General features: G+C 34.2%; 2 protein-coding genes across 2 annotated transcripts; both read left to right on the top strand.

Annotated features, from left to right (window-relative positions):
• The first annotated feature begins 6885 nt into the window (after positions 1 to 6885).
• LOC136271906 (SUMO-interacting motif-containing protein 1-like) lies at positions 6886 to 10411 on the top strand. The gene is made up of 5 exons (XM_066072486.1): positions 6886 to 7004; positions 7129 to 7204; positions 8631 to 9125; positions 9438 to 9580; positions 9688 to 10411. Exons 1-5 carry the CDS (start codon positions 6886 to 6888, stop codon positions 10409 to 10411), a joined length of 1557 nt encoding a protein of 518 aa, XP_065928558.1.
• Positions 10412 to 17103: 6692 nt separating this feature from the next.
• Positions 17104 to 48895, top strand: LOC105322294 (uncharacterized). The gene is made up of 7 exons (XM_066072045.1): positions 17104 to 17208; positions 17319 to 17445; positions 23526 to 23754; positions 24793 to 24912; positions 42112 to 42244; positions 45339 to 45475; positions 46160 to 48895. The coding sequence occupies exons 2-7, from the start codon at positions 17368 to 17370 to the stop codon at positions 46210 to 46212; spliced, it is 750 nt and encodes a 249-aa protein (XP_065928117.1). The 5' UTR covers positions 17104 to 17208; positions 17319 to 17367; the 3' UTR covers positions 46213 to 48895.
• Positions 48896 to 72089: the final 23194 nt, after the last annotated feature.

Below are 72089 nucleotides of genomic sequence, written 5' to 3'. Positions count from 1 at the left end.
GATGATCTGTTGACGATTGTGTTATGTGATCCTCAGGGATTTGTTCCTCATCTAAAGTTTCAATTTCTTGATTCTCTGATTCAGATGCTGGTATTGACTGGAAGTGTTGATCCTCTGATTCAGATGCTGGTGCTTCGGTTGTTGATTGGGGATGTTGTTCCTCTGAATCAGATGGTGCTATTTCTAGTGTTGATTGGTAATGTTGTTCGTTTGACTCGGAGGTTTGCACTTGTGGTGGTAATGTTTCGTCTTGATGCTGGTTCTCTGTTGATCGCAGGTAGTAGTTGATTGGCTTTGTCTTCATGTGGGATCTTGAGCCTTTCTCCACCAACTTGTCACCCGGGATTTTCTTTGCTTATCTGGTGACAACTGAAATAATGACCAAGGCTTCTTTAATAAAGTTTACGTAGTTTATTCTTGAGTGTCCAGCAAAAAAAAAAGTCATAAGTTATTATAAGACATATAAAAACATAAGTAGTAAAACAATGAGTCTTTGCACTGAAAACAATATGCAACAAAATCTTAAAGTTAAGATATTTACTGACCCCATCAATTAGAACCTATGATTCACATGTGCACATAATATCAAATGACAATAGATGTTTCAATACACTAAACAATCACTACAAAAATGGGGGAAATTAACTTAAATGGAGAACTCGCTTGACCATGATGAGGTACACTATTTATGAAGAACAAAGCTAGGGTGTTTTGACAAACATTTGATAAGTACCAATCAACATGAACAAATAAGCAATCTAGATCCTTAATAATGAGAATAATTATCTGTTGGAGCCTTGTAATAATCATGGAATGGGACTAAGGAAATAGAAAACCTATCTATGCAAATAACACCTAGAAGTATACAAGTTTCAGTAGTCAAAGACATAAGTGCACATGTACCTGACTATAAAAACAAACAAAACTACAACGATTGCTACAAAAATGCTAAAACATAGTATTAAAAGACATATCAACACTTACACATTGTTCTGGGAACAATCGGTCAATGCAAATAATTGAAAAACACATATCTCGAGGAAAATATCCTGTCAGCGTACAACTTTCCATTTGTGCGGAAACATAAACACATTATATAAACTCTAAACCGGTCACGTGACAATATCCGGAATGTGAAATAGCAATTTTACAAATGTTGAGTAAATTAGCTTTCTGAATCTCAAAAAGACACAAGAGTTGTAATTGAATAATAATCAATATCCTATCCTTGAATTATCATTTAAAATGATTAGTTAGTTAATTTAAGACTTATCACATCCTGCGCGTTTTTCCGGAAATAAAATTAACAAAGAAAATAAATTAAGATTTTAACTTACTAATTTTGAAATTAACAGAATAAAATAGATTTACCGAATCAAAAGTAATTTTGTTAATGATAGTTAAAATGAATCGTTGAATGCATTTTAACAAAAACCTTATTAACATTTTGTGACAGATTAAGCAACCTGAATAAACAATGTATATTCATATGCTTTCTATGAAAATATTGTACAAAGTGCATGGAACAAAATAAACACAAATAAATCAAAATATAAAATTGTAAGTTGCATATTTATAAATGGTATACATAAAAATAAAATATAGTTTCCTACCTGAAATAATGACCAAGGCTTCTTTAATAAAGTTTACGTAGTTTATTCTTGAGTGTCCAGCAAAAAGTGACGCGCTGGGCACTGGATACAAAAATCAGCCTGGTCGAGGTAGGGTTCAACAAAGGGGGAATTATCAGAACAACAAAAACATATACAGATACATATACCCAAATTACCTATCGGGGGCCTCTCACAGAAAAGATACCTAAAAGAGCAGGTCTAACAAAGAAACTTAATCCGATGACCTGACACTAATTGAGTCAAGAGGACATCAAAAGAATTTGTTAATCGCATTGCGTGGCTTCGCGTAAAGGCTATTTGTTGATAAATAAAATGGAATTTAACGTGCAATCAAAATGTGTGAATATGTATACCTAACTTCTTAACTTTTTGGCTTTAAGCTAAAATACGTGTTAATCATTATTCTGCGATAAAGAAAGGATTAACTTACAAATTTTCTTGACGATGTTAGATTGAAATTGCAAATTTTAAGATAGAATAAATAATTTATTTTTATATCAAATTTATTATAAAATATAGAAGAGGGTCGATTAGACCTGATGATACTATTCCAATATTTGAGATCAACAAAATCGACTGCCACCAATTTTCTAAACACATACATATCTAAAACAAGGAAGTATAAAAATATGGATACAAGTTTAACGGAAGCTAGTTGGTGCTATAATAGATTTATAATTTATATGGCGCCAAACAATAACATGCATATGGCTAAACGTGGCCTCATTACCGTCTTAAAATTCCTTGAAAGACGGTATAAAGAGTGAAATAATTTACAGTTTCCAGGTTGTGCACTTCCTTTCTTTAGTGATTAGTAGAAAATACATGAAATGAAAATTTACATTTATTTCATTGTTTGAAATACTGCTCGGTACAATGGAAATAATTTTTAATTAACTTTTTTACGGACGACTTAATAATATTTGTAGATTTCAAATCTTAAAAAGTGAGAAAACGAAAGAGCAAATAAAAATTGCTATGATTGGAATTCAGACTTTAATTTTTCCAGTACAGCTTGTTGTTTGATATCTTTTTTCTTTTTTTTTTTTTTTTTTGGTTCTATTCTTTTTGTATTGTATAGTGGCGTATTTCTGCCCCCTACATGCAATATAAGCAAGATAAATTATGTCAACATGCAAGAAAATTAATTATTTCAACATGCATGCAAAGATAATTATGCATTATCATTATTGAATAATGATTAGGCATAGCCAGCACTGTGCGTGGTAAACATATATGCCACATTACACAGTATATAAAATATTAATAAACATTCACAGTAATTAACGAGGCCGGGTCTAATTTGTTCTGCCCTAGATTTTTGAATGAAATTTTTTGCATGAATTTCTACGGATCGTATTATTTTAAGACAAAAAATAAGGCATTTACCACACCGTTTGTTTAAGGGGTCATCTCAAAGCTTGTTAATTTTTAACATAGGACCCTATAGGATTTTGCTTGAAATGTATCAGTTTTGCACATTTTTTTTTTTTACATTTTTTTCAAACTTCTGCCCTAGGGATTTCTTTTTCTGTTCTACATATTAAAGTTATTGCTAAAAGCCATCGAATGATCAAATAAAAAAACTTTTTACCTCCTCGTTTGTTCCAGTGGTATTATCAAAGTTGTTTTTTGTATGCCCAATTTCCCAGGTTGTCAGATAATGGCTATTTTTTATTTGACAAAGACGGAAATTGTGATCTTAAAAGCATTTTTAAAACATTCAGAAATATTTAAGTAATAAATAAATCTATCACATGTTTATCTCAATATGCGGTGGATATCAATCATGAGATAAATTTTTGATATCCCACTGTGTATTCTTACGCCGTATGACGTCATAGATAAACACTTACTATACATGTGTAGTTTGTTTACAAAATTAATACGTTATGTCGGTGAGCAGAATTCCTAATAATACAGTTGTGAAGATCGATGGAAAGGGTACGGGTGTGGTAAAATCTTCAAAATTTGAAAATGATGAAACCATTTATGATGTTGAAATCGAAGGGATCGATATTTGTTTGCCTTTTTCTCAATATCGGCTTAAAATTGTACCGACGAAAAAGCAGACGATGGCAAGTACATCTTCAGATATAGATAAATTTGTAAATGATCAAGAAAACAAAAACACTCTCAAAAAAACTATATGTGATATGAATTTGCTGAAATTATTCCTTGAAGAAACTCAAAATGAAAAGCGAGCGATTGAAACCATTCCTCCCCCCGAATTGAACGATTTGATATGCAAATTTTTCCTCGGTGTTCGGAAAGCTGATAGTTCTAATTGCGAACCGAATACATTAAGAACATTTATGAGTAGCTTTGACAGACATTTACGGAGAATGAAATATGGCAAACAAATAATATCAAGTTTGGAATTTTCTAAAGTTAGGGAAGTATTAAAAGCAAAACAAAAGGATCTGAAAAGCGAGGGGAGGGGCAATATATCCAAAACATCAGACGCAATAACGGACGAAGAAATAAATCAATTATGGGAAAAAGAACTGTTGGGTGTAAACAATCCCGAGAGTGTGATCAATTCCCTGTGGCTTTTTAACACCATATATTTTGGCTTAAGGGGCTCCGACGAACACAGATCAATGTCATGGGGGGACATCATTCTACAAAAAGACAGCAGCGGTGCCGAATTTTTAACCTTCAATGAACGTCAATCAAAAACCCGACAAGGGGCAAATCCTCGAGACGTTCGCGTTGTCAAACCAAAAATGTGGGAAAATTTAGAAGTACCTAATCGTTGTCCAATTAAAATATACAAATTTTACCAAGAAAAAAGACCCTCTGATTTCTGCAATCCCGATGACCCGATTTATTTGGCAACTCACACTCAACAATGCGCGATGACACATAAAGACCAATGGTGTAAAAGACAGCCCATAGGTGTCAATAAATTGGGATCGATTATGAAAAGAATGACAACTTCAGCGGGGATTGTTGGCGAGAAAAAATTAACAAATCACAGTGCTCGCAAACACCTGGTTCAAAAATTAAGCGAAAATAACGTACCTGCCAACCAGATCATGCAAATCACAGGACACAAAAATATCCAGTCAATTAACAACTACAGCAGTTTAAATGAAATCCAGCACAGAAATATTTCATCAATTCTTTCGAACCCAACAGCACCCGAATGTTCCTCAGGATCCGCCACTTTCCAATTCACCCAAAACAACACTGCCTTTCGAAACACTTTAAATAACACAGGTGCCACAAGCACAACAATAAACGTGACAGGGGGTGTCCAAAACCTGGTCAACGGCAATATTTTAGGTGGGAAAATCATCGTTAATATCCAAAACGAACCGAATTCTGCATCCAAAAAAAGGCCGCGTGTCATCTTTGACTCTGACTCGGATGAATGACTTAGGCCGTTGATTTAAACAAAGGCGAAATTATACATTTCAGATGTCCAAAGTAACAATTAATATAAAAACAGCGTATGATATTTTGCATACTTTCTTTCATAGATTATTAAAGCACTGATCAAAAATGATATGTTTGTTTGTTTGGCTTGGAACTCTTTCGTCATGCGTAATATTGTTGACATCACAAAAATGTGTGTTGTGCGGCTTGATAACACGAAGATTTAATGTGTAGAAATAACGAAGTTTAACAAGTTAAGTTGGTTAAAACATGTGATAAAAAGAATCTCTCATGGTTTGTGATGGTATATGATTTTTATCCTACTCGCCAAGGCTCGCCAACCCAGTCGCAGCGAAACATAACCCAGTCTCTGTACGCAGCACAGTTAAGGCTGTCAATAAACTCCGTTCAGACAAAAAGTACGGGAAATGTGCACTATGACATCACAGTATATTACAAACCTCGAAAGTACATATTAATCTATTTATTAGTAAAATTAACTTATACTAATCTTTTAATTAAAAACAACAAATGCTATTACTTACAATTTTGATATCCGTTATATCGTACACACTGACAAATAAGCGAGATGTCGTTCTCGCTGTACTACAAAATATGACGTCATATTCTTCAAAATGACGCATTAAGTTAAATCATTGAAGGCTATCGTGCAGTTTTATAGCGAAGACAAATAAATGTCATACATTAACGGAAAAGGATAAATGAATATTTTGTTTAAAATTATTATTAGTAGAATGCTACCTATATAGTCTTATTTTCATTTTGTTAAACGTATGCATCGTATAAAGAAGCCACCTCGGTTTTGTATAAAATATCGATATCTAAAATCTGAGTACCTAAATAAATCACTTAATTGCAAGGGCATACACTTACCTGATCCAGACAAACTTTTACACGTGAATTTGAAATATGCTATGAAACTTAAAAACTTCTGCGATCCTTGTAAAATCTTACAAATTAATTATTTTTAATGAAATTAACCCTGTGATCTTCAAAAGTATTCAACATATGCATTATAAATTACGGTTTCTACTAACAAATATTCTTATCTTAAAAAGTTCGCACCGTTTTTCAAAATCTACGATATAACATCAAGTTATTTCATAATTCAGTTGTGAATTTTGACATGATTATGTCTTGCAATATTGAATTTTTGACCTCAAAACCACAAATACATCTGCTTGTACCATGCGACTGCCATATCACATGACCACTATGAACATAAAATATTGTACTGTTATATATATATATTAGAAATATATTGCATTTGAGTGACTGTTATTGATTTTAAAAAGGACATGCCAGTTTAACTAAAGTATACGTGTTTTCATCACAAAAATTTGCCCATATTTTTATTGACCGCCTTAACTGTACTGCTAATAACATAATCCAGTCACAGAGAAACATAACCCAGTCCTTGTATAACATAACCCAGTCACTGAGAAACATAACCCAGTCCCTGCATAACATAACCCAGTCACGGAGAAACAGAACGCGGTCCATGTATAACATAACCCTGTCACTGATAAAAAAAAAACAGTCACAGAGAAACATAACCCAGTCCTTGTATAACATAACCCAGTCACAGAGAAACATAACCCAGTCCCTGTATAACACAAACCAGTCACAGAGAAACATAACCCTGTCACAGAGAAACACAACCCAGTCCATGTATAACATAACCCAGTCACTGATAAAAAAAACCCAGTCACAGAGAAATATAACCCAGTCACTGTATAACATAACCCAGTCAGAGAAAAACATAACCCAGTCACAGAGAAACATAACCCAGTCACAGCGAAACACAACCAAGTCCCTGTATAACATAACCAAGTCACTGAGAAACATGACCCAGTCTCTGAGAAACATAACCCAGTCACTGAGAAACATAACCCAGTCCCTGTATAACATAACCCAGTCACAGAGAAACACAACCCAGTCCCTGTATAACATAACCCAGTCCCTGTATAACATAATTCCGTCACAGAGAAACATAACCCAGTCCTTGTATAACATAACCCAGTCGCAGCGAAACATAACCCAGTCCCTGTACGCAGCACAGTTAAGGCTGTCAAAAAACTCCGTTCAGACAACCTGTCACAGAGAAACATAACCCTGTCACGGAGAAACATAACCCAGCCACAGAGAAACATAACTCAGTCACTGTATAAAACAATCCAGTTACAGCGAAACATAACCCAGTCACGGAGAAACATAACCCAGTCACAGAGGAACATAACCCAGTCACTGTATAAAACAATCCAGTTACAGCGAAACATAACCCAGTCACAGAGAAACATATCCCAGTCACAGCGAAACATAGCCCGGTCCCTGTATAACATAACCCAGTCACAGAGAAACATAACCCAGTCACAGAGAAACACAACCCAGTCACAGTGAAACAAAACCCAGTCACGGAAAAATATAACCCAATCACAGAGAAACATAACCCAGTCACTGAAAAACATAACCCATTCCTTGAATAACATCACCCTGTCACAAGGAAAAATAACCCAGTCCCTGTATAACATGACCCAGTCAAAGCGAAACATAACCCATTCCTTGTATAACATAACCCAGTCCCTGTATAACATAATTCCGTCACAGAGAAACATAACCCAGTCACTGAATAAAACATAACCCAGTCCTTGTATAACATAACCCTGTCAAAGCGAAACATAACCCAGTCCTTGTATAACATAACCAAGTCACAGAGAAACATAACCCAGTCACGGAGAAACATAACCCAGTCCCTGTATAACATAACCCAGTCAAGGAAAAACATAACCCAGTCACAGAGAAACATAACCCAGTCACAGAGAAACATAACCCAGTCCCTGTATAACACAACCCAGTCACAGTGAAACATTACCCAGTCACGGAGAACCATAATCCAGTCACAGAGAAACATAACCCAGTCCCTGTATAACACAACCCAGTCACAGTGAAACATTACCCAGTCACGGAGAAACATAACCCAGTCACAGAGAAACATAACCCAGTCCCCGTATAACACAACCCAGTCACAGAGAAACATAACCCAGTCCCTGTATAGCACAATCCAGTCACTGAGAAACATAACCCAGTTACGGAGAAACATAACCCAGTCACAGAGGAACATAACCCAGTCACTGTATAAAACAACCCAGTCACAGAGAAACATAACCCAGTCACAGAGAAACATAACCCAGTCACAGCGAAACATAACCCAGTCACAGAGAAACATAACCCAGTCCCTGTATAACACAACCCAGTCACAGTGAAACATAACCCAGTCACGGAAAAATATAACCCAGTCACGGAGAAACATAACCCAGTCACTGAATAAAACATAACCCAGTCCTTGTATAACATAACCCTGTCACAAAAAAACATAACCCAGTCCCTGTATAACATAACCCAGTCAAAGCGAAACATAACCCAGTCCTTGTATAACATAACCAAGTAACAGAGAAACATAACCCAGTCACGGAGAAACATAACCCAGTCCCTGTATAACATAACCCAGTCAGAGAAAAACATAACCCAGTCACGGAGAAACATAACCCAGTCACAGAGAAACATAACCCAGTCCCCGTATAACACACCCAGTCACAGAGAAACATAACCCAGTCCCTGTATAGCACAATCCAGTCACAGAGAAACATAACACAGTCACGGAGAAACATAACCCAGTCACATAGGAACATAACCAAGTCACTGTATAAAACAACCAAGTCACAGAGAAACATAACCCAGTCACAGAGAAACATAACCCAGTCACAGAGAAACATAACCCAGTCCCTGTATAGCACAATCCAGTCACAGAGAAACATAACCCAGTCACAGAGAAACATAACCCAGTCACGGATAAACATAACCCAGTCCCTGTATAACACAACCCAGTCACAGAGAAACATAACCCAGTCACGGGGAAACATAACCCAGTCCCTGTTTAACACAATCCAGTCACAGAGAATCATAACCCAGTCACAGAGAAACATAACCCAGTTACAGAGAAGCATTACCCAGTCACAGAGAAACATAACCCGGTCCCTGTATAACATAACCAAGTCACAGAGAAACATAACCCAGTCACAGAGAAGCGTAACCCGGTCACAGAGAAACATAACCCGGTCCCTGTATAACACACCCAGTCACAGAGAAACATAACCCAGTCACAGAGAAACATTACCCAGTTCCCGTATAACACACCCAGTCACAGAGAAACATAACCCAGTCCCTGTATAGCACAATCCAGTCACAGAGAAACATAACCCAGTCACGGAGAAACATAACCCAGTCACAGAGGAACATAACCCAGTCACTATATAAAACAACCCAGTCACAGAGAAACATAACCCAGTCACAGAGAAACATAACCCAGTCACAGAGAAACATAACCCAGTCTCTGTATAGCACAATCCAGTCACAGAGAAACATAACCCAGTCACAGAGAAACATAACCCAGTCACAGAGAAACATAACCCAGTCACAGAGAAACATAACCCAGTCACAGAGAAGCATAACCCGGTCACAGAGAAACATAACCCGGTCCCTGTGTAACACACCCAGTCACAGAGAAACATAACCCAGTCACAGAGAAACATAACTCAGTCCCCGTATAACACACCCAGTCACAGAGAAACATAACCCAGTCCCTGTATAGCACAATCCAGTCACAGAGAAACATAACCCAGTCACGGAGAAACATAACCCAGTCACAGAGGAACATAACCCAGTCACTGTATAAAACAACCCAGTCACAGAGAAACATAACCCAGTCACAGAGAAACATAACCCAGTCACAGAGAAACATAACCCAGTCCCTGTATAACACAACCCAGTCACAGAGAAACATAACCCAGTCACGGGGAAACATAACCCAGTCCCTGTTTAACACAATCCAGTCACAGAGAATCATAACCCAGTCACAGAGAAACATAACCCAGTTACAGAGAAGCATAACCCGGTCACAGAGAAACATAACCCGGTCCCTGTATAACATAACCCAGTCACAGAGAAACATAACCCAGTCACAGAGAAACATAACCCAGTCACAGAGAAGCATAACCCGGTCACAGAGAAACATAACCCGGTCCCTGTATAACATAACCCAGTCACAGCGAAACATAACGCAGTCACAGAGAAACATAACCCAGTCCCTGTATAACACAACCCAGTCACAGAGAAACACAACCCAGTCCCTGTATAACACAATCCAGTCACAGAGAAACATAACCCAGTCCCTGTATAACATAACCAAGTCACAGAGAAACATAACCCAGTCCTTGTATAACATAACCAAGTCACAGAGAAACATAACCCAGTCACGGAGAAACATAGCCCGGTCCCTGTATAACACAATCCAGTCACAGAGAATCATAAACTAGTCACGGAGAAACATAATCCAGGCACAGAGAATCATAACCCAGTCACAGAGAAACACAACCCGGTCCCTGTATAACATAACCCAGTCACAGAGAAACATAACCCAGTCACAGAGAAACATAACCCAGTCACAGCGAAACATAGCCCGGTCCCTGTATAACATAACCCAGTCACAGAGAAACATAACCCAGTCACAGAGAAACATAACCCAGTCACAGCGAAACATAGCCCGGTCCCTGTATAACATAATCCAGTCACAGAGAAACATAACCCAGTCACGGAGAAAGATAACCTAGTCCCTGTATAACATAACGCACTCCCTGTATAACACAACCCAGTCACATAGAAACATAACCCAGTCCCTTTATTACATTACCCAGTCAAGGATAAACATAACCCAGTCACAGAGACACATGGTACCTAAGTAGGCACCTTATTCTCACCATTAAACATTATCAGAGCTGATGCATTTTCCCCTTGCACTATAAAGCTCTGACATAGCAATGTAGGTGATTGGCTCGTTGCTGAAATATCTTTCAGCAAACTGAAAAAATAATATATTGCATACATGGGAAAAAGAAAGTATAATCAGTTATTGACAGCAATAAAGGTTTCATTTAAAAAAGATGAAATAAAAAGAAGAAATTAAAATGAAAGGGTACATAAAATAACACTGAAAAATTAGGATAAAACATTATATAAATGCATGCTTTTTTGTTTGGACATCAACACACACAATCAGGCAGTAAACTCCACAATTGTAACTGTCTTCCTGTTTAGAATGAGCCATTGTGTGGACAGTCCATTTTTTAATTTCCTCATCATTGTACACCAACATCCTCTCATTTGTGGACAAACTGTAAAATAATTAAACAATCTAGGTTGTGCAAGTCAATCAATCCCTAAAAATGGACATCAAACACAAATTACTTGATAATAGAAGGATGATGAAAGAAACCAACAGGGTGCAGCCTTTAAAGTATTGTACTGTAACAATCGTACATGTTTACAAGCAAACACTTACCACCAGTTTCTTTGAAATTCTGCAATCTCTTTTTTTCTCTCCACCATTGGGTTGTTATAATTAATAATACCCTCTTCAGGATTTACTATCTATATAATTAAATACTCAAGTTTATCCCTAAAAGATAAACAATGTTATGTAGAAAGACTTTGAATTTTTTAATGATTGATTGGAAAATGAAACTGTACCACGCTATTGGTATCTTGTGGACGGTCATTAGTACTGCCGCTCTATCAAGCAGATGAAAACAAATGAAACTAATGAATAAATCTAAAACAGTCTAAACTAAATTTCATAACCTGTTACAAATAATGCAGAAAAAAAATCTGATTATAGTTTTCAATTTTTTTTAACCTTACATACGGCCCCTTATTTATAAGCATCACACGAGACCAAGTTCGATGTCGCTCTGCCCTTTTATAGCTTTATCATGAACGAGAAAACAAATGATGATTGTATTATTCTATACTAAATTTCATAAAGTGGTATTTATTTATATAGAATAACAAAAATATCCGTGTATAAGTTTACAATTTATTTTTAACTTTTCATACGACCTCATATTTATTAGCGTACATAGTTCGAGTCCGAGTTCGGTGTCGCTCTACGCTGGAAATGACTAATAGCTTCTACGTACACCCCTGCGAATGTGTTCGGAATGTTTTCTTTAGGGATCATTGCAGACAAATTTTACATAACACGCTAACGCCGGTAATGTATTTTTTCTGCAATGTCGCCACCTTCATATCCTGCATGACTCCCCAAAGAAAGCATTTCATTGTTTAAACAACAGGAATAAAGTGTATGTATAAATGAATACATTCCCTATTCCTCTTTTGATGTCTTGAAATAGAAATAGTATCGAGACAATTGCAGTCATGGGGAAAGGGTGGGGGATGGCGGTGCGTCGGCATCCGGTTTAAGTTTAAGGTTTGCCGTATGAATGGATCTAGACTCCATCCTAAAAGTACTTTTATTAAAAGAATACATTTTCTTTCTTTTTCATTATTGACTTATTATTATTTGTCTATGTGTTACACGTACAATGTAACTATTAAGGTTTGCTATTTATAAACATACTTCTCTAGATGATTGTTTGAAGAAAAAATCGATATTTTTTCACCTCAAGATACACTGCATAAGTGCCTGTTCACCTTATCGTGCATTTGTATAAATATATATACACATTGTAAATTGTGTTATCTTAAGAAATCTATAATGAATTTAGATCTGTTTACCTCTTTTTCTCCCTCTATATTTTATCTCTCTCGCTGAGAACTGGAATGAATTTTACAGTGCATTATTTTTTTTCCATTGCGGATTAGCCCCCTATCGCCTACTAAGTGTGTTATAATCGGGGGGAAATAACCAAAGCAGCAGCATTCTAAAACTACTTCTGAATTTTACAATGCATCCCTTTTGTTAAAACTTTTTTGCTTGTCAAAAGTTCGGATGTGTCCCAATCCCCTTTTTTTCAAAGACGATGTTACGGGTATGATTACGGTATAGTGCAATTCATGCAGCATTGCAGTCTTCTCCAAAACTGATCGTTAGTACAGCAACCTGAACAGCCACCAAAAGCAATGAAATGCGCAATCCAACATAGAACATAGATTTCGTGTTTTTCCCAAACACACCTTTCTTGTTCAAAACGGCTTTCTTGCTTACCAATAGGTCTAGGACCATTGGTAATACATATTGTGTGTCTTAACATTAATTTGAACATTACACACGCATTTCACTTATTATACAAATAACTTAAACAAATTACTTATCATAAAAATTCGAAATTCAACTAGAGCAAAGCTCGTTGCAAAGCAACGAGTGGGTGTTCCGTTTATGTCGAAAGTAAAACTATATGTTCATGTAAGAAGCAAAGTTCTTAAACCAATAACAAGATCACCTAAAACGAAAAGAACAAAAATCGAATAATTCTTGGTATGACCTAACAAAATCCGAATGATGCTGAGTACGAATTATCAAAACACTTTTCGATTTCAAGAACGACTTAACAAAACAAATCAGAATGTGTTCAAGTACGACCTAACAATTATTTTTGGTGCGAGTTAATTTAACTTTTAACTTAATGCTATTTTTTAAACCAAGAAACGTGGAATGAAATTTCCGGAAAAATCAATTTTTAAAATACAATATCTCCGTAATGCATCATTCGATTAAAAAACGATTTTCAGTGTTAAATTCAGCTTATTAAGCCCTACAAAATACATTTACGTTTTTTTTAATCAAAAAATTCAAATTTTTAAAAATTTGATTTACTTCCAGTTTCGACTGGAAGTGACGGATTTTCATTTCCAGCCTTACTACAGAAGCAAAATGATCAATATATAAGCTCGAAAAGTTTCAACTTTCTATCTTGAAGCGTTTTCGAAAAAAGCCGCGGACAAATTGATTTTTTGAAATTATTAAAAATGACGTAACGTAAAAACAGATGTGACGTTGCTATAGAAACTTAAACATCTTCGAGGCATTATAATTGCACATTATGTCTGAAAGTTTCATAAAAATCGGTTAAAAACGTTTTGAGTTATGAAGCCGTAAAGGAGTCAGAAATAAAAATTATAAAAAGTATACGGAAGACCCTAAAATGAAACCGAAGAATAACAAAAGGGTCTTCCGTTGAAAACGGTAGACCCTAATAATTGTGTGCAAACGTAAGATACAAATGATACTGGGGAAATTTTACGCATAACAAATTGAAAACAGGCCCCTGGGTGAACAAGCTCGAAAAAGTCAAAATGTTATAAAAGTTTTTAAAAAGAAGACGACCCCGTTCAGAAAATGAGGCTCTGTCATGGTAACTGAAAAAAATAACTATATGGCATAGCTCAGTTAACATTCGGTTAACTGAATTGCACATGTCCATCATGCGGTTAAAGAGTTGTCTGAGTTAGTAGGTTCTATCCCGGTTTAGCTGACACATGAGTCAACATACATGTAGATGTAGAGTATATTGATTAAGGTGGCGGATCTGAACAGTATCAAACAGGCACGTAGCATCAGGGGTGGGGGGGTTTTTTCTCGCAGCAACTAATTTTTTTTAATTAACATATAAAAAATTGAATTATCATGGTGTTGCCCCCCCCCCCCCCCCGCGCTTTTTTGGGAGCATGTAAAAAATTAATATGAAAATAAGGAAATAAGAATTGAAATTGAAGTTATATACTACGCCAGAGGTGGATCAAACATGCATCTGTAATGAGTGTGCCAGCTATTTCAGTATAAACTGCGATACCTGTCTCATTGACATATGATTTGTTTTTAATTTTGGGAGTTGATTTTAATCAACTCCCCTATGCAGTTACTTAGACAAACCGAAAGTGAAACAATGTTTGGACCTCAGCACAAATCATCGCTGGTGACAAGACCTAGTTCTTGAAATTGATTGATGAGTTCGATGTAATGTATGCTAAAGCATTGTTTTTCAATGAAGCTTATTTATAAATACCTTGAAAATAGTCAGATTTTAAATGGTACGAACAGTTTAAATTTTTTTGTAATGCATGTCGGAGATTTACGGTGTCAGCCAAGCGTTTGGTTGAACGAGACTAGAGTTCAATATTGCTTGGATATATACAATTTTCGAGAAATATTTTTATTACTGATACAAAGTGTGAATGAATTAATTTTACTCTAAATATTATTTAACATGATTCTTATGGGGGTTTCTTGTCGAAAAAGTCCAAAAATTCATATTATAAAAATGTGCGTAATTCAAATAAAATTAGAAACTACATGTACCTGTCATGCAAAATTACATATAATTGATTTTATGACAAACGAACATCGACAAAATCAACTCCCGTCAGTTCTTCAGTACTTTGATTTTTATATAGAGATTATATAAATACATGTATATACTAGCAAGAGCCATACTTTACTGTCATATCAATCCATTTTTAAGCTAATTGTGCATGCATGTACAGTATGAGTAGGAAGGAAATAAACAATAGGACATTTTGAATTAAATAAAAAGAAATAAAATGAAAAAAAAAAATAAACAGTTAAAAAATTAATGTAGATATTGCTTATAGTCAAACCATTAAATTTGAAAGTGGGAAATTACACAACTTACAAATAGGGACCTCTCTCTCTCTCTCTCTCTCTCTCTCTCTCTCTCTCTCTCTCTCTCTCTCTCTCTCTCTCTCTCTCTCTTTTTCTTTCTCTCTCTCTCTCTCTCTCTGGGTAGGGGGTTGCGCTGTATATAGCATAACCATTTAAATAAGTACCTTCGGCATACTTATTGTACAGCAATACTCTCTCAAACATTCTTTGACATTCGTTGATACCTAAATGACACTAGGTTTACAATGATGCAAGGGTACATGCATGTGTAATTCTTGCTGCGCTCGCCAGAACGGTAGCACCGTAAAACATGTTACTGGTCAAAGAAACGAAAATATATCCGGTTAAACAGTCTTCCAATGAAGACAGTACAATAACTAAAAAGTTAAGTGAACTTCTGATTAATTTGTGCTTTCAAAAAAGACAAAATTCTTTGAAATCTAAGTGCACTAGTGGAATACGTAAACACATATCATGATATTACCTTCACATTTGTATTATATATTTTTCTGACTGTGTACATATAGATACATGTATGTATATTGTTAATATGTTAATGCCATGCTGGTGTTCATTTATCCAACTGTTGCATGATCATGTTCACGTACATGTACATGTGTGTGTATGGGCTATTTTGAATGTGTTATATTTCATTTAGGATTTTCTCTCTAATAAAATTTGTAAACTTGTATGCCCTCTGGGCCAACAATTGGAAATAAATTATCTTATCTGTATTTTTTAAAACTTCATTTAATATCGTACATCGTAATATCGTAATCGTATTCAATAATAGGTATTAAAAAAATTCATAATAAACTTTGAAACGTTGTCAAATAATTATCTGACAAAGTGTGAGCGTTACATTGATTTATATTTAACCTTAGAAAATGTGAATATACGAAAATCATCATATCATAAAGTATTAAATTGTTGATTTCAAATCAAATTTTATATTCATATATCTAAATATACAATGTAACTTATCTTTAATCGACAATAATAAAAAGAAGCTCATCATCAGAATTAATTAAGCTCCTTTTCTACGAGAGCAATGCATTTATTCTAAGATAAAGCTGAAGTCGGTCTCAATTAATATATTACAAACTATGTAGAACGCAAGAAGTTTCGGTAGTCGTCGGAAAAGTGTGGAGTCTATATATAGTCCAGTGCTCATCGTCGCATTGTTTTTTAGAGTACCAAATCGCAACTTCTCGGGCCTTTCCAGCAAATTCGAAAAAAAAAAAACAACAGTACTGCGTGTTAAAATTTTATACAAAGCTTCCAATTTTAAAATAAAAAATAATATCGGTTAGACAGCCTTGAATATGACGCTTTAGTTTCATATTTTAGTCTACTGCAGTATACATCATGTATTAATTACTTTAATGAAGTCTAAACTCGCATCTCAACGGAAAGGGTGTTGTCATGGACGCCTAGAGTATGTAATACATTGATTCGATGTGCGTGAAAGGCCCGAGAGGTTCCGTTGTAATGTGTATCATATCAGACAGACATTACCTAATCAGACGCATTCGGCACACCTCGGCAGATTCGTACTGATGTAGGATACCGGAATCGGCCGAGGTGCGTCGAATGACGCAGACGCAGACGTGGTTTTAAAATGAAAACGAAACCGAAACCCTAGTAATCTAGATACCCAGCATTTTTTTTTCGATTTTAAGGAAAGAAAAGGTGTGTTTCGGGTTATTTGTATAAATATATCTGTATATCCGTAATTAAATTGCAAATTGAAATTGTAAAACAGAGGGGAATAAACCATGCATTTTTGTTTCATGTTTTAGGGAATTACCAAGGAAATCTTCAAACATTGTTAAAACAATAGCAGCTATAATGGTGGTGCATCCTTGCAACTGTTCACTTCTTAGACTCCTTGCTGTGATGTGCATTGTCCTCCATGGAATAGGGAAGGTGACTGTTTGACATTGTTCCTAATACAAATTTTTAAGTGAAATATTCATTGCAGATACATGTCTAGGTTATATATATATATATATATATATATATATATAACTGTATAACCCCACCTCCTTCCCTAGAAACTGCAAAACAAACAAAATAAGATAAACAACAATATATCTTGTTATCTACCAATGTATATACAATAGTAAAGAGGTTTGCTGACATTAGAACAAGCTGTCGAACATTGAGAATCTTCTTTCTGATTCTGAGTTGTTCAATGCATTCATGTCTGTTAGCCAATGAAAGGACACCTAACAATGAGTAAACTCCGCCTTCATGAAATGGAGCTTGATACGGACTGCCTAAAGTCTAAGCTTTTGATAAAACGGCATTGATATAACAATTTAAGTTGCCGATAACTTGCATAATTTGTTGTACATGTGACAACATGTTTCAGATGGCAATGCGCTACCGTACACACTCATTGTGGGCCTTCTCATATACACATGTGAAAGATTTAAATTTCTGCGAAATATTTACTTACGTTTATGTACATAATATATTTTGAATGTTTGATTGCACTAAGTACTTTAAAATTGATTCAATAACTTATTATATCAGTCCTCTACATCTTGTTTAAGTTAAGAATTGCTGGATTGCTCTTAAATATACATAACGGTTGTGGCTTTTTGTAACTTGACAATGGTAAAGATTTAAATTTCTTTCAAGCCTTTACCTATGTTTACCTATGTTGATATCTGTATTGACAATTGAACCACACTAAGAATTATTAAAGATAATTTAAAACCCAGAATTAAGCTTGGTAGCATACAGCGTTTGGGCATGTCTTTTGTTCGCTTGATCAATCAATAAAATGGGTAAATCTTCTTTCTTGAATGTATACCTACTCAAATAAACCCTCTCATTACAGCGGCCCTGATTTTAGATAAGACACACATACTTGTACAGCACAAACTGTTGAAAGGGTTATTCACATCCTAAACATTATTTTATATATTTGTTTAGAAAATGATTGAGTCATCATACTTGGATCTGATTTAAGATTTATGAGACCAACGCTTGTTTGATTACAAAACATTTGAATTCTAATTATTAAATTTTAGAATATTACAGTCACACATATTCTGCCATATACATGTACATATACCAGTTTACTGTACATATGATACTGATGATAAGATAAACTTATTAGTTTGGCTCAGGCTTGTTTGAATGCTGATTATTTATAGATCTAGATTTTACCCCCTAAAGATCACATGCCTGTAACTCTATATAAGTTATGGAAATGTGGACAACATTTATTTGTTTCAAAATCTCAAAGCTTAAATCTCAGAGATCAATTAGTTTTAAGAAATCATTTCCTGAATAAATTTTATAATTAATGTCTATTTTTTTTTTAAAAATACAGTTTGTCTTATTTGAAACTGATTGAAGCTTGATTTAAACGCTTTCCCTTCGGTTTATGTTCTACTTCAAAAGATATGAAACAGTATTATTTTCAGAAACATTATGAAGACAGCAAATTGCTCAAGTCAATATGTTTAAATGTCCTAGCAGTTAGCTGTCATGTTCAGACAAGAATTGTCTTTTACATAAGTTTACAGGTGCCCAAAACGGTTATGAACATATGGATAAAGTAAGATAATGATATAATTCAAGTTTATAGCCATTGATAGATAAAGAATATAGGTTGTTAGGTTGTTTGTTCTTTTCATATTGAACTTCCATTTAATACAAAGAACAAAGAAAGATAACTCTAATGTATTTTACAAAATATTTCTATGGAAGAATCAGATGCTAGTAATAAAAAGAGGTGTCAACATTTCAGATTTTCCTCCGTGTATTGATTTATTCCTCTGTTACGGCCCTAGTCTCCACTTAGCTTTAGAAATGCAAGCTTACCTTGCTGCTTACAAGCCATTGATATCATGGTACATGTCTATTTATTTAGTACTAGAGTAACTAAGAGTTTTGCTTTTTGGAGAAATTTTGCAATCATCCTCATTATAGAAACACATGCACTAAAAATGAGACACAAAATCAAATTGTTAAAAAAGAATTTCAGGTGGTTTGGTGAATTTTATTCAAGCAGTATGTTTTGGAAATGAATCAAACTGTTTTTACTCTTGAAAAGAATGTTATTTTTAAGAACTATTTTTTTTTAAATTGCAAAGGTATTTAATCTTAAGCATGTGTATGGACTTAGCATACAATCAGTTTTAATTTGGATTTTAGATAAGAAATTGGGAAAGGAATAATGACAATTGAAACATATTTTTGACCATATTTATATTGTAACAGCTGACTTCATAGAAATAATCTGAAGGAGGTTTGCTGATGGGAAGGGGGGGGGGGGGGGGTCACTAAACTATTCAGCAATTAGAAAAAAATACAGTTACACAATGTTTATCAACTCCAGAATAACCCCCAACGAGTTAGCTCATGTATTAATGTGAAATTTGCTTTCATTTCTCTTGATTGAATATATTGCACTGACAGCTACATAATTGGTAAGAGGATAGGCAATGAGGTCTAATCCTTCCCCCTCTCGGATTTATAAATTCTCGAATAAATGTAAATCACTCAAATATTATAGCACAAGGGAACGAAGGGTCTCTTCAGAAAACAGTTATGTTATAATCGAAGGGTATGAGGAATAGACCGGCGCCTCTGAAATCGATTTTCACCACAGGCACCTAACGTTATTTTTCAGTTTATTTTGTTTAAAATTACGAGCAAAATAAACAATGTCATGTGCCTCTGGTTTTCTCGTATGCTTTTATTAGAAAATGTCTCGTCCGAACTCCTTTTCTCAAGATTTAATTGATATATATAATAACCAGCAAAATCAACTTTATATCCCCGGGAATAGAACCAAGAGAGGCGTGTACCCCCCCCCCCCTCCCCGCACCCCCCCCCCCCCCTCCCCCCACACACACACACACACGATCTCCGATCCTCAGCAATGTTTGGTACTTTGGTATTAAACTCTAAATTATCCAGATTTTTTTATTTGTACCATAAATTTCTCTTTATAAAGAAAATATTGATTAGCATTGTAGTGGCAATAAATGTTTATATTACGATCTCATCTGTTGTTCAACAAACTGCTTGACTTTGTGGTTCCGCGGAGACCTATTTCATAAGAGTAAAGGGGTTCGAACCACGGATGAAGCGGTACAATGGTTTATTTTTTTTCCTAGTTTGATCTCAACTTGTTTTATTCTATCATATCCATCGTGGTCAAAACTGTATTAACTTCGTAAAATACATGGCTACCATCAGTATTTTTTTTTAAATTTCATTTTATTTATTAAGTTTGAAGGATAAATAAGTTAAATTTTTTATGATGAAAAAAATACTTTTGGGCTGAGAATCGGAGAATTAACCTTAAGATATTGTAATTCAGTGTCAGAAATTAAATGTATTCAATTATCATACTTTTTTAAATTAAATATTAACAAGATTTACCTACGTTTCCAGACACTTACATATATATCCCCCTTTTTTATATCAAATGCAATTCATACTGCATGAACATGTATGAGATATGTTTTCAAAACCTAGCGATTTTAGAGGTTTGCACAAAACGAACGATTGTTCATTACTCCCCCCCCCCCCCCCCCCCCCCCCCCCCCCAAATAAAAATCTCGAACAAAGGTGCATTTGTCATGTTAATTAAATTTTATTTGGCAGCAACACATTTGTTATAAGAGTTGAAGTCAAAATAATTATTTTAGTGTTTAAATAAACTATAGGATGGAGATGAACTAAAAGATTACAATGGAAGAGATCTATAGCAAGTCATTGTGGAGTCACTTTTTTTTTTTTTTTTTTTTTTTTTAAATTTTTTACTTGCTTGAATACTTACATACATCGAGTATTTCGAATTCCCCTACTATTTCTTAAGAAATACAGATGTTTCATTGTAGGAATTAATTCAATATACATGTACATGTACAAACATGTAATTTATTCGAGAATAAATTAGAAAATTTATTGGAGAATAAATTAGAATAAGCGGTTTATACTTTACAAACCGGGACGTAATATTTACTGCCGATTTTATCTTGATCAAAATAATTTTGCCATATTTCCTTTAATTAAATTACAGTTAAGGTGGGTAAAATTTGATGAATCTGGCGAATTGAATGTACAACAATAGAATTCACAGTAGATAAGCCACTGTCATGGAACTGAACCAATAACCATTCTATTGTCTATACTGGTACTGTAAAGTAAATAAATAAGTAAATTTAAGAAATTTGCCGGCGTTGCAGAGTTAGTTGGTGGTTATTAAGAATTTTGAGTTATCTGATATTGAATTTAATGTAGCAACTTGGATGATCATGATTAATCGAATGATGCCAGAGAGAGAGAGAGAGAGAGAGAGAGAGAGAGAGAGAGAGAGAGAGAGAGAGAGATAAGCTTTTAAAGTAAGAAATACATTGAACATTTGGATTGGCAGTCTCGCCCGTTGATTATATTTATGTACTTCAATTCTCTTCCATCGCATTCTGTTGCATACCAAAATATAAAATTCAATAGCTTTAGTGTTGGGGTTTTCTTCCCCTTTTTTTGAAAAGGGGGGGGGGGGGGGTCAGGGCAGGGTAGCAATACAGCACAGGATCTCCGAGAAATAAATCAGACACAGTAATATTTGCATTTCTAAATACCTTGGACTCGTTTCACAAATAAAATACCAGGAAAGAAGATGTTGGATAAGATAGCGCAAGTGCTTATTCGGTTTAGTCGTGAAATACAATTTCGAATTTATTTTTACCCAATTAAATCTATTCAAATATATTATAATAGCTTTCCGAAAAGCATACCTGATTAAACAAAATTATTCAATGGAAGCATGCGTGGATCGATGAGGCTATCTTTTAAAAAATGAATATGATTTTCGCTGCTGATCATAAACTCATAAACGAAACGTTTATTATCTAAAACGAAACAGTCTTTTTCTTTAATCTAGTGCATATTCATCACTTGAAATGAGATAATTTCATGTTATTTTAGGAATGCACATGCGTGTATTATTCAAGTAAGCTTGAAAGCGGAAGATAAAACAATTAAATTTTAAATTATTTTTTTTTTATATTAAGAAATATTAAGGAAATACTAAAGGATACTCAAGCACGTTTTATCTTCATTCAAAAAAATATTGACAGGCAATTTAAAAAAAGGGGGGGGGGATTCTCAAAATCATGAAGGAAAATCGTAATCCGTGGCGAGGGGGCGGGAGTGGTAACTTCAATTGAATTCAATTAAAATCCCTTATTATCGGTGTCATATATATTACATTCTCCGACAAAAGTGGACGCCTATTTTGTGGAATTCACTATGGGTTTTGAATTAAGATATAGATGAACTGTTTCATATAGGTTATTGTTCGACTGCATATCGAAATGGGGAATGGAATAAAAGAATTCATTTTATAATATTACATATTATTACATATTACTTGATATAACAAGTATAATTGTAATTGATTTAACGTTTATTACTTAAGTATTGTCAACATCACAACTTGAATATGTCCGCTATTGTTACTAACCTTGTCAGGAGAGAATCTTGATCTGAATATAAGATATTTACATCCCATATTTTAAACCGAATTAACGCGGTAAATATGGAATATCAAGTTTTTTTTAATTGTACTTCATATGGCTGACCTCATTTTCGTTCTCAAATGTATCTTTATTTAATGTACCTTACATACCATATGTACTGTGGTTTGAGCAAATAAATGAACCGGAACTTGAGGGGTCCTTGGCACTTGTTCACCTAGGACACAGAATATAGCTCACTTGTAATTAAAATCTACTACATAATTCTCAACCTACACTCGGTTCCTTCTCAGCCAATACCTATTTTCTAAATATTTTTCAAAATGTTTGAAAAGTCCATGTAGATGTTGATCAGTTATTTTACTGTGTTAAATATTATTAAACGATAAGGAATATTGAGACTAGGTACAAGAGTGTGTTAATTTTACGAATGAACAAATATTTGTAGATAAAAAGAAAATTAGATTTTAATTTACTTTTTTAAAAACTTTTCAGAGAACGGTAGCTCTCAGTAACTCATGTGAAGTAACACGGTCAACAGTACAGGTTGTTGACGGCTGTCCAGACAGTGAGGAAAAATGGAAGGAGAGAGCTACAATTAAAGACTGTGCGGCGAATGCCAGCCAATGTGCTGAACCTGAGAGACTTGTTTACCATTGTGTCATCAGCCCATATGTCAATCAGACACTGGAAGTTTGTGCATATGCACAGAATATTGTATTGGGTAAAGTGTTATTTTCATGTGTTTCATTACATTGTAACGTTTTGTTGATAATTGCATCCCTGTCCCACCTCCAGCGAATCAGAAATTTAAAAAAAGGGGAAAAAATGTATACAAAAAAATTATGATATGCATTTTTTTAGTGATTCGGAGAATTGGTTAATTTTCTGAAATCCACCTTTAACAAAGATTAATGGTTGTGAATATCATTATACCGAACTCTTCGTTAGCCTTTGTGCCATGTTACTGTTGAAAACTTGTCTATTTGACCTTTCCTGATCAATTATCCGCAAAAACTCCCGAATAAAGGTATATTTGTCAACGTTCTTATTTATATAGCGCTTTCTTTTTAAAGTAAACAATTCACGTGATCTATTTTCGTAAGAATTGTTTGTTAATATTAAATTTTCGTATTTAATCAAATCCTCTGACAGGTCCTCTGGCATCATATGAGCACATGACCTACCTACAGTACCGTTCAGACCCAACCTAACGGAAAGTAAACCCCAACTAAACCCTGGGTTTGCTCTGGGTTTACTCCGGGTTTACTAGAGTGGACCCAGAGTAAACCCAAAGTAAACCCAGAGTGGACACAGATAGAAAGCCCAGCCAGAAGTATACCCCTGAAAACAGACGCTAACTGTGTACAATGTATTCGGAATATACAAGGGGCAGGAATAACAGGCAGTGGGGTGCTAAGATAAAAGACGAGCCTGCTTCACACTTCAGTGCGTACAGTTGACCTCAAAAGCAATAATTATTTCCAAGTAAATCCAAAGTAAGCCCCGAGTAAACCCAAAGTAAACCCCGAGTGGACTCAAATTTTCAAAAAAGTAAACCCAAAGTAAACCCCAAAAGTAAATCCGGGGTTAAGTCGGGGTTTACTCTGGTGTTAGGTTGGGTCTGATCGGTACTGTATGTCACATTTCAGTAAACTTTCTATTTCTTCAGTAATGTGTTTTAGATATGCATCTCCCACAGGGTTATATTTTTATATGAGGTAATGTTCTTCTTGTTTAATTATTTCCTTTATTTACATAGGTCATTGCACAAGCTACAGTTTCAGCGGGAATTCGATTTTGCAGAACTTAAGGACAAACTGTTCTGCATTTAAAGAGAAACCCTGTCCGATTTTTTATCGGTCAGATAAGGCCTACAATTGTAAGTTTTGTTCCTGCTCATACACTCTACTTGTCTAATTAATAAGAATTAATATTTAAGCATTTAATGCTTATTTTTGGATGTCATCGGTCCAATGACACACCAAGTGATGCAGACAAATTGAATACTGCGCGTTAGCTCGGTATGATAACTTGTCTGCACCGCTTGGTGTGTCATAGTACCGACGGCATTTTCATACTGATGTCTATTTGTATGAAATATTGTGTACTGCTATAACGCCATTATTTGCGCTCTTCGCCAGAGATATAAAACATACATGGGACAGCCTATAAACATGTTATTTAGTTAGCTTCCGCGACAAAAAATATAGTGCCAGAAACTTTGTGGAGAAAAATCTTTTATATTAAGGAGTAAATAAATAATAATGATTGTTTCTCAAAGTACATATCAAATCGGTTAAGTAAGATTAAAAGTTTCATTTAATCTTACAAATTTAAAATAAATATACTCAAAACACGTGAAGACGTTTCTATCTGTGCTCATGGCGCATGAATTATCAAAGTGTATTCATAGAAAATTGAACGTCGCAGATTTCTGGATCCAATGCAAAAATCCGGGGAAAAATACATTGAATGTAAATATCACAAATTGAACATTTTACGTTTAACAGCATTTAGCACTTCAAGGTATTACATGTTCATGTAATTCGTTTCAGAGCAATACATGTACATGTATTTGCCGTTAAAACTGTGCAAACACTTTTTATATATGTTGATCTTCTGATGGCAAAAGAACTATATCATCAATGGTCGACAATGAAACCGATACAACAAAACCGTTTGGATAATTTATACGATAGAGCAGTTGGTTAATTTAAAACAGTGCGACATTTAAGTCCGGACATGACAAGGTCCGGGCTTTTAGCTACCATTTCTGTTGGACATAGCTTACTTTTGTTTATATATCTTGGTGGGACATTTTACTTTGATCCTATCATGTCAGCATGAATGTACACATTGCTCTAGTTTTCTTATAATTGTCTCTCAAATATCAAAATCCCATGGGATTTTGGTGGGATTTTTCATCCCATCTCAAACCCCACCAAAATCCCATGGGAGAAAAAGTACTGTGGGATAAATTGTCCCATGTGGGAGAAAAAATCCCATAATTGTTAAAAAATGGGATTAATTCTCCCATATAGGACAAAAAATCCCACAAAATAAAGAAAATGGGATATATCCCATGATTTTTCACATAGGATAAATGTTCCCATATATCACAGATATTTTTCTCATGATTTCTCATAATAAATTATTTCTTTTGTTATTTCACCTTAATTTGCACATAACATTAAACTCTGTCTCATAGTAATTGATTGGATCAACAACTGTACAAACATTTCATGTTTTCATCTGATATTAATCTTTTAAAGACATGTGAGAATGTATTGTGTTGATTTTCTAAAATACTGTAGGTGCATGTTTGCTATAAAATGCAGATTCTAATCCTCAATTAATAGTTATTATTTGGTTCTTCATTTTTAATCCATCTTATTAGACTTTCTTGTTATCTATCCCTTAGGAACTTATAATTTCATTACATATTATATAGCTCTTTCTGGTAATTACCATAGGCGCGTCCCACCTAAAATCAGTGTATAAAAAATCCATCCCGAAAAGAGATGAATATTTGGCACAATAATGTATAGATGGTGAGTGTCTAACAGGTGCAGTTCTTTACCTCAGCAGATAAGAATGACCTTTGTTGCTGTGCAGTAGGCCTATACTAATGCAACGCTTAAAAAATACCTTATGCAGATTGTAAGCAACCAAATGTTTACCCAATGATGACGTTTTTTTCATATCTAATGCTCATAAACTTCATGTAGTCATTTCTCAACTCTGATCAGACTGATGTTCCCAGTGATGTTCCTAGTTTCCATCTTGGAGTGTAATAATTATGTTGAATTACGAACCCGATTGTTAAATACCCCCCCCCCCCCCCCCTTTAAAAGAATTCGGAATACTAAGACAATCTCATATCATGTTTCATGAAGTCAGGTGCACAGAACAAGAACCACATCACCACATCGTCAATAACGGCGATTGTCTACGCCGCATTGTTACCCATTAAACGGATTTTTTTAAATAAAAGAGAGTAAAATATAACATTTGGGGAAAAAAATGTTTTATATTGACTTCAAAATCATGCTAAAATAACTGTATCAAGTTTTGTAGTTTAATTAAGTCATTATAGTGAGACTGTTTGGTTTTTTTTTTTTCAATGTGATTGTTGTTGTTTTGATACATGTAAGAAGGTAAGAAGATTTCAAATTGTCGCTAAGTTTAAAAAATTTCACAAACGCTATTTCTATAGGTTGGTTGCATCGAGCTCAGCTTGAGCGAGTTTCTTTACTTGTGTATATTACCTGCATACGTGTAAGTAACAGTAGATCAAATAAGTGTATTTTAAAAATACATGCACATACATAGTACTAAGGACCAAAGGTGGCAATGTTGCAAACATCAACCTGTAAATTGCCAGCTAGACTGTCACCTTGATTAATATTCTTACCCCTCGGTGGTTCGTATTGTATATACATGTAATTATATCCTCGCGATCGGATGTTTAAGACTTGTTACCTGTAATTAAATCCGCGATGTACGGTTCTAGGATAACACAAAAGTGAAATTTTTGTTTAAAATTCAATTTACTGGTTACAATATTATTTCCCTATAAAAGAAATTATATATGAATTTAATCATTTACCAAATGTTTCATTTTTTGAAATCTCTCTCTCTCTCTCTCTCTCTCTCTCATTATTTGCTTGCTTAAGTACTGTTTTAAAGTATACCAGGGACAAACGGTATCTATACTACCTACCTACATGTATAGTGCGGTCAATTTTTGATATAATGGAGATCTATGTGTAAAAACATCCTGAAAATTTTACTGCGGTCGCAGAAGTACTTTTCGAGATATTTGGGGAAAACCCGATTTCACACCTTCAGAACGATTTTTAATCAAGCCGATTTGGCGCAGGATGAACTGTGGCGTCACGGGGTCAACTACTATAATATTAGAAACAAGAATATCGCATGATAACTGTTTGTTTTCTTGCATTGCTTTTTCGATATATGAACATTTTTTTTAAAATGTCCTTATCAACACTGAATGACTTAATATACTGTTGTTTGAGTTTAAACCCATATTTTATTGAACAAAAATGCCGAAGTCGGAAACTTGTTAACGTTTGCTTAATGAATTTAGTCAAATATGTGACACGTTTTGCATCACATGTGTATTCTATGTAGCAAATTGACAATCAATCAAGGCACTGTTGTTATAAGAAACCTATTTTTAAAACATTTTTCGGATGTTTTTTCATGACATTAATAATGATATTGATAAATTTATATGTTTTGTAAAAGGTGACGTGGGGGTCTATTCCTCGTATGAGACATAAAATTCAGGCACGAAGCATCGGTCGGGGGGGGGGGGGGGGGGGGGGGGGGGCTTGCATTTACCATGTTTACATATAAAAAATTTAATTATCATGGAGCCTCCCCCCTACTTTTTGGGGGAGTATGTTAGTACTAATTAAGGAAATTAAGAGTGAAATTGAAGTTACAGATATATACCACGCCAGCTCCCGCCCTCCCCCACGGATAAGGATATAGAAGATTTTCAATGTTCCCTTTATTTTTTATTTTTTTTTTGTTTGCTTGTCAAGATTTTTTGGATGGGTCTGAGATGTAATTTCAAGCAGGTAGCATCGTTTTTGAATTGGGGGGGGGGGGGGGGGGGGGTAAAAAACTATGCTACCTGCCCGAAATTACATCAATATTGCCCGATTATTCATTTTAATATTGATTTCGGACTTATAGCAATCAAAATAGCATGCACATTTTAACAAACAATCGAGGGATTATTAACGGATCAAGGCGAAAGTCCAAGATGGCCGCATGATGAAGTGTGTCTCGTAACTTCTTTGAAAATACGATAATGGAATTTTATTTTACACTTATTTACATCCTTTGTCAAGATATGTTAAAGTTTCTTTCAGTTTTAATAATGATTCAGTGTCAGTATAACAATTTAAATAAGCTATTTGGAGTTAAATTGCTGACTATAGCGCTCGAAAGAAAGGTGTTCTTTATTGGACAAGAAATTAAGACCAGGGACGTAATTACTTCCGAAATTATTACTTCATTATTACTTGATTGCATTTTTTAAACAAGGTTTAAATTGCTGAATTGTGAGTTTTGTCATTTTTTAAAAGATAAGTAACAATTAAGGCATATTTTGAACATTAGTTTCTTTTTGATAGTCTCATGCATGATTCTTTGACCACTGATTGACGGACTATACCCGTGTATTAGCTAATGAATGCTTATTTTACACAGTCTAATTTGATTTCTGTTTAAGCTGTTAATAATTGAGTAGCTAATTATACACAAATCAATTAACTAGTCTAGAGGTGTGAAACCTCCTCTTTGTTCACCAGACTCGTGTACCATGTGTATACATACCCCAGACACACATGTGTCTGGAGCCGTCTCGGGTCAATCGTGTGTGAAGGGAGATTATGTAATCAAAAATTAACTGATTAATGAACATCAATCTGTCCATGCAAGCATTTAAGATATCGTAATCATCGGTAAAAAAAGGCGACGAGAATAGCCAAAATCCTTTAAAAAGAAACTTGATTGTAACAAAATAATTACGGATACAAATTTCTAAAGCTACAATACTTTAAATAACTAGATACGTCAAAACATCAGAGCTATATCAATTTTTTAAATTTTTGACTGCAAAATTGAATTTATTTTGTAATGCTTTTTAAGGTAATTCCCTTCCTGTTGATCTCGTAACCTCTCTTCCGCATGTTGAATAAGCAAATTAATAAAATAATGTTAAATATGTCGCCTTAATTATAGTTATATTATGTAAGTACATGTACAACAAATAACTTTCTATAATATCAAACTGCTAGCATTCATGCCATAAATACTCCATTTCATAGAGCTTTATTTGTGATGCTGAATTAGTAAATATATTATTCACCATTTGTTTATCTGTATATATTTTGTATTCATGTCGTTATATGTATGTCGAGAAGGTCATTGTGTACACAGCCCACAAGTCAGTGTTTTTTTCTGGATTTTTGTTTTCTCTCAAGTTGCTTAGCTTGTGATTAATTTTGCTCTCAATTATAAACTTGTATTAGTTATGAATAAATTTTGGAGAAAAATCAGTGCTGCGAGCATGATTTGATCCCACGCTAGTACAATAGTGCTACTTACATCGACCTCCGCGCAGCCACTGCGCCACTTCGCGCTTTAATTGTACGTGTGGTTTTTTTTTAATATAAGGTAAGGCTATCTTTTTAAAAAGGAAATAAACTGAAAATCAAAAAAAGTAAAGCTAATTTTTTCTTCGGAATAATATATTCTTAAAAATATAGAGTATTTCACCCCTTGTTATGGTTCTTTATTCAAAATTTGTATAATTACTTTTTGATGTTTTATAGTACTACCAGGGACATTTATGTATATCACCGCCTGACATGGAATGCACCGATCCAGCTTGTTTTCCTTGGGGGGGGGGGTTGGGTTCGGAGTAACATTTTAGTTTGCCAGGGGGTCAGAGGCATATTTTCGATATTTCTTTATGTAAATTTAAATTTTCAAGGGGGTCCGTCCGGTCAATGATACGCGTTTTGTCACTGCCGGTTTGATACTCAGCTTAGCATTAGCTTTGAAATTCGTTATCATTTATATGTTCTAATTAGAAACCAATGATATTTTTTTCATTATAGCCGAAGCACTTGTTCATTCTTGAAAATGATTCTCAAAAGCATGTATGTGTTGCATTTAACTTGGATTTACAGGAAATAATTTAATTGAATGATCAGCCCAAATTTGTGGCATCCCGTTTAATACATGTTAAGAAGCCCGATAATTAACAGTGTTTTAAAACTTACACACACTTGTATTGATTGGCAAAATGTGAATATAATAATCTTCGTTTCGGGATGGCATTGTAACGGGCTTAGCAAAACCAGGGACGTTGGTGTCTCACTGGCAAGACAACTACCATTTACTTAAAATGATATATGTCGCATTGATCCACGTAAATATCTTATGCCAAAAGCTATCTGATTCAATAATTCATTAATATTGATAGTAACGATTAAAAGTTGGTGAATAATGTTTACATTCACATAATAAAAACCGTGTTTGATTTCGTAGAGACGGAAGACCTTAATGATAAGTGTTCGGTAAAAATTTCTCGCTTCTGAACTTCCAAAAAAAAAAATAATAAGAACGCAGAACCTTAAAAATGGATGAAAAACAATCCAAAATTAATATAAAGATTCACAATTCACTCCTTGTATGTGCCAAATTTCCATTTTATCATGCAACTTGATAAACTGGTTCACAGCCAATTTCCAAAACTAGGAAGTGGAGTGAAGACTAACGAGGGGAATAATTTTGCTATCATGAGCAGTAAGTACATGTGTATGTTCTTAATTATTTTCTTCATCCAATTTTAGCCTCGAGCGAGTTCACCTGTGTCACGTGTTTCTGTTCAATCTGGTATCTGCTCGCACGTGTCTTACACGTGTATATCTCCATTCTTTGTAGAACAATAGGGTGCTAATTAATATACACAGACTGACACCTGTAGATACTGCCATGTGAATTGGTAGATGCTTTAGGACAATAGGATAGTAATTAGGTATACACAGAATGTGTCTCCTTGGTCAGTTGACTTATCTATGAGGAATTCATAATGAACACAACAAAGACTTTTAATGCTACATGTACACAGCTGGCACATGTAAATTAAAGCTTATTTGTAATTGACATCAACACAATATTTAAAAGTTATTAAAATTATATTATAAATGAAATGAATGTGCAAGTAATAAAATGTTGAAAGAGCAGATTATCATATATAGTCAATATAATACAAATCATTGCATTCACAAAACTAGATGCATTGATCTATATTGATAACGTTTAAATACAGTTTTGTTACTACACTTGTATTGTTTTCATTTTAAGGAAATATTTATAAGTAATATGAACAGATCCATATTTCAATTTTGTCATTAGTACAATTGGCAACATTTTAAAAAACATTATATAGTCTGGCATCATGTCTATTATAGACTGTGCACTGTTGCATTCTCTCATTGGGGGGGGGGGGGCTTTTTTCAGGAACCGTTTCTGTCGTTATAGTCAAATTATTTTACTACTCCTATTACAAAGTAAACTAATATGTCAACTTATATTCTTCCAAAAATATTATGCATGTGTATAAAATTATCAGTTATTAATGTCAAACACCTGCCCATTGGACCTATGATCAGTCACTGTTAACACTAAGTTATGATTTTATGCATGGGCAAGAACTTAATTTGTCTTAATTAAAATGCAGAATGAATAAAATTTGCAGCTTGTCTTGGAAAATTACAAATGAGAGTTTGAATTTAGAAACTAGAGAAATTAGAGAGATTATTTGGAAAAAAAACAATTTGATATAGTTTTCTCTGAGATTGTAAACTAAGTTCATTTTAGAAGAAATTGGAATGTGTCCTCTACATGTATTTCGTCTACAGAGTTTTCATGTGCACTCAGTCTAGACAAGTTCACCCTGAAATTGTGCAGTCTCTATTTTCAGGGGTAGTATACCCCACACCGAAACTGTGCCATTGTTGATCTAGCTAACAATATGTTTAGGAAATTGTTCATTGAGATGTTATTTTCTAGGCAAAAATTTTCCTTTGATAGTTTGTATGTTCTTAATTTAGGAGTATTTAATATGGATATCCATTTGCCATCTTAATTAGTTCATGTTCTAAAGGCTGTTTGCTAATAAAATGAGTTAATATATACATGAAGTACATGGGGGCATATTTTCATAGGTTGCCAGCTAGTATATCTACATCTAGAATAGACATTGTGCTTTTATGAATAGTCCTTGTCACACTACTACATGTACATTTTAATACGTGTATTGTCAAACAACAATTTATGTACATGATATACCATATGACTGCCCAGAAGACAACTTCAGTAAATAATGAGTAACATAAATACAAGGCTTTTAGTTACTAAAACATCTTGTCAATGAATAGAAGAAGTCGATCAGAAATAATTAAGTACTACATGTAGGTAACTGCAAGTTAAAAATCAGAATTAATCCTTTAAAACCTATGGCCAAAAATTTTCAGAGAGAGAGAGAAAGAGAACATACCCGGTATATATAATCATGTTCCTAATTAACTTTGAAACAAACCGAAATCATTCATTAGGAGAGAGAGAGAGAGAGAGAGAGAGAGAGAGAGAGAGTTGTTGAACATTAGAGTTCACTGGTTAAAAATACATGTACCTGGTATGTATTCAGAGCTTTATTTAAGCTCATTGAGCATTGTTGAGTAGAGTATTAGGAAAAATTTAATATGTAACATAACTATTGAATAAACATTTAAGTGTTTGTATAGTATAACCTCACAATATCCATAAAAGTACCACTGAGACCAACATCATACAACTGCATAATAAATAAATGTTATTTAAGAAACTAATGGGTTCTAGCCTCTGATCCGCCATTCAGTAAATATTTTAAAACAATCTTGACTAATAAATGTCAATCATATAATAATGATTCCAATATAAGTCAGATGAGCAAATCTAATATTTGTATAATCTGTATGAGCTATAATTTTTGAGAACCTTAAATTTATCACAATGATGGGACCCAGTTCATTTAACAGGCATGGGGCAATGACTTTTTTCATAAAGGAAAAGCATGGGACAAAAACTTCCTTAGTATTAATTAAGTACCCGTGGGATGAACACTTTTTTAAAAATAAGTTACAATTCCCAACTCAAGAGGAACAATTAATATCTTTAAACATATTTTATTTTTTAAAAAAAAATAATAAATTAGGAGGGAGTTACTCCCATTATTATCCAAAACTGTCTGACTTGCTCTCTTTAATTTACACTAAAATTCAATGAAAAGATGAAATTAGAAAGCTTATGCAATTTTGAGAAAAAATATGCATCATATTGCCAATTCCATTGAGGTTTAAGAAAAATATAGCCATTTAAGTGAACCTACCATTTCCCCACTCCTCTATTTAACACAGATTCATGGGGCTCTCCTTTAGCAAAACATATTAACTTAATCTTTTGGACATCAATTGTTGTTCAACCTCCTTGAATAAGAAACCTTATTCAGTACTGCATACATCTACATAATATTACCATGATAAAAGCATCAAATCACTTAGAAATACTCTTACATGTATTACACTCCCCGTATTTTGATTGTCAGAAAAAGCATTTATAGTTTGAAATATTTTACCTAATATTATGAAACTTGTGGCAATTTTCTTGGGTCATTTCTTACACATATTTGAAATAATCATCACTGATGCTAAGAAATTGCTCTTTTTTGGTAAATTGGATGATTTGTAGCATTTTTATTCACAACTAGACATGCCATCCTGCATGTGTTTTTTTTTTGTTTCCATGAAAATGGAAGTTAACAATCATATTTAGTGAATATCTTATCTATTCTGGTTTCTAGTCTCCTTTTGATAAACAGTAGGACCTGCAAGTATGATATGCCTACCTTTAATTTAAATAAAATTAAAACACACCAGGGTAGCTGGAGATGGATATATATATAAGAATTTCATGAAAAATGTTCAATTTTTACATGTATTTCTACATATTTGACGCATATATATATATACAATAAAAGGGTAAAAATATGTTGATTCTTGTTCGTTTCAATAGTAGTACCGTAATTATAGTAGCTAGATGTTATTTGAAGGTGAAGTGTACCTTTACATATCATACATGTATACGTAATGAAAGAAGGGAGATGATTTTTTAACTAATGTAAAAACATCTTAAATATCACTTTTGCACAGGATACATACACTTGGGGTTTTAAGGTTGATACTATAATAACTACATTTGTTTACATGTAATTACATTTGTACTACATTTGAAAGAATTTTAAACATATTCTTAAAAAAAAAATGGGTTTATAATTTGTCAGGTTTCTTAATGTTATTTCATAAAACCAGAGAGCAACTTCACTGCAGATTTATAAATTTAATGATTAAATTGATAAAAACTGTTTTAAAAGTATTAATTTATTTTTATCTCAGTAATTAACTTAAGCCTATAAATTGTCATCAGAATAGGAAATTCCAACTTTCTGGGTAGGCCAAATTTTACTCAAGTGGTGGCCATTCTACACATGTAACCGAAGAGGGAGTATTAATAAACTCTCCTTCTGTATGTATATAAAAATAATTGTTTACATTGTACCTGTTGTAATTAAGTCTCCCAAAAGAAGTTTGGAGACATTGTTTTTGAAAGCGTTTTCTTCTTTTTCTTCTTTCTTGCCTCTGAACTTGTCCATCGCTTTTCTCAGAGATGGCTGCATGAACAGAGTTGTACACAACTCTAGATCTAGAATATGATAGGCCTGCATACCCTGTTTTAAATTTTAAATTTATTATTTTTAAATTGGGGTTGGGCAACCATAGTTTTGGGGGTCAAATAGGGGTGGGGTCTAACACTGAATCCGTAGGGAAAAATTATACACTATATTGTAAATGGTTATCACTTGAGAACCGTTAAAGATATTGACATGGATTTTTCAAATGCTAAATATATTGAGTGTTAATTATGGTCAATACATGGTACATTATAGATATGATCTCTGGGGACTATATATATTCCCCAACCCCGAGGTTTGGGAAATTACTTAATATTTAAAAAACCGTGACTCCTCACCCCTAAACCATATAAATTCTTGTTCCTTGTGTAATGGGGCATCATATGGTACATTGTATATAGGTTATGGCCATATGGGGGTGGTTCCGTCTACCCCTGAAACAGGAAGTGCCCTAATTAAAATATCTCATTAAATTCCCATGAGATCCCCAACCCCAAACTACTTATATATATTTTTGTTCTTTGTGATAATGGGCATTAAATGGTATGTAGGTTATGGGCCCTGGGGGTTGTCCTGACCCCCATTGAACAGGAAGTGTCCAAATATCTCGAAAACGGTTGAGATCCCCACCCCTAAACCAAATAAATTCTTGTTCCTTGTGTCAAGGAACATCAAATAGTATATAGGTCATGGGCCCCAAGGGTGGTTATGACCCCCCCCCCCCCCCTTTTGAACAGGAAGTGCCCAAATATCTTGAAAACAGTTGAGATCCCTGCCCATAAATCATATATATTCTTCTTCCTTGGGTCATGCCGGTTCACCTGATGTACAGTATCAAATCAAATCATATCAATCAATCAAAATTTAAAACAAAAATGAGTCTCCTTGCAGCAGTGAAAAGTAAGAGTTTATAGGTTTACATAAACAGAAATATTTTCATTAATATTCAATAGAATTGGTAATTTTTGGTATTTATTTTCTCAGAATTTGTTAAATCTTATTGTTATAAGCTCTATTAAGTCATTTCAAGAAGAATATGTTATTGTTGGTACATATAATTTAGCATGTGTAATTCATAAGATGGATATAATGACATTATGTAATAAATTGATACATTGGTTGTTTGAATATTGCTTTTACTAGACTATATGATCAGACAATTGAATCATAAGTGTTTAGTTAACCCCAACATACAATCAATCAAGATGATATATTTAGAGGACTTTTTATCCTCTGGGATAAAATATCCCAACATGGTCATTCATTGGATTTTAAATCCTATCATAGCCTTTTATAGGATTAATTATCCTATCAACACCAAAGATGGGAGAAAAAATCCCACGGGAGTTTATATCCCACAAAGATTTTTTTCTCCCATGGGATTTTGGTGGGGTTTGAGATGGGATGAAAAATCCCACCAAAATCCCATGGGATTTTGATATTTGAGAGACAATTATAAGGAAACTAGAGCAATGTGTACATTCATGCTGACATGATAGGATCAAAGTAAAATGTCCCACCAAGATATATAAACAAAAGTAAGCTATGTCCAACGGAAATGGTAGCTAAAAGCCCGGACCTTGTCATGTCCGGACTTAAATGTCGCACTGTTTTAATAAAATCATTACTCATTAACGTTTACATGTAGCATTATTCATCTTTTATGATCATTATGTAAGCATACGATAATTTTTTTTTTGCACAGCATTGATTAATTTTATTTCGTTCATTATACTTACCAGTCGTTATATACATAGGGATATCTTTCCCGCATAAACGTTCGTAACTCGCGGGCAAGCGTTTTAACGAATAAGATTCAAGCGCTTTAAAGACTGAGATCACCTCTCAGACGCTTGCCCAAATCAGTTCATCTTTCGGCGTGCAACAAGAACGTTCGTTTTTAGTATCTCTCTCTCTCTATCGGATATTTTTTTTCTCTCTCTCTTCTATGTAAGATATAACTGAGTTAGGCATACATGGAAGAGTCAGAGATACCCGAAGAATTAAACTCGGGTTCTGAATGCCAAAATAGCGAACCCATAATGGTGTCTCGGACGAGAGGTGCACGAGCTTCCAAGAAAAGTTCGGCCAAAAAATAAGCAACAGACAAAAGGTTTGAGGCTTTAGAAAATAAATTTAATGACAAATTAGACACAGTGATGAATTTCATTAGAGAAAGTATACAGACTTTATCTAACAACGTGTTTACAAATGCCGATGAGTCTAATGAGGCTCACGACGATTCAGTGCCTATGTGTCGGGATACCGGTGGTGTAGCCACGCGGAGACCTGTACTCAGGCAAACAAATAACGACGATTCCGAGGGAATGCGTCCTATTATTCCATTAGAGAGCGACGTCCGTATTGAAAGGACAGTTAGTGTTCCTACTTTGGACGATCAGATATCTCTCGCCCCAAGTAATAGAGAAGTACGAGAATTATTGGGAGATGACGAAGTGTCTCTCTCTGACGATTTTGAAAGAAATATTCTGTTAGAGTCTGATCAGAATCAGATGAGAATAGACTCTAATAAAAATTGTTTTCAGAATTCGCTGAATAAGAATACAGATTCTAATCAAACTAAAACTTCTCTGAATGACATTTTTGGAAATATTTCTTCTACAGAGGAAGAAAAAGTAGGTCTTTGTTTAGACAAGGCACAAGAAGAAATCTTGATGAAGTCATGTAGATCATCTGATCCAGAGAAGTGAACAGCTTACAGAGATGAATACAGACAGTGTTTTCCTGTACACAAAGATTCTTCAGATTTTCTTCAAGTACCAAGCTTGGGTGATATTTTAGAACCAATGCTTCGGAATAAGGCATGGAAGCAAGGCTAATAAAGGTTGGGGTAAACATAGAAATTTAGTTACACAACCTTTAAAGAGCATTGAAACTTTAGCTTATCAAGGACAGATAGCTGCCCGTATGGGTATCATTGCCATAGCATATATGCAACAAGCTCTTGGAACTTTGTTAAAATCTATATCTAGTCAAGACGTTGATACAGTACAGTCAATCAAAGATATTTTCTCCATGTCCACAAAAGCTGTAGATCAGATGGGCAGAACTGGAGCTCTTCATCATTTGATAAGAAGGAAAGCAGCAGCTCAAGACACTGGTTTAGTCACTTTAAAAGACATCCATAGTAAAATTATAAGTCTGCCGCTGACAAATGATGGTGTTTTTGGTAAGAAGTTAGAAGAAAAGCTCAAAGAACGAAAAGAACAGAAAGACTCTTATCAAAGATTTAATTCCAGAATGGAATAAAAGAAATCAAAAGAGGAAATTTCCAGAAACTACAAATGAAAATTCAGGAACTTTCAAGAGACCAAAAACATCAGTTGTCCACAATAGAGGACAAGCATTTCAAAGATCTAATTTCAGTCGACGATCTTATGATTACAAACAAAGGGATGACAATTCTAGAGCCACTTCAGCGGCCACATCTGTTGACAGAATTAATTCCTTTCGAATCCCAAAGAAGACAAGTAAATGACTTGAATCTAGAACAGGTAAACATACTAGCAATGTTTCCCGAGATACCCGTTGGAGGTCGTCTAAAATTTTTCAGGGAAATTTGAAATCAAATTACTCAGGACGAATGGGTCTTGTCAGTAATCAAAGAAGGGTACAAACTAAAATTTCTCCAAAAACCTAGTATGTTTATGGGGGGTGAAAAAACTCCAATTGCAACTGCACAAATAGATGTTTTGTTAAAAGAGGTAGAAGAATTATTAAGCATAAATGCAATAGAAATTGTACCACAACAAGAGAAGCTGTCAGGTTTTTACAGTACATTTTTCCTTGTACCAAAGAAATGCGGAAAAATGAGACCCATTATAAATTTGAGACCTCTCAACCGGTATCTCAAGAAACAACATTTCAAAATGGACACTTTGAACAAAGTTTTGAATGTAGTGAAACCAATGGATTGGGAAATATCAATCGATCTAACAGATGCTTATATACACATACCAATATTTCTAAAACACCGAAATTGTTTAAGGTTTTGTGTACAAAATCAGTGTTACCAATGGAAAACGCTATGTTTTGGTCCAACATCGGCACCAAGAGTGTTCACCAAAATAGTATCAGTAGTAGCTGCTTATCTGAGAACACGCAATATTCGCCTAGTAGTGTATTTGGACGATTGGTTGGTAGTAAACCAATGCAAAGAAAATTTAATTCAAGATCGAGAGATATGCTTGAATCTTCTGGTTTCACTAGGTTTCATAATCTCTAACTGCATCTCTAACAGGGTATGGGGGTCATCTCAACAATCAGATAGTTCAAGGATCATGGGACAGTTGTCACCAGAAATGGCATATCAACTGTCTAGAGATGGAAGCAGTATTTTTGACTTTGAAACACTTTCAAAGACAAATTCAAAACAAAACAGTGTTGATCAGATGCGACAACACAACAGTAGTTCAGTACATAAACAAACAAGGGGGAACGAAATCTCCTCGTCTTTGTTACCAAACTTGGGATCTTTGGAATTGGGCAAAAAGTCAAAATATCAAATTGAAGGCTGTACATATAGCTGGGAAGTTGAATGTTTTAGCAGATCATTTGAGCAGAGTCAAGATCAGACAAACAGAATGGATGTTGAACAAAGAATTAGTTCAGACAATTTTTCAAATTTCGGGACATCCATTGATAGACATGTTTGCATGAGTTCACAATCGTCAAACTCAAATATTTTGTACATGGTATCCTCAAAATCAAGCCTATGCACTAGATGCTCTGATAATTCCTTGGGAAGGGGTGTTTCTCTATGCATATCCCCCAATATGTTTGATCCCCAAAGTTCTTCAACATATCAGACAATTCAATTGTCAGGTAATTCTGATAGCTCCATTCAGGCCAAGAAGGCCTTGGTACACAGAACTACTTCAACTTTTAGTAGCTGTGCCATTGAAACTTCCAAATTGCCCACAGTTACTTCAACAACCAAACACAAAAATTTTCCATCCAAATGTAGAAGTACTACAGTTAACTGCATGGCTTCTATCGACAGAGGCTTCAAAGAAAAGGGTTTTTCTAAAGACACTAGAACCTTACTTGCAGCAAGTTGGAGATCAGGCACCCAGAAAGATTATACTTGCAAATTCAAACAATTTAACAGCTGGTGTAGTGCAAGGAAAATTGATCCCTATTCAGCATCTCTAGTACAAGTAGCTTGTTTTTTGACAGATCTTTATGCTAAAGGTCTTCAGTATAGAACCATTGTAGGGTATAGATCAATGTTGTCATCAGTTTTACCACCAGTGGGGAAAATTTCAGTAGGTCAACATCCATATATCATTAGACTCTTGAAAGGGGTGTTTAACTCTAGACCACCTAAAGTTAACTTAGTTCCTGAGTGGGATTTGCCTAAAGTTCTACAAGTGTTACAAAGTGCACCTTCTGAACCTATTGCTAAGGCATCTTTGAAACATTTGACTTTCAAAACAATTTTTTTGATAGCAATTACTACTTTCAGGAGATGCAATGATCTACAAGCTCTCAAACTTGGAGAAGAATGGGTCAATGTTCAGAAAAAGGGAGTAACTTTCATTAGACAAGGTCTGGCAAAACAAGATAGACCTTATCATTATGGAACTAAGATATTTGTTCCTGCGTTTCCAGAAAATAAATTATTGTATCCAAAGAGGTGCCTTTATTTATATTTGAAAAAAAAACTGAGGTTTTTAGAGAAAAACTTAAAGACAGCAACAAGTTATTTTTGAGTTTACTTGAACCACATCGACCAGTATCTTCACAGACTATATCAAAATGGATTGTTCAGACTATTCATATGGCTTATGAAAATCAGAAAAAATCAAATGTTAAAGGACATAGTACAAGAGCCTTAGGACCTTCACGGGCTTTATTTGATGGTGCTTCAGTTAAATCAATTATAGAAGCAGCAGATTGGAGTAAAGAATATACTTTTTGTAAAATTTATTTGAGGGATGTAGATGACTGTGTTCCAGTTCTAAGATGTGCTGTAAATAAGTGAAACAAACGTAGTACATGTATTGTATTTTGTTCTGTGTAAATAGAAACAATGTGTTTAAAGGAGGAGATCATCTCCGGCGAGTTGCATAAAGACATATTTCTTCGTGATTGTGTATATAGTGTATATATGAAGACTACTAGATGGTATTGGGAGAAATATCGGAATTTCTTTAAAGTTTTGAGGTAAGAAAATTTTTCTTTTCCTCCATTTAGTTAGATTGCTTTAGAATCTAATTTATCCATATGTATATAACGACTGGTAAGTATAACGAACGAAATAAAATTGGAAAATTTGTATTCAAGTCTCAATTTTATGAGTGAGTTATACTTACCAGTCAACTTTCCCACCTCCCACCCAAAAGAAAATTTTTTAAGGGATGAAGGTGTTTTATCATGTAGGTTGGGAACGTTTTGTTGCCCGCCTATATGAACTGATTTGGGCAAGCGTCTGAGAGGTGATCTCAGTCTTTAAAGCGCTTGATTCTTATTCTTTAAAACGCTTGCCCGCGAGTTACGAACGTTTATACGGGAAAGATATCCCTATGTATATAACGATTGGTAAGTATAACTCACTCATAAAATTGAAACTTGAATACAAATTTTCCAATTTTTACTTTAATAAAATAGTAAGTTCCCAAGATAATATTGATGTCGACTTGTTTATCGACAAAATTATCTGCAAACGAATCAAAGAGTCTTCTCTACGTTTTAGTACTAATTGTTTTACTATTCCAGACCCAGAGTGTTATGAATTGACAAAGAAATCAACAACAGTCGCTTACATTCCAAAGACTATGAGTAATCTGGACACAACTATTGTTCCTACAATTCTATCATCAAACGGATCATCTAACACACATGAAGACAAGTGCGTTTACTTAATACACTTTAACTTTGTAAAATGTTTGTAATAGTAAAGAAGAATTCCAACAAAACTTACACATATATTGAAAGATTAAAAAGTATAAATTTATATATTGAATATCCTTTTATCTTATCAAAATTCGTCAGTTTTCTGCTGTTTCTGGTGTCGCTTTTGTTAACTTTTAACATTTTTATGATCTTTTCCAAAATCACTGGCCATATTTCGACCAAATTTGGCACCAATCATTATTGGGTGGTAGGAACCACAAGTTTTAATGAAGGGCCACCCCTATTTAGGGTGAAACTTTGTAGAAGCTTCCTCGGATACTGAAGCTTCAAATTCGGGGTACAATGGGAGTGGGTTCATTAATAGCAATCGTTAAAGAATTATTCTTAAAGACAAATTTACCGGAAAAGCTGGTACTTGAGAAATCAACATCAGGTAGAGTACATTCAAGTTGATTCATATATTGATCTCTTGGGAATTTGCTGTATGCACCATTTTTAAAATGACTTGTTTTTTTTCTTTTTGGGGGGGGGGGGGGGGGGGTGTTACATGGCAGTTTACGTGGGAATAGAGAAACAGTTCTAAAATTTTACTTCTCCAAAACCAATTGGCAAGTCAAAATGAGCTTGTTTGAAAGCATCACCAGGTACTGTTGATCAAACTAAGTTTGTTCACTTCATTATTCCTATAAGTAGAATCGGGCTACAAGAGGAGGGGATGGATGGTGAATTTTTTTTATTGGAAAAAGAAAACATTTAAAGAAAATTAATAACTTATTCTCGAAAACTAAAACAAAAAAGGGAGCTCATTGTTTATTTTAAGAATCTGTGAAGAAATATTTGGAATTTTTTTTAGACAAAATATACTCTACTAAGTGGTTAAGATATTTAAATGTTTTATGATAATTTATGATTATAGTTGCTCTGGTGAGCGTTGTGGCGAGTAGTTTTTGTGCACTTTTACACATAAACGAGTTATTTAAGCTTGATACATGTACTTGTTCATTACATTTAAAAAATTTATATTGGTAGATATTTAAATTTTCAACTGTTTTTGCCTGTGACAACATTACGAATCAATTTTAAACCCTAAAACCCAAAACTTCATGAGACATGAGTGATCATTCCTTGAATATTATGAGGTGATAATTTCGGTCGGGGCGTGGTCATCATCACATCATAATACTCAATATTATTAAATATTCCTTATTCCTTAAATATAACGAAGCAAATCATTACTCTACTCCCATATATAATTGTTAAAAACTAAAGCATAGTTATGATGTCCATGAAGCCCTCCACCAAAATTGTGAAATTCATGGCCCCTGGGTCAGGGGTTCAGGCTCTAGTGAGGGGCCAATATGGCCATATAGTAAAAATGTATTAAATCTTAGAAAATCTTCTTCTCTACTCCCATATATATTTGTTAAAAACTAAAGCATGATTATGATGTCCATGAAGCCCTCTACCTAAATTGTGAAATTCATGACCCCTGGATCAGGGTTCAGGCTCTAGGGTGGGGCCAACATGGCCATATAGTAAAATGTAGTAAATCTTCAAAAAAATCTTCTTCTCTACTCCCACACATGTGGGAAAAAACTGAATACATGGTTATGATGTCCACTAACTCCTCTATCTAAATTGTGAAATTCATTACCCCTGGGTCAGGGATTCAGGACATTGGGGAGGCGGGGGGCAATATGGCAATATAGTGTCAATGCACATAATGTTTAAAAATTTTCTTCTCTATTCTCACACATCTGTATAAAAAAAATGACTTATAATTATGTTTACCAGGAAGTCCTCTACTGAAATTTTAATTTTCATGTTCCCTGGTGTATGGGTTTTGACACACCTGAAAGGAAAACTGAATTTATGATTTTGTAGACCAGGTCTTTCGTTTTTTCGTCAAAGTTATATGTTTCACAGTTCTTTTTGAAAGATTTAAGGCAAGGAGGTGGTCGTCATTACAAATTTATAATTTTTCTACTCCAGTATGAAACCTAATTAATTAGATGCATAGATGAAACTCCTCGGCAAGTTTGTGTATGGGTTTAATGCTACTCAGGTGACCGTTAAGGCCATTTTGCCTCTTGTTATTTATAGCCGTGTATTTAAAACTGACAAACTACATTGTAGAGGGGGCGTTTCAAAGGGAAAATTTGGGATTTTTTTATACTATTGAATGAACATCGTATGAACCCAGAGGTATTTATAAATATAGAACAAAAGAAACTGTGCGGCAAAAATATCTTGGGCCAGACTATAGTAGTAGACGTAGTAGAGCAGCAAAGTAGATCGTAAATCCTTGGCTGAATGTGTTTGTTTTGGGGTTCTTTTTTCATCGTTCGATAAAAATGTTTGCTAGACACTTTGTTATTTCCCTAGCTTTAACATAACATTAATAGGTATGTCGTTAATTTTTTTGTATGAATCAAAATTAAGACTGTTGTGCACTATGAACTTCTTCCAAGTCTTCTCTGACTTCACGATTAGTTGAAACACTTACTTTAATAATCAGAATCAGAATCCCTTTAGGATTTTCTGATATTTCACGCAAAGTCATGTAGAAATGTAAAAATGCATGATGTTACCTAACCAAAATGTATTATAATAGCAACTCACCAGTATGTTAATTGCCAGAATGATGCCAAAGCTATTACAGGGTCAGCTACGGAAGAAGTTTTATCTATGTATAATTATGATGTCAGGCACGTATCATCGGGGTGGGACTACCCTCCCCTCTCCCCATGCACACAAACTTACGCACTTTTTCTCACAGGAAATATTGTTCTTAAATTTATCTATATCAAAAACGGGGGGAATGTACAAAAATGAATTGAAAAGAAGGAATCGAAGATGTTGGTGTACACCACGGATTAGCTATAGGATTTTCATGATATTTGGAAGATAACTTTTGTTTGTTTGTTTGTTTTTTATAAAGTGCTTCTTTCAAAAACGATGTTACGTGCCTTAATTTATTAACAGTTAATGTAACAGTAACAGTTAATGAACACAACTCCATAATTCAAAATATTCCAATGCCTTAAATGTTTAATGCTGTTCTTTCATCGAAATATTGTTTGTTTTAGGCCTGTAAAAGAAGACATGGTGACGATAACAATTACGTGTTTTGTTTTGGTGACACTAGCTATAATACTTTTAAGCGTTTTGATTTATTTACGGAGGAAGAAGAGAAAGACATTTTGTAAAAAACACTTTCGGAAAGGTAATTCTTATTTAAAGCTGCATTGTCCGAGTTTTCAGTATCAGATGATTTTTATACAAACCAATTATCTAAGAAAGTTATGGACTTTCGCGCTTATTTTCACCAGCAGGATCAATCTTTTTTAAAAATTTAAAATATTCAAAGTAGACAAATCTTTATTGACACACATAGAACAAACCAAACTGCATCATGGGAACGTTTATAAAAAGATTTATTCAACCCGCATGTTATGTTACGATTGTTAACAAAGCAATCTTAAAAATTATTAGTGAACAAAATGTCTACAGGGTTATTTTTGTTTTAATTTCTTGCCAAATCATTATGCTTTTTATTTAAAGCGATATTAAAGTCGTAATACAATCCCAGCCGCCTCCGGGCGAATTTTGATTTGAGCCGAAACAACGCGGTTCCCTTTTGTGTCGTTTGTCTTTTTAACAAATTCTGTAGATCATTTTTTCATTGAAATATGGCTTAATTTACCGGGAATACTGCTGCAATATCTTTTATTATGCACATACATGTACTTAGCATCAATATCTCTTAAGAGCGTTCAGAAAAGGTTATATAAAATTGGACCAAGCAGCTTTAAATGTGACCGGTTCATTTACAATCTTTACCCAATTGTATTTTTTATTCACACAATATGAATATGATACTATATAAGATGTTTTCTTTTTGTTGAAGGCTCAAAAAAATCGAATGAAGCAAGGGCGGAAGAAATGAATCTGTATTTATAAATGAAAACAAATGAAACACATCATGAGGTACAAATACCTTCAATACCTTGAGCTGGACATAGAAAATAGAATATTGGTATTGATGCCCTTAACTTTCCTGTGGTTTTGATAACGTATATGGGTATACTGACTCTTTTTCTTTTTCTTTTTAATTTTTTTTCCACATCAGTCGTTATGAAAACATTCACGGGATTGAGTTAGGCAATACGCCATTTTTAAGATGAATGGATGTCCACGTAGAGGTAAATGAATGATTTAGTGAATCTCCGCTATCTAATAATATTTAGAGACATTTTTGACTGAGTTGCATATGTTTGATATTACCTCGGCTTTGAAGGAAAGGAGTTATACTGTTTAACCCTAGTCTTGTTTGTTTGTCTGTCACAAATCTTCGTTCCCATTGTCACGTGATAAAATCTTCTGTAAAGCCCTTTGGGCTCCTCAGAAGATTTTATCACGTACCAACCAAGTTCATATTCCGGTGATTTTTTAACATTGTTGTTTATTACTTATGTTCACGTTTGAAAAAAGGCAAATCTTTCAAACTATTAAGATAACCTTGTTTTAAATGTTCAATATTAAACGCGATAAGCTTTTGCGGTAACCATTGTGTAGCCATGAAAAAGTTCACACAGAATTCGTACAAAAATACCCGTTTGCAAATCTAAATATAACACACTCTTTGTTAAGTACATGTATGCCGTATAGAGTTATTCATTTTTGTACCAATCCGCTAAATTATTTACCGATAAATGAAGACCGTTTCTTTTTCGCGAAAATTATGGAACAGATGTTCGTCAAAGTATTCTTAGCAACTATTCATCATTGGCGGTTATTGTAACACTCTTTGTTCAGGCAGGCTATGTGGTGGTATTCATCTTTTTAAAAAATTCGATGATAATACCCTTTTTAATGTCGAAAAAGGTTATTTTGTGTATTCACATCAAAGTGGGGGTATCATAATGGGCATTGGCTCATATGTATGTAACCGAGCAGAAAGAAGGCAAATGGTGATTTCAGTCGATTTATTAAGTAGATAAATAAAGCATTGACCTATAAACAAAGAAATAATACATTAGACATAAAATAGAGTTTTACATGTACATTTAATATGTTTAGTTTCTGAAATCTTTGACAATAAGCTACCGTTACTCCAGTATTCATTTATAATATAAAAACATGTTTTGTAACAATTTAACATTTGAACTTACAAACAAGTTTAGAAATTACTATGACCAGTTTAACTGCAAAAATACGCTAAAGTATAAACTTTGCAATTAAAATAAAATGCCCAAATCACTAACATTGTAGTAAAGAAATATATAAGTAAATATAATATTAACATACCACAAGATGCAGCAGATATACGCTGGATTGACTGACGATGTTGAAAATGAAATACTGCCTAATTTTACTTACTTTAAACGGTTACTTATATCAAATAGAGAATTAAATTTATTGGATAATGAAAATAAGAAAGACCAATGAAATTAGAGAACCAATGAAAAACGAAAGACTTTACTCAGCCAACTCAATCCAGTTGCGCAGTGTAACTGGCGGTAATTTAAAATTTAAGACTATGTTTAACAAAACCGGATGATAAGTAGATAAAACGAATAAATAAATATAGAAATATGTTTGATACTATCACATGTATATTGTTTTTTCTGTGTTCAATTAATCACGTGATCTTTTTATAATCAAATCGCAAATAAAATTGACATGTGGTATGTGCAATACTGTCAATAACTTTACATGTATATGTTCACCTCGAAGTCTTATAATCTGGTTTATTAAAAATGAACGCGTATACATGTACAATTTCGTTCAATATAATGGTTACTATTACGTATTTACATGTAATATTTCTCTATCAAATGTTTGATGATCTTTTATTTTAAAATTGTTTTTTTACAACACATCCTGTGTTCAATTTTTAACTGGTGAAAATGGCGGGCGGGCGGCTGCCAAAGGGTACCCTCACTGTATAACTCCTCCTATAGTTTTCAAGATAGGAAGTAGTTCTTTTGCAGATCAATCGTACATATATCAGAGGTGTGCATATTGCTAGGATTTTGATTTCTTATAATTTATGACAAAAATACGGTACTAACTTTTGGCAAAATATTGCATATGGGTACATGTACTTTATTTCACTGGATACAGTAGGTAGTGTTTATCAATTCAGTTTGACATGGATTATGGATACAGTGCACTTAAAAGTAAACCCGGTTTGCTGTCACATTGACAGCTTTTCACTTGTTATAAAGTGCGTTGCTGCATTTTATTCATCATATTTATGTCATAATCCTGAACTCATACGAATAAATTATTAAAGATTATAATGAAAGGACACCTAATAGACAATATTGATTATTAATTGGAATGAAATAACTATGAAAGTTCATTATTAACGTCTTTATTATTATCATTATCACTTAAGAGGACAAATATTCATTTCATTCAAATACAATTTTTTCACTGTTGATTGATTTTGATTTAAAATGTAATGTATTGGTAGCGTTTTTGTATGATTCAAATAAATATGGAGCAATCACTAGTAGTATGTATTTTCAAAATCTAATTTTTCTTTCATTCCCGATGTGCATTCTAGTATTTTTAGGACAACGTTTAATGTGTCTATGTAGTGTGTCTTTATATATTGTGAACATAAATTGCTGCAATAAATGTAACAGTTGTTTTCCATGTTTTGCTTTTAGTTGTATGCATTCATGAGACATGCAATCTTCCTTCCATTTACACACTTTGTTAATTGATACTCAACATCAAAGGTGTAAGGGATGTGTTTACTTATTGAATGATTAAATTCAATTTGTTTTAGTAATGAAAACATATTTGTTTTAATAACTAGTATTAGAAAAACAATTTAGTCAAAATCGTTTTGAAAAAATATTTTTCTCCTATAACTGAACCTGACCCGAAGTATCAATAAGGAACAAAATGTGGATTAGTAATGTTAATTAAACATCTTTATTACGCAACATGTAACTTATCGGAGTCCAACTTTATATCTGACAAAAGAGTGACACGTCTTTTAGAAATTATATAAATAATCAACCAAACATGAAAATTATCATTATCGTAACGGCCATCTCGGACTAATCGAATTGAATATTAAAATGCATAAATGATTTTTTGAAACAACTTTTTACAATAGCAAAATATTCCATTCCGAGTGAAGTTCAAATACTGGAGTTTTCCTGTTGTATTAATAACCGTATATCGTACAATGTACCTTATAGACGTACTTATATTGATTGGTACAATAAATGATAGGGTTCAACATCTGGCCACAATATAAAAATAAGGATTCAAGGAATACGTTTCAACGACGAATACTCAGTAAATATTATCTGGTTGAGCGTAGTTTTAGAAAGTAATTCGAGTTAGTTTACTTAAAAAGAAACTTTTTTAATTATTTTTAAAACGGCCTTTATAAGGCCAATTTTGCAAACTAAAATGGGGAATTTAAATGAAGCGTACATCTTAATCCCGTGAGGTTTACTTAAAACCAAAAAATAAAATTATAAAGGACTAAACCAAAATTTTGCAACAACAGGCACTTGTTCCTGTTTGATTATATACCTCATAGTATAATAATAACACAATTTGTTTTACTCCGAATTTCGTAGATTATTCCCTTCCGTGAATTGCAATCATTTCCGCTTTCAACATAAACAAAGCCGACAAGTGTTATCACCATTCTCGTCTACGATAATTTCTCTACAATTGTCGTTTCACACCACGATCCTCTATATACTGGTCTCGGGCAGAATGCAGACATTAATACGTGTATCAACCCTTTAAAAAATTATCATTCTGTTTTAAAATTTTGTAAAAATAAAGCATGGTGATTGTCAACCAAAAACTAAAAACAATCCCCCTACTTAAAAGATTAAAGCTTTGTTTTGACGTGTAGTCGGCGAACAATGTATGAATGCTGTTTGTGAGGATCTAATGAAAAAATGTCAATAACAAACTGTCAACCATCTCAAAAATCCATAAAACGAAAAACAAACTCAAAGCTGAGTAACACGGACCTCTAAAAAGATAGAGGTAGGATCAGGTGCCTAGGAGGAGAGAGCATCCTCTGCTGACCGGTCACAGCCGCCGTGTGCTCTTTGTCGTAACGGGGGAAAACGGAAAACTCCGTGGATAATTAGGTGATTAATTATGGTCTAACAATTAGTATGAAAAACGTCAGTCAGCATGCGACTCAGTGGAAGATTGTATTTGCTGACAAGGTCGTTGTATTGACCATGGAACTTACGAAAAGATGACTTCAAACGAGACTGTTGATAGTCTGTTGATAATCCTGTTTGTCAGTAGCTTGCCTCACCTTAGGAACTGGTCATACGAAGATCATGCCCTTGTGTATCGAATTAACTGAGAGACGAAAAGACCATATGCAGGTGATGAAGGTATATTGCTTCATAAGTAAGGAAAGTTGACTATAGAAAAGTTATCGCGTTTTTCATAAATTTTTGTTGTTAGGTTACCATCAAAGTCCATTTCCAGTAAAATATCCAAATGTGAAACAGATCTAAGTGAATAAATCACAAAAACATGGTCTAAAAATCGTATTTTGATAACGCGGCTATGTTAAGGCTGCCCGATTAATACGCAAGTTCCGAGATACCTGCTCTCTAGTAAGGGAGGTACATTTAATACCGTTGAGTGCGCGTCGGTGGGTACACATATCCAAGGACGCTTCGAATGAAAATGGCGGAATCGAGTATTGTCAGTGATGTTAAAAACATGTTCAAACCCGAGCTTAGGTCATTTCTGTTGGCAAGAGGAATCACTGTTACCGACTATAACGTGTCACAACTTCGAGAGCTCGCTATTAAAGCATCGGAAATTACCGGTTATATCGCAGAAAGACGACGCCATCGATTCGTTCAGAAAACGCTCTACGATTGCCCTTAAAGATCGAATGATAAACTTTCCATTTGTGTGCGATGTAAGTTTCAAAAGTTGGACATATGATTTGTCATGCATTCCAGACATAGTTTGTGCAGATATTTTCGTCCATTTACTCTCTAATGCCCAGTGGACAGCAGACCGCACCATGTATTACCCGAAGACCATATGTACATTCGAGCCAAGTGTCTGAGAGAAACTTCGCAAAGTGAAAAGCCACACTTCGTCTGGTGTATGACTGACAGCAATGGCACCATCAAATCAGCTGGATGTGAATGTACAGCGTAAGTTTCTATTATCATAGTTTTCTCATTTTTATGATCAATCAGCTTTTATAAAAATTAGTTTTTATTCCTTCAAACTTGCATTGTTTCCTGGTACATTATGTATATTTATTCAGTAATCACTTTGGGAAGGGCTCTCAAGGGGTATTTACACATTTCAAGTGTAGGGCTGACAATGTTTACATTTGATGGGCTATTACATCGTCGGAACCCACGGGTTTTCTATCCGTTACACTGCTGTTGAAAGCAGTGTTACGGATAGAAAACCCGTGGGTTCCGACGATGGGGCTATCATTAAAGTCTTATATGTGTAAAAATTTTGTTGCAAGTGACTTACATGTATAACCATAGTTTCATATATATTCAAGCTGTGATTTATTAATGATTTAATTTTTAATCTGAAAAATTGTATTATTCTATGAATTAAAATTACATTTATATGATATATAAAAATTTAATTACTATTAGTAAGATATGTTATACACTGGGAATCATTTAATGAGACCGAACTGACCATGGGTAATCACTTAGGTAAAAACCATGCAGCCCTGGGGCTCGTTTCACTAAAAGGCGTAAGATACGACGAAACTTAAGTTAGGCCTTAGGGCGTACGCCAAAATTTAGTCCGGCATAAACTGCGTTTCACTAAGAGGCGTACGCCTGGCCGTAAACACTAGTATCGGACTAAGTTAAGGCCAGACTTACGTCCTTGACAACGAGCTTATGCACATGCACAGACAGATTATAAACAGTAGAAATTAAGATAGATAGATAAATATAAATATAGATAGATAGATAGATAGATAGACAGATAGATAGATAGACAGATAGATAGATAGATAGATATTTTTTTAGATAGATAAAAAGATAGAAACTTGTCAATTGTGTTTGCGTGAGAGAGAGAGAGAGAGAGAGAGAGAGAGAGAGAGAGAGAGAGAGAGAGAGAACCGTAAAGTATTCAGGCATATTAACTCTGTTAAGTGACAAAATCACACAGCAAAACTTGCTAAAATGTTTTGTTCGAAAGATATATTTGATGAAGCATATAGGATATGTTCATTCAGAATTATTAAGTCAACAGAACTATTTTGTTATCGATATCTACGGGGATTTAACCATGTTTCGAACACCCATGGAATTTCTATTTTGATCATGCGTCAATTATCGCCCGAATATAAATATTTGTTTCATTAAATTTTCTGGTTTCCTCTCGCTATATCATTGAAAGAAAATCATTGAATTTGTTTAAAAATAGAAAATATAGCGAATTAATGCAGTAATGAGCTTTTTAACCATGGATTGTGCAATATTAAGCAATCATCGAACAACCATACAACACATACCAAAAATGGCGAAGTTTTGATATTTCATGCAACCCCCCCCCCCCCCCCCCCCCACACACACACACACAAAACAACAACAAAAAAACAAAAAACGAAGAGGCTCGGATAAATATATTTATTATTTCATATTAAGATTTGTGTCAATGTAAAATGTTGAGCAAAAATTACCTAGGAAATAATTGATGAATTTCAAGTCTAATGTTTTTTTTTACACAATTTGTTTCCGAAGTTATTTTTTTTTTCGAATTATTTAAGTGAAAGGGTACATACAAACCATAAGGGCATGCACGTTTATTTGTAAATGTTTCACCAAAGTTATCAGATCCAAGGTACAGATGTGTGTGTCAGACGTATAGTGGACTCAACATAAACTACCCAAGTACACTTACATGTGTATTTAGTATATTGAACGAGGCTTCATATTAATTTGAAGCTAATAAAGATGATGTGTATGTAACCTACGAAATAAAATCTAATTAATCTGGAGTCAATGTTTTGCATCGGTTGTATGATAAATAAATTATCTAATATTTAAAAAAAAAAAATGAGGGACTTTTGACGACTCTAAAATATAGTTGGAGCTATCATCATATTTTGGTATTTTCATTTTAACAATACTGAAAATACTTTTGTCATTAACCTTAGTTAGACTACCTAAGCTAACCCCTTTTACTCACCAAAAATGAAATAAAAAAAGAGGAAAATATAAAAGTCAATAATTCACTTAGTGAGTTTTAAATTTCAAAATATCCCGCTCACACATATTTTGCGTGGAAGTTGGGGGGATGAAATGCTTGAAATGCTAGACATTTCTTATACAAATATACGAAATACAAATATACATATGTGCATCATGTATGTATATTTTCTGCATTATTCATTGCCCAATGTACTAAAAAATATGAAACGTAAATCAAATTTTTGAATAAAAATAATGAAATGAAAACTATATATCGTCTAAATATGTCATTTTAACATGTAAACGGCAAGTGCAATTATAAATAATGTGCATAAAACATGGTAAGAAAGTTTCTAATCGAGAATTGATACCACCTATCAAAACTCTCTATTTTCTTAATTTCATATGAAATTAATAAAATTTACACGACAAATTGTACAATTTAACATTACGGTCAGCACCGATATTCTCAGCAACAGAATTAGCAGTCAATTCCTGTTTAGGCGTAGATTTTTGTCTTAAATTAAGGCGGGCGCAAAGTTACGCCTTTTAGTGAAACGGACCTTAGTCCAAATATTTGACTTAAGTCCGGACTTACGACAGGCGTAAGGTTACTCCGGGCGTACGCCTTTTAGTGAAACGGGCCCCTGTAAATCAATCTGGTCTCATATATATTCTTAAATTTTAAGGTTCCCCCGCTTTCTGTTTTAGGGATGACGGTGGTTGTAAACACGTCGTAGCTCTCCTGTTTAGCTTAGTTGAGTGGAGTGAGAGGCATACCGACAGGAACACAGCAACATGTACAGATGTCCAGTGTTTGTGGGACAAGCCGAGAAGAGAGTCGAAGCCCAAACAACTTGATGATATTAGTAAATCTGACATTAATAGGGTCTATCCTTACACACATATCTATCATCCTATTCATGAGGAAAATGTTACAGATAATGATTTTGAAATGGATTTTTATGAGCTTGTTAAGAATTATGATACACAAATCATAGAAGTTTTAGACAAAGATTGTACAAATAATAAATGTTAATGAACCTCAACCTGTACCATTACTTGCTTTATCATATAGACAAAGTAAATGTAGTATGCCATTTGTCAAATTTATGCAAGAAAGTATAGATAAGTCAGCTTGTATGGAGATTGACACTTTAACTGAGGGTCAGAGTGAAAATGTGAACTGGTTTAAGTATAGAGTAGGCAGAGTTACTGCATCAATTGTGCATGATGTTGTTAAATATAAAGAAGACAATGTCCACAACTCTATTGTTAAAAAGATTTTAACAGAAAAGTTAGATGTCTCAAGTCCTGCAATTTTATATGGGAGAGAAAGAGAGTCATTAGCACGAGAATTGTATGATACTCAATGTAAAACTGATCACTGTAAACACAATGTAAAAGTTCCAGGTCTTTTGGTAAATCCAAAATATCCACATATTGCTGAAAGTCCTGATGGTGTTGTTACTTGTGAATGTTGTCGGAAAACTTTATTAGAAATCAAATGTCCATATAAATACAGATATTGCACTGTGGATCAAATTTGTAGAGAAAATTAACACATTTTTCTAGATTCAAATAATGAAATGAGGCTTAAGCACACCTCTCCATGGTATTATCAGATTCAGTGTCAGTTAGCTGTTGCAGATTTATTGTATTGTGATTTTGTGATGTACTTAGAGGGTGTAGCAGCTTGTAAACACAAAATTCATGTTGAAAGAATTGAGTTCAATGCACAGTTCTGGGCAGAATGTTTGAAAAGTATTAATTCATTGTATGAAAAAATTGTTGTCCCAAGACTGTTGTCTGTATAAATATTTACACAAAATGATACTGCAAATTTTGTTGATTCAGCTACCATGTTCTGTGAATCAATATTAGATCATGTACATAAACTGTTATGTAAATCATTTTATGCATGTACTGTACATGCATAAAATGTACAGTGCATGTAAGTGTATTTTTCAGTTTTTAGCTCACCTGAGCTGAAAGCTCAAGTGAGCTATTCTGATCACATTTTGTCTGTCGTCCGTCTGTCCGTCCGTCTGTCTGTCTGTCCGTAAACTTTTCACATTTTCAACATCTTCTCAAGAACTACTGGGCCAATTTCAACCAAACTTGGCACAAATCATCCTTAGGCAAAGGGGATTCAAAGTTGTGAAAATTAAGGGCCACACTCGTTTTCAAGGGGAGATAATTAGAAATTAATGAAAAATTTCGAGAAATTTTCAAAAATCTTCTTCTCAAGAACCAGAAAGCCAGTAAAGCTGAAACTTGTGTGGAAGCATCCTCAGGTAGTGTAGATTCCAAGTTGTGAAAATCATGACCCCCGGGGGTAGGGTGGGGCCACAATGGGGGGTCGAAGTTTTACATAGGAATATATAGAGTAAATCTTTAAAAATCTTCTTCTCAGAAACTAATCAGCCAGGAAAGCTGAAACTCGTGTGGAAGCATCCTCAGGTAGTGTAGATTCGAAGTTGTGAAACTCATGACCCCCAGGGGTAGGGCGGGGCACAATGGGGGGTCGAAGTTTTACATAGGAATATATAGAGTAAATCTTTAAAAATCTTCTTCTCAGAAAATAATCAGCCAGGGAAGCTGAAACTTGTGTGGAAGCATCCTCAGGTAGTGTAGATTCAAAGTTGTGAAATTCATGACCCCTGGATGTAGGGTGGGGCCACAATGGGGGGTCGAAGTTTTACATAGGAATATATAGAGTAAATCTTTAAAAATCTTCTTCTCAGAAACTAATCAGCCAGGAAAGCTGAAACTTGTGTGGAAGCATCCTTAGGTAGTGTAGATTCAAAGTTGTGTAAATCATGACCCCCAGGGGTAGGGTGGGGCCACAATGGGGGGTCGAAGTTTTACATAGGAATATATAGAGTAAATCTTTGAAAATCTTCTTCTCAGAAACTAATCAGCCAGGAAAGCTGAAACTTGTGTGGAAGCATCCTCAGGCAGTGTAGATTAAAAGTTGTGAAAATCATGACCCCCAGGGGTAGGGTGGGGCCACAATGGGGGGTCGAAGTTTTACATAGGAATATATAGAGTAAATTTTTGAAAATCTTCTGATGAGAAACTAATCAGCCAGGAAAGCTGAAACTTATGTGGAAGCATCCTCAGGCAGTGCAGATTCAAAGTTGTGAAAATCATGATCCCTGGGGGTAGGGTGGGGCACAATGGAGGGTCGAAGTTTTACATAGGAATATATAGAGTAAATCTTTAAAATTCTTCTTCTCAGAAACTAATCAGCCAGGAAAGCTGAAACTTGTGTGGAAGCATCCTCAGGCAGTGTAGATTCAAAGTTGTGAAAATCATGACCCCCAGGGGTAGGGTGGGGCCACAATGGGGGGTCGAAGTTTTACATAGGAATATATAGAGTAAATCTTTGAAAATCTTCTTCTCAGAAACTAATCAGCCAGGAAAGCTGAAACTTGTGTGGAAGCATCCTCAGGCAGTGTAGATTCAAATTTGTGAAATTCATGATCCCTGGGGGTAGGGTGAGGCACAATGGGGGGTCGAAGTTGTACATAGGAATATATAGAGTAAATCTTTAAAAATCTTCTTCTCAGAAACTAAACAGCCAGGAAAGCTGAAACTTGTGTTGAAGTATCCTCAGGTAGTGTAGATTCAAAGTTGTGAAAACATGATCCCTTGGGGTAGGGTGAGGCCACATTGGGGGGGGGGGGGGTGTTAAAGTTTTACAAAGGAATATATAGAGTAAATCTTTTAAAATCTTCCTCTCAGAAACTAATCAGCCAGATGATTCTTTATAATTGTTAAGACTTTGGCTCCAGGACAATTCTTCGGCCTCACAAGAAGGTTCAGAGTTTGATGTAGCTTAATATCCCATATATAAACAATTGTAAAGGATCTTTTTGAGGACTTCAATACTCAACATGTGATATGACTATAAAATCATCCTGTTAGAAAAGGGACTAATGATTATAAACATAAGAATATCCAGGGGGGAAAATGGATTTTATTTTTACAGGATCTACATGTATTATTGTACATTGTCCAGATTGTTTGTATTATGACTTCATTAAGCTGATTTTATCATACCCATTGTTCCTCAGGTGAGCGATGTGGCCCATGGGCCTCTTGTTCTTAATGCTTCCTTTCTATGATTTCATCCTCTCCATGATTCAAAATTGTTAAAAAGAATACTGAATTCTCCTGTTTGAATCTGTATTAATGTATACAATTTTCAAATCTCCTTGGAACATGTATACATATAATTGCAATAATGTGACTTGATTATGTCAATCAGCAAGTCTAAATACTTAAAAATACTTAATATATTGCACTAATATCATTTATAAAATTTTGAAAATGAACAACATTTTAGTATGTAAATATATATAACACAATTGTTTCAATATACATATGTGTGTGCAAAAATTATTGCTAGATATTTCATGCATTTTATGGATGACTTGTAGACTTAGGGGACATAACTTAATTATTTGTAAATGGCGCATATGAAATAATGAAATCAGTTTGTAGCATGTGCAAAAACAATTTTAATACAGTCACAAGGTAGTAAGACTTCTAATTGTCTTCATCTTTTTTTTACATTGATGAAGATTAATTGTATTTTCAAAAGTATGCATATGATGACATATCATAAATTTTTTCCAAAAAAAAAATATGTACTGCAATAGTAAAACTGAAAAATGCACAATTACACAAATAAATGTATGAAATCATAAACAATGATGTTGTTGAATTCATTTTCGTACTAGTTTTGGCATCAGATTACACAGAAAGACAACTTTTACCATTTGATTAACAACTGGTTTCAGATGCCATGGTATATTATTACCCAAAAGCTTGAACAGTTTCAAACGTTGAATTGCTCGCTCAACATGTATGCGCAACTTTGCAATGTTTCTAATTTGCTTTATTTCATAAACATTTAATCTTTTTTCCTTGCCCCATGTACGTTTTCTTGTAAATGGCGGAATATTCAGAGTGCCTTTCCTTTTTGTTAACAAATCTCTAATAGTAAACCCCCTATCAGCCATGACATCATTTCCCTCCTCAATTAACTCAAGAAAATTTGAATGTTCAGTAATAAACCTGTCGGAAACATTTCCACCATAAACATCGGAGACAAAAATAAATGTACCTGATGGAGAAATTCCAAGTAAACATTTTCCAGTGGTTTTTGACTAAACTGAACAGATGGGGATCTTGGTCTTTGAAAAAAAATTCAGTGCAATCAATTATTACTCTAGTTTTAGGATAGGTATTTCTAAAAGATTTTGGCATGTACTTTTTAACCTGTAGTTCACTTGGCCATTTTATTAACTTTCCAAAGCAAGAAGCAAGAAATGTTATCCAGGTAACAAAAAATTGTGAAACACGTGAATTTGAAATTCCAAATATATCAGACAAAAGAAATCCAACTAAGCCTAATCTAAATCGAACTAGTGTAAGTATAAATTCATGAAATAAGGTTAATTTACGTGAAGGTCCTGGTTTGTTTTTTAATCCTTGGTGATAATTTTTTTCATTTGCACTATTGGGACCATTCCATTATTTCAAATTTGAACATTTTGAATAAATAATATTGAATAAGCCAAACAATAATGCTATAGACGGAATTCCCGTAAATTGTCGGACAGACGCATCAGAACTTGTAACCTTCTCTACAAAGACCTCTTTGAGTCTTTGTCGTTCACACATCTTTCCATATATTCCATTTGAACGAATGAAATGTCTGTCTGGCATTCAGAGGAAATGGTGATAGGCTCATTATTTCCAGTATCACAATAGGGGTGATCTCTTGGAGGCATCCATCGTTCTGTATCACTCAGCATCTGAATACCAGAATCTGTATAAGTAATATTAAGTGTGTATATATTCTTTAAATGAAATAGAGGTGCAAAGTATTGATCGATCACTGTATGTATATGCATTTGTGTATATGTTTTGTATGTAAGTACATGTACTGGTTTATTGTACGTAATAAATAATAAAGCACATTCTCCATTATTTTGATTGGAGGGAATATCAACATTACTGTTGACGCTTGTTGAGTTTGTTGTGGATCTGTTAAAGGAGCAAGATAATTGTTAATCCCTTACACAATAATACATAGTATTTAGTCATATACAACACATAATACAGTGTAATGTAGTGGTCAGTTAATGTATTATATTTAATAAAGTATCTAAAATTTGACAGTGTAAGGACTCATTATTATAAATTATTATACCAGGACTAACCAAAGCCAAAATAGTTAGCATATAACATGAATAAAAAACCAAAATCAAACGCATTTACATGTAGATTTTTTTTCCCGTCAAAAGCAATGCATGGTAATACATAGTTTAATTCTATATGTACAAGAATACTTTTTACTATTATTTCAACAATTAGACCAAGCCCATGTTAAAGCTGACATGAGGTTATAAATACACCAAAGGTTAGAAGCCACGCATGCCCGCTACATACTTAATAGTACTCTATTGTAATTTTATCGACAGTGAAGTTTGACAAACTGCTTCATATTTGGTGGCAATGGGGCCCCGGGAAAGCCCAGTCGACCCTCATAAGGAATTGGGTTTACACAGCCATTAATAGGCTTAGCTAGCCTGGCGAAAATAGGAAATTTCGTATAATACAATTATATGGGATATCTTTCAAGGGGCTGGCTCACACCCTGTATCCCATATCTGAGCCTTCATATTTGATGTGGATGGGGCCCTGGGATATACCAATCGACCCCCAAAAGGAAATGGGTTTACACAACCAAGCCATTAACAGGCTTAGCTAGCCTGGCGAAAATAGGAAATTTCGCACAATTCAATTTTAATGAGATATCTTTCAAGAGGCTGGCTAACACCCTGTATCCCATATTTGGGCCTTCATATTTGGTGAGGATGGGGTCCCGGGAGGCCAGAGGGAGTTCATGATTTTCATCTGATTATTTCCACGGAAACCAGGAATAAAATAAAGACCCGCATTGGTTGGAGAAAGAATGAAATGATTTATAATAATGCAAATACATGTACTTCCAACAAGTTTGATCATCTCTTAACAGTAAATAAAATGCTTTGATTGATCGCTGAATCGGGAAAAACTTTCCTTTGTTTTAGATATCATAAATCTGTAACTAATTTAATTCTTTCCTAGTTGAAAATTACTATTTACCAATTAGCTATAAAGAGAATAAATCTTGAAAAACAAAATTTGTACGAGTGTGAAATTACAATTTAGAACACCTGCAGACTAGGAATATAGCGAGGACTGCGGACCAGTGTTGACTGAAATGCACGCAAATGCTTTGGATTCCCAAGCGAGGTGGTAGTGGTTGTAGAATAGACATAGATTTATAACATCAATATTGATTCAAACAAATAGTGCAACATTAATTAAAATCAAGGAGTAGATATTTGCACACCAATTTCTTTCTTTAAAATATATTATATAATATATAAACATATATATGTGTTGGTATGTACAGCACGGGGGGGGGGGGGGCGGGCTGTAGTCAGGCCACAACTTTCCTGGATTGTCTTTTTTTCTTCAAACAATAAATTTATATACACATAAATTCATACATGTACTAATCATTAATCGTTATACAATAGCTGACATTTTGCTGCCGGACTTAGGTTCAGTTCTCTTAAATCTATCACAATTTTTCAAGTCGATAACATAAAGAATAACAAAACATAAGTCAAAATTATCTCTCAAAGCCCCCCCCCCCCCCCCCCCCCCAACGGGAAATTTTCTGAATACGGGCATCGCCCTAAGTGCGCTTTCCATAAATAATAATGTTTTTTTTTTATAATATTCATAGAGAGGATGCCTTCAAGATCAAGAAAAATTCATCCAAAAGGAGGGGACTGAAATATAATTTTGTTTGGGGGGGGGGGGGAGGGTGGGTTCGACCCCCTCCATCTAGATCTACACATATAATTGCCAACTCTAGGTACAGTGGGGTTTTCTCTAGTATCTATAAAAATATATATAATGCCAAGTGACTAAATAATGTCATACACACCGCCTCCTTTACATAAAATGTTGTAAACCATTGAGTTATTGGGCAAAGCAGAGGCATATTTCAGGTGTTTGGGGGGGGGGGGGGTCATTGCTGCTTAAAATCAATTTGGATCCGATGCATAGTGTTGACAAAGAAAACACAAGATTAGGCATTTCTGTGTCTTGCGCGTTTTTTTCTCTAAATATTGAAGGAGACCTTGACTTTCATATTAGCAAACTATTACGCTTTTTAGTTTTGTTTATTTTGGGTGGTGGCATGGGATGGTTTCGCAGAAAAGACCCTGTCAAATTTTATAAAAAGGGGTAAACATGAGGTTTGGGTGGTTATTTGAGGGTTAAAAATTCCTATAATATTTATTTCTTATATTTTGTTGATAAAGGGGCTTATTTCTATGTCATTACAAATGACACTTTAGATGCGAAACTGTGCCTTCTATTTTCACTTTCGATTTTTAATGGTAAAGGAAGGGGGGTTGTCAAAACATGAAATCTTACTCGAATGGAACGTGAATGATTTCAAAACAATTCTTGAATATTTGCATAAATAAACATTAGGCTGCAAATCTTTTCGTAGTTTATTGGAGTCGCCCGGGATTAGAGAGTATAATTGGACCACGTATATAAAAAAGCGAATAAGAGACAATTCTTCACAAACTTTTGAGATCGACCCTGGCTATTCTAATAAATGTTTAATGTAAGTTGTACATTTTTTTATTCCGCAATGTCGGAAATGAGTTTTGATCATGTCTCCCAAACATGTAAACCAGTTGAAACATATTTTAGAAATCCACTCAAAAAACCATACTCTGAAAGAAATACAATCATCATTTGCTTTACCTTTCCTCCACATATAGAAACATTTTCATTTTCAGCTTAAAGTTAAATATAAAAGAATATCTCGCATTTCAGCAAAAAGTAAAGAAATAATTAGAAATAACTATGATATAAATCAATTTCAAATTACAAAGCAACGTGTAAAATCAGGTGTAAATTACTAATTTTCGATTCACCATTAATCACTATAGCAACCAAAGACAGGGCTGTCCCCGGGGCCCCTCCTCACCAAATATGAAGGCCCAAATATGGGATACAAGGTGTTAGCCAGCGCCTTGAAAGAAATCCCATTATAACTGTATTATACGAAATGTCGCATTTTTTCGCCAGGCTAGCTAAGCCTATTACTGGTCGTGTAAACCCAATTCCTTTTGCGGGTCGACTGGGCTCTCCCGGGGCCCCATCCTCACCAAATATGAAGGCCCAAAGTATGGGATACAGGGTGTTAGTCAGCCCCTTGAAAGAAATCCCATTATAACTGTATTATACGAATGTCGCATTTTTTTTCGCCAGGCTAGCTAAGCCTCTTACTGGTCGTGTAAACCCAATTCCTTTTGAGTGTCAACTGGGCTCTTCCGGGGCCCCATCCTCGCCAAATATGAAGGCCCAAATATGGGATACAGGACGTTAGCCAGCACCTTGAAAGAAATCCCATTATAACTTTATTATACGAAATGTCGCTTTTTCGCCAGGCTAGCTAAGCCTCTTACTGGTCGTGTAAACCCAATTCCTTTTGCGGGTCGACTGGGCTCTCCCGGGGCCCTATCCTCACTAAATATGAAGGCCAAATATGGGATAAAGGGTGTTAGCCAGCCCCTTGAAAGAAATCCCATTATAACTGTATTATACAAAATGTCGCATTTTTTCGCCAGGCTAGCTAAGCCTCTTACTGGTTGTAAACCCAATTCCTTTTGAAGGGTGTATGAATCATAACTGTAGGAGTTGGCTTTGGGACAGTAATGTAACAAGGTGTGGCTGAACATTTTTTATATGGCCCAGGTTTTTTGCAGAGGGTATTAAAACTGCATGGTGCCACACCATTTCCTATTGGTGACCACTTTTCTGAAAGGAAGCAAAATACAGTTAGCACTTTAAAAGACAAAATACGATTGAAATTTATGAGCAAATTTGCATGTATACAAAATGTATACCCCATAATGAACATCTTCTTAAAAAGCAATCCAGAATCCAGTAATACATATAAATTAGTAACAGGTGGAGAAAAGTATTTTCTAAAGTAGGATTTGAACCTAGATCCAGCCCACTAAGGGTGGAGCTACTGAGACCTGATATGCTGAGAGCTACACACAACCGGTCATAATTTGATACTAACCTGAGCTGCTTGAAAGCTTCTGAATCTCTTTCTAACCACTTCTTGTTTTCAATCTCTGTTACACCCTCAGGGTGATGGCATCTAAAGCGTAATAATAAATAAGCTGTGTCAAATCTTGAAAAGCTTCCTAACATGGCATATCTACCCTGAATTTTTATTTCTCTTTACATATTATAATAAGATTAAACAGCTAAAATTCATGTAAACAAATGTATTTAAAAGAAAATTTACATTTACTTACAAATTACATACTCTTAAGCAATCATAACATACAAGCATGAAGTGACTCAAATAGTTTTACCTTCCACCTTGCCAGATATGTTTGTTGTTTTTGTGATGCAGTATTGCCATCCACCATTTCAACAAAGTGTCAACACTGCCTTTACATGTACTGCAACTCCACCAAAAATGGTTTATAATTGTTCGAATCCATGGCAAGAGCTGATTTCTTTGTGATATCTGCCAGAGTTACTGCCAGCTTCTTTGCCTTATGCCACATATCAAGGCTTTGGTGGAGATGTTCTGTTTCTGTGAGTTATATAAAGAAACACAAAGCTATCGATACACAAACCCTATTAATGGCATAATTTTTTGGGACTTATGAAATTTCAGATATATAAAGATATTGAATATATATATATATATACATATATATATATATATATATATATATATATATATATATATATATATATATAATATATATATATATATCCAAATCACAAAAGTATTTTCTCAGTGTCCGGTAAAAATATAATAAAAGAAAAAAAGCAACACTAACTGCAAAACATAAAATAAAATGTTTTTCTTTTTTGAACGAAGGGAAAAAGAAAAACATTTTATAAAGTCACTAAAACCTTCGTTAAATAGTTTGATATAGACTGTTTCATCGTCTCTGATTTTGTTTTACTGTATATAACGCTATATAACTTTATTCTATGATTGTTTCCTTCAATAAGCATTATGACGTCATAGTATTATTGTTGACGTTATCACTAGGTAACGTAATTACGTCATAGTTTTAACGACTGTAAAACGTCTGAAGATTTTTAACAATGAAAGCGCTTATGTTTTGCAGTTAGTGTTGCTTTTTTTCTTTTATTATATATATATATATATATATATATATATATATATATATATATATATATATATATATATATATATATATATATATATATATTGATTTCCTTTTTTAATTGCGGAATGGCTTTGCAACAGTACGACATTTGTATAGATTTCTAAACACACAATTGTTGACCTGGCAATTTGTTGCCGATGCAACTGTAAAATCCGATATTTAAACTTTTAAGAAGCTGTGCACAAATCAAAGCTATTAAAAATGTTGTTAAAAAAATGTCATGGTAAAGTATCAAATACAGTTCAGCAGAATTTTACACAAGTGCAGCGTCATTTCCACATGTCCACGAGGGTAGAGAGAGCTGTTAACAATCAATTTGTGGCAATGAAAGCGTGTTTATGATATTTGCTACGGATATGAAAAACTATTTACAGCAATTTCTTTACAAGATCGGTGTTTATAACTTCAAAATCAGCTGAACAAAGTGAAAATTCAAGCAATTTCAAAGTCAGATATCTTAGATTTGGGGTAACCCATTTCTATTCTTGTTTACAGCAGGGGTTATGTTTCTACGGGTGTTATTTTTTTCATGTTTAATATGGGAAAAATAATACCTCCGTCTTTTTACTTTAGAAAAATCCAATTATTCTACAGCAAATGGAGGGAGGGTCATTATTCTACGTCAACAATTGACTCTCGGTCATTATTTTATGGGGATCATTGTTCTTCTTTATACCAGCCCGGTCAAAATATAAATAAATTCTAAATAAATTTATATCAAATACTTCCAAATGCGTTTGATTTAAACAGTATTATTTGCAGAAAGTTGATAACTTAGTAGCTTAATGGAAAAATGAAAACATTATCTTTATTTCTTTTAAAATGTTCATACACATACAATGTATACATACGTGTACCTTTAACAATGGAGCCTAAACTTTCCTATTAGTTAAAGTGTTTGACTTTTATGAATGATTAGGAATTTCTGTTTTTTAAAACATTAATATTTAAAAGCTGTTGTCATTTTGCATTACTACATGCTCACAAAGTAATGCAATAATGAATGTTTTTGACTAACATTGCATATATTAAATCCTTTAGATTTGCTTAATGTTAAATTATTTAGGAATTTTATTTTGCCCTTATTGTAACAAGATGCAAACCACTTTCAGTTTGTTACTTCGATTTTATAAGGTTTAAACTAAGAGAACTTAGTTTAAACTAAGAGAAAATTCGCGTATGAGGGGTTTGCTTAGATAACCCAGTGACTGTGTAGTTGTCTAATTTGACAGTGTGGGAAAGTTTGCACCAGTTAAGGAATTTATAAACTGTTGTAAAGGTTGCTGTTTTAGTTGGTTTCCTTCTCTCAGTATGGTTTCCTACGAACCATTTCCTGCGTTGCATTATTATCATAAACTAAATTGGTGATTACATGTATCGATCGGATCAGGAAGCACTAATTAATCAAAGTACTGAAAGAACTGAAAGCGCTAAGCCGGAAAGAAAAATATATCAATTGAAATGAAAATAAATGTCAGTAAAGAATCATATTGTTCGTTATTGAGAAAAATGCAATTACTCAGAATTCTGGGAAGAATTTGGATATGCCTCAGTAATAGAATGCATACTTTTTGATAATGATTAATGCACGTACGCTGTCGTGTTACAGTGAAAACAAAATGCTGATGACTTTTTAAAAAATCCTAATTAAAACATTTGGCAATAAATTTAAGTGTATCTTTATTTTTGAAGCATAGAATGATTTATCTATTTGACTGTAAAGTCAAAATTTCCAGTTAACAATATAACAATCTGCCTTAAAGCATGATTAAAAAGATAATGCTTGATTTTAGAATTTTAGCAATTTCTGGAAATCGAAATTATTTGTAGTAATTTTATAATGATATTGCTTGTAAGTTTTAAACATATTTCGCTACCGTTTAGCAGAGCTACAGAGTGCATGCTTCTTGTGAAGAAAATAAAGTAAAACATGAGGTTTAACCCCCCCCCCCCCCCCACACACACACACACTTTCAATTTGCTTCCAACGCCACTGACTCTTTATGTACTGATTGTCCATCCTCGCATTTTATTTCCTCAGATCTAGCAGTGGCCTTGTCAAAACAGTTCTGTTGAGCTGCTCAAATTATCTTGGGAAATGTGTTAATCGATAAATTTTGTTAAAAAAATCTGCATTTCTATATAGAACATGGTGTTCATAACTCTAACAAATTACATCTAGCTCGAAATATTATGGGTAAACATGGGTATCGTACCCATGCTAATATTGAATTTTAATGCAATTTAGTGTCTGACGCTTAAAATTTTCCGTCCGGGTAGAATTAGCAATAATCATATTATATATATTTTAAATGATTGGTACGGCGGGCGAGAAATTTCAAGTCCGTTTCAAAACACTCAAAACCTATTGAAATTGTAGAATTATTCCAATTATTAATAAACACCTAAAATACAACTTAATGCATATAACATCCATTTTTTTTCGAAATAAATCATGATGATATGACTTTTGGAACACCCGTATCTGATATATTATAATGACATTTGAATGAAACTTATCGTTAATTTATAACTTGTAGAACAAATACATCAGCATGCAGGATAACTTGAAGATAATTAAGTTCTCCCCACTGCATAGTTATGGTACTTTCTCAATGGTACGATTGCGCTCGCAACTTTTCGGGTTTTTCCGAGCTTGCCGGAAAGTCCCGAGAAGTTGCTATTGGATACGACTTCTCCAGTAGGTGACGGTATATGGGAAACGCGAAAACGAAGTAGGTTTAGAAATCTGGCGACAAAAAAGCGCTGCAGCTATGCTTAGCGCTTTAAAAATGGAATTTTTACGTTTACATGGAATACAATTTACACTTAAGCGCGCATCATCTCAAATGTGCATAGACGGCATCATTACGCATTCCATTTGTTTTGTAAAGCTTATTATACAAAGAGTATGCTAGAAGAACTTTGATATTGGATACACTTCCGCGAGTGGCAATTCGTATGTTAATTTTAGAGATTTTCAAAATTACCAACAACAAAAATCAGTATAAATTACCTTACCTATATTGGTTACCTAAACTTAAAACAACCACCCCCACCCCCACGACAAATTAAAGCCCAGATATTTTGTCATCATTGCTAACTGCTTTTTAAAAACAAAACAAATAAATCACGTAAATTTAGTTACCTCGTCATCGGTCATTTGCAACCTAATTTGTTGTAAACCATTCGGATTGTGCACACAAGTAATCTGAAGTGTATATAAACATATAGAATTTAATCAAAAGCTTGTCCGTGACAAAAAAATTACTTGATGTGGCCTTCAACTCAACATTCAAGTATATCGATGACGTATTATCAATTACCAATTGTTTCTTCCATACGTCTAATCGATTATCCCAGTGAACCTGAAAGAAATGATAGTACAGATCTGCGTCATATGTTTTACATTTGGATATTTTACTAGAAAGGGACATCGATGGTAATCTAACAACAGCACTTTATGATAAATGGAATGACTTCAATTTTTTTTATAGTAGACTTTCTTTACTTATATAGCAATATACCTTTATCACCTTCATATGGTGTCTTTGTCTCTCAGCTAATTCAATACGCAGGGTCATGTTCTACGTATGATCAGTCTTTAAGGCGTGGCAAGCTATTGACAAATAAGTTGATCAAAGAGGACTATAAACAGTCTCGATTGAAGTAATCTTTTCGTAAGTTATATAGGCAATGCAACGACCTTGTCAGCAACTACAATCTTCCATTTGGGTCGCATGATGACTTGCGTTTATCATACTTATTGTTAGACTATAATTAATAATAACCTTATAGTCTACGAATTTTTTCGTTTTCCCAGAATACGACAAAAAGCACACGGCGAGTGGGACCGATTAGCTGAGGATGCTCACTCCTCCATTGCATGTTTGTTATCACCACATGTCATTGTTACTTTGTATTTGTAACATCATTAGCTAAGTAGTTTTTATTTGGTCTAGTTGTAAACTAACATAATAATACGAGGGTACGGTGCCCCTGGACACGCCGGTATCCTCGTCGGACACGTCCTGCGTCTAGTTTCGGCGGCTTTAGAATTCTAACTGGTGGTAAAAGCATATCGTGCTGAACATTCTTGCTTGATGACGTCACGGGCTATGATTTCCCTCAAGCTTGGTTTGCCATCATACCGCATGTCCTTGTACTTCAATTTGCTGAGGCGCTGGTGGGAACCTACCATGACTGCGTGAAGTATGCGTACAGTATCCCCTCGATGTGACTTGGGCGAGGATGTGCTCGGTGAGGTTCTGCTTGGCATGGGGAGTGGGGTTCAAGAAGTGTACAAGTTTGAGTTTCCTTGGGCTCGAACATTTGTGGTTAAACCTGGGCTTCTCTCCCTCCCTTTCCAAAATGTTGGAGTAGCACCACAGGTGCAGACTATTACAAGTTACTGTCTTGAGGTACGAGAAGACATAGCGGGTTCCAACCGGGCTAGCCAGAGTTTGATAAGCCGGGGGCAGGGATAGTTTGTGATCTGAGCATAGCCCATATTTACATGTGGCTGGTATAAGTGCGCTGCTACTCGGATCCCCCCGCTTGACACTGCAACATCATGTCCCTGGGTTGTGGGGGTCTAGGTCGCAGAGACCAGTGATTGCAAATCAGCCGACTCGGCAGAGCATGGAGCAACATCAACAGCAAGCTTTAATTTGAACGGTGTTAACGCACGTGTGATTTACATCGACTCTCTCTCTCTCTCTCTCTCTCTCTCTCTCTCTCTCTCTCTCTCTCTCTCTGATCACCTAGCATTTCCTTTTCCGTGGAGGGGTTTGGGGTAATTGTGATTTCTTACATTAGCTAGCAAAAATGATAAAATAAAAAAAAAACATGGAATTTTCTTTAAATTGTGTGCAGATGTTGTACTCAATAATCTGTTTTCAGTATATAAATTTCGGGGGGGGGGGGGGGGGGGGCTATATAGTCCTAATTTAATTTGTCAGTTATTCTGTCCCCACTTCGTTCTCTCTTCGTTTTCCAGGCTTTTTTTGATTTGGCTCGGCAAATTAATTTCAAACTTTCTGTGTAGCTCAATAACGATGCACTATAGATACTTTATGAGTAGTTTTACTTTTGATAAACAGGTATATATATATATATATATATATATATATATATATATATATATATATATATATATATATATATATATATATATATATATATATATCCTTACTTAATTACTCAATTAAATTTGACTCTTATAATCGGATTTAATGTTCCAATAAATATAGGGTAGGAATGAGTAGACGGGACCTTTTTTGCGCATATCATACTGTACCACTCATTAATTTTTGAAAATATTTCGAATTTATGGCCTGATTATATATAAATTAGAGCTGCGCTGGTGCATCTATTTACCCAAATGGACCAAAATATAACTAAATGAATCTAAAAAAATTGACAAAATTAGTTTTAAACGACTCATTTTTCAATTCTAATCGGGTATGTCCTTTAGCAAAATCTTGAACCACACACATGTTTAGCAAACAAGAGGCCCATGGGCCACAACGCTCACCTGAACAATGATTGCAGATTGCCAGTGGGCCATGAAATTCACAAAATAAACTCCTTTTACCCATAAAAATAGTTGCTCATGCTAAATGATGAAATTGATGAAGTGCTTTTGGTGAAGAAGGTAAAAATGTTTAAAAGTTTACAACAGATGGACAAAAATAGATAACAATAGGTGATCCAAGTGACTAAGGTGACCTAAGAATGGGGTTATTTAATTACCAATTTAAAATCAAAGTACAGAAGTACTAACGGAAAGTTGGCTTTATTGATCATTAATTTACTTTTAAATGTAATTTTGCATGGCAAGTGGTTTCTTAGCTGTATTTGAATAATTACACACTTTTTATTGTAATATGAATTATGAGGCTTTATCTACAAGATTTCTGAGCTATTGTAGACATAAACCCACCAGAAATGATGTCGTGAAAAAAATAAATGCCATCAAATTTTACGATGTACATGTATTAGTAATCGAAATATTTTTGAAAAATTGTATACAAACAATATTTAACTATGGAGTAGGAATACATACGACTAAAAAAGTAAAATATTTGTTCCATTTAAAATCAGGGTATTTTCAATGTAATTATACATTGAACATGCTTCTGATTGCATAAGTACAGATATATCAATTATTTTTAAGTTTTGCCAGTGATCACGATTTGTGCTTCAGTCCAAATACTGTTCCACTTTTGGTTTGGCAGGTTAACTGCATAGAAGTTGATTAAAATTAACTACCAAAACTTTAGAAATACAGAATAAATTTGGCATTGAGACTGATATAGATGTCGATATGATATTTTCTTTATATATAAAACTTCCTCTGCTTATGCACTTATTAGGCCATAGAAGTTTGCCTAAACTGTAAAAGCTGACATAAATAAAAATGCAAATAAGTTGTCACTGTCAGTTTTTTAAAAAAAAAGACAGTTTAGTCAGAATTTTGAATACAGGCACATAGTATCAGGGATGAATTGCCTTCCTCCCCCTAACTTTCTGTTGCAGGGTTGTCTCCAAAACCCAGGAGTTGGGGAATTCCCCCACCTATAATGCCTCAATTACATGACTATTTTCCCATTTCAAACACAATGTAGCTATCAGCAAGACCCCCAGACCCCCTTCTACTTTTTCATTTCCTCCTTCTACTTCAATTTTTAGAGACAACCTTGTGTTGTATCAAAGATTTCTTTAATTTACAATAAAAAAGTGAATTATCAAGGAGTTAGTCTACTTTTTTTAGATCAATTGAAAAATTGAGGAAGTAAAAATTAGAAAATGAATAAAGACATTTAAGTTATAGGTGTACTACGCTACCCTTGAAAAATACAAGATCTTATTGAAAGCCATGAATCATATATACATGTATTTGAAAGAAAAATAAAGCAGTAAATAGTAAATAACCATCAATTTAATAAGGAAAAAACCCACAAAAAATATGCACATTGCATAAAAACAGTTTTTCTAGTCTAAATAAAGACAAACAAAACCAACAACAACAAAAAATTAAAATATATTGCTCTTTGTTGCAACAAATAAGATAAAAAAGCATGCAAAAAAATGTTCATACATTTCAGCAGTGCAGTAGTGTTAAACTTAAAAATCAAAATGGGTCATGTTAATTTCGAGGCTTAAAGAGATCATTTAAAAAAATTAAATAATTCTGCAATTTTTGTTTTATTATATCAGCATGTTTGTGTACTGTATGAATAATATGGTTGATCATTAATTGAATATGCATCTTGCATGTAATATAAAAAGGTAT

This window comes from Magallana gigas, chromosome 9 (genome assembly GCF_963853765.1).
Source record: "Magallana gigas chromosome 9, xbMagGiga1.1, whole genome shotgun sequence".
NCBI classification, from domain to species: Eukaryota; Metazoa; Mollusca; class Bivalvia; order Ostreida; family Ostreidae; genus Magallana; species Magallana gigas.
The sequence above is the reverse complement of the archived record's forward strand: the minus strand, read 5'-3'. Positions and strand labels throughout refer to the sequence as shown.

Bases quoted from the DNA above. Each gene is read 5' to 3' on its own strand.
- LOC136271906 (XM_066072486.1), top strand. From the start codon at position 6,886: ATGACCCAGTCTCTGAGAAACATAACCCAGTCACTGAGAAACATAACC. The intron at 7,205-8,630 runs GTATAAAACAAT...TAACACACCCAG, and splicing joins AGAAACATAACTCAGTCACT to TCACAGAGAAACATAACCCA. The intron at 9,126-9,437 runs GTAACCCGGTCA...GTCTCTGTATAG, and splicing joins TAACCCAGTCACAGAGAAGC to CACAATCCAGTCACAGAGAA.
- LOC105322294 (XM_066072045.1), top strand. From the start codon at position 17,368: ATGGTGGTGCATCCTTGCAACTGTTCACTTCTTAGACTCCTTGCTGTG. The intron at 17,446-23,525 runs GTGACTGTTTGA...AAAACTTTTCAG, and splicing joins TCCTCCATGGAATAGGGAAG to AGAACGGTAGCTCTCAGTAA. The intron at 24,913-42,111 runs GTAAGTTTTGTT...TTACTATTCCAG, and splicing joins GTCAGATAAGGCCTACAATT to ACCCAGAGTGTTATGAATTG.